Source organism: Chiroxiphia lanceolata, chromosome Z, assembly GCF_009829145.1.
Source record: "Chiroxiphia lanceolata isolate bChiLan1 chromosome Z, bChiLan1.pri, whole genome shotgun sequence".
NCBI lineage: Eukaryota > Metazoa > Chordata > Aves > Passeriformes > Pipridae > Chiroxiphia > Chiroxiphia lanceolata.
Genome location: NC_045671.1, coordinates 62538328 through 62610416, shown reverse-complemented (window position 1 = coordinate 62610416; position 72089 = coordinate 62538328). Strand labels below are relative to the sequence as shown.

Sequence of the window (72089 nt, the reverse complement as noted above, 5' to 3'; positions counted from 1 at the left end):
CAAGGGAAGGGCTACGGATGCCATTTATCTGGACTTCTGTAAAGCCTTCAAGGTGGTCCCCCACAACATCCTGCTATCTAAATAGGAGATAGATGGATTTAATGAGTGGACTTTAAGATTGGTAAGAAATTGCTTGGATGGTCGCATTCAGAGAGTAGTGGTCAAGGGCTCAGAGTCTCGATGGACGTCAGTGACAAGTGCTGTCCCTCAGGGGCCTGTACTTTGGACCAGATGACATATGTCTAATGACATAGATAAAGGGATTGAGTGCACCCTCAGCAAATTTGCAGATGACACCAAGCTGAGTGGAGTGGTTGACACACATGAAGGACAGGATACCACCCAGAGGGACCTTCACAAGACGGAGAAGTGGGCCCATGGGAATCTCATGAGGTTCAACAATTCTCTCAGCCTTTCCTCATAGGAGAGGCACTCCATCCCACTAATCATCATCTTGGTGCCCTACTCCAGATGCACTCCAACATGCCCATGTCCTTCCTGTGCTGGGGACCCCAGAGCTGGATGCAGCACTGCAGGTGTGGTCTCACCAGAGTAGAGTAGAGGGGCAAAATCCCCTCCCTTGCCCTGCTGGCCATGCTGCTTTTGATGCAGCCCAGGATAGAATTGGCTTTCTGGGCTGCAAGCTCACATTGCTGGCTCCTGTCCAGCCTCTCATCCACCAGCACCCCCAAGTCCTTCTCGGTAGGGCTGCTCTTGTTCCATTTCATCTCCCAGTCTGTATTGATACTGGGGGTTGCTCTGACCCAGGTGCAACATCTTGCACTTGATCTTTTTAAACCATAGGAGATCCCTGTGGACCCACTTCTTGAGCTTGTCCAGGTCCCTTTGGATGGCATCTCATCCCTCAGACACATCAATTGCACCACTCAAACCACTCAAAACAGGTTGACTGCAAACCTGCTGATGGTTCTCCAGCAGTGAGGGTGAGTTACACAGCACTTGTCCCAGTGCAGATCCCTGAGGAACACTACCTATTACCAATCTCCATATGAACACTGAGCTGTTGACCACCACCCTCTGGATTTGATTGTCCAAAAAATTCCTTATTCACTGAACAGCTCCCCAGTCAAATCCTTCTCTCTCCAATTTAGAGAGGAGTATGTTGTTAGAGACCATGTCAAACACCTTACAGAAATGTAGATAGATGACATCCCTAGTCCTTCCCTTGTCCACTGATGTAGTCACTCCATCATAGAAGGCCACCTGGTTGGTCAGGTAGGACTTGTCCTTGGTGAAGCCATGCTGGCTTTATGTCACAAATCACCTCACTGTGCTCCATGTGCCTTAGCAGCGCTTCTAAGAGGATCTGTTCCATAATCTTACCAGGCACAGGGGTGAGTTTGGTCTATTTCTTTTTGCAACATTGTGTAGCTTTTAATAGGAAATGTCAGCTCAGGAAGGCTGAAAGGTCAGTAGTTTCCAGTGTCCTCTTTCCTACCTTTTTAAAAGATGGGTCCAATATTTCCCCTTTTCAAATTACCTGGGAATTCATGTGACTGCCAGGACTTTTCAAACACCATAGAGAGTGGCTTGGCAACTACATCAGCCAATTCCCTTGGGAGTCTGGGATGCATCTGTTGTGGTTTAATCCCAGCAAGTAGCCAAGCCCCATGTAGCTGCTCACTCACTCCCTCACCATTGGTATTGGGCAGAGAATCAGAAGGGTAAAACTCAGAAAAATTTGGATTGAGATAAAGGGGAAAGCAAAAGCCAGGCTTTTGCAAAACAAAATGAGGAATTCATTCACTGCTTCCTATGGACAGGCGGGTGTTCAGTCACCTTCAACAGAGCAGGACCCCATCACGCATAAGGGATGACTTGGGAAGACAAACGTTATCATTCCAAATGTCCCTTCCATCCTCCTTCTTTCCCTCACTTTATATACTCAGCATAATGTTGTGTGGTCTGGAACATCCCTTTGATCAATTTGGGTCACCTGTCCCGGCTGTGTCTGCTCCCAGTCTCCCACACACCCCCAATTTCCTTACCAGTGTGGCAGTAGGAAAAGCAGAAAAGGCCTTGGGTCTGTGTAACCCCTTCCCAGCAATAACAGAAACTACTTTATGTTGTCACCCCTGTGTTCAGCATAGATACAAAACACAGCCCCATACTAGACACTGTGAAGAAAATTAACTCTACCCCAGCCAAAACCAGCACAGCATCTCACTGGATCCCATAAAGTGGCGTCTTCAGGTTCCTCAGGTGATCACAAACCTGATCTATTACACTGGGAACCATTTTTATGCCCCAGTCCCCATCTTCCAGTACATCCACTTAAGAAGTGTGGGAAGAGAGGTTGCCATGGCAGACTGAGGCAAAAAAGTAGTTGAGTACCTAATTTTTCTGTACAGCACCAGAACAGAAACATGCTTTGCCTCAAAAGAGGTTGTGTTATTAACAGGATAGAAAATTCAACTATTTGCATTGTTACTCAGTTATGTTAAGTGATACTTGCTGATCTCTTGATTTCTAGATTTACAAGACCATTTTAACAACTGTAGCATGCTTTCCTGGAACAGGGTGTTTGTTTTCCCTCTCCTACCCCCTCTCCCAGGAAAAAAACATCTTGTTTTGAAAACACTCACAAAGGGACAAATTGAAGGCATTTAGTTCCACCTTTATCCTGACATTTTCTGTATTCTTCTGTCCACTAATAGCTTTCTGTTTCAAAGTAGATGTTCTTTCTTCCATCTCAGTAAGCCTGTCGCTTAAATTTGAAGGGCCATTTTTATTCCTCTTAGATAGTCTGACATGTACTGCAGCTCTTAAGGTATTTTTCCTCTCCACTGATGCCACTAATATTTACATTTCTGTGTCATATAGTGATGCACTTTTTCTGAAGGACTGTTGATGAATACAATTTCAGGTAATTGTTACTTCCAAGTATCAGAGTTTTTTTCAACTAAAAACCAATCTCCAATTTTTTGGAAGACTATTCAAATGCATTAAGGGAGGTGAAGGAAGGTCAGGGAGCGGGAATGGTGACTTTCATGGCATTAGCTATCAACACAACAGTGCTCATAACTTACAATTTACAATATTTTATTTATGTGGGACAGACTGGCTGAAGGTTAATCACTTCCTTTCCTACAGAATTCAGCAGACGGGTAAAAAAAGGCATTATTAATTCCAGTGTGAAGACATAAAAGCTGTGTATCTGAATAACAGCAGATGGAAACAAGAAGCAAATTCTCACTCTGGAAAACAGGAGCCAAGACACTACTGTCATTTCTTGTGCGGTTAAATCCTGCACAGTGGCAAAAGTAGAAGTTAACTTGTGCTGAAATCTAACTGAAAGGTTTTGATTTTTAAGTCTTTCAGTCAAGAAGAGTATTTCTAACAAAGTCCAAATTATTCCTATTTCAGACCATGCAGCAACAGGTGGGAGGTTCAGTGTGGATTTTACTGGACAAACTTCTGGAGTACAAGTTGAAACAATGATCATGGTCCATTACAAACTTTTAATCTCAAACCCAGGTCACTGCCACTGACTTAATAACTCTCCCCAGTGTATACTTCTACTCCCACTTACTCATCCTTCAAATTAAACAGCAAAGGCTATAACTTGACATCCCATTTATGAAGAAAGTGTCCTGTAAGGCAGGAGCTGTTCCCATTAATGAAAGGATATTCTCGGGCAGTTTAGAAACCTACAACCCAGATGTGCTCTGTTCATGTTGTACCGTAGGGAGGGTAAATAAGATCCAGGTTTCTTCATGACTTAAAGTTGAGGAGCATTTGTACATTTCCTAAATTGGCTTTTCTGAGCTTTCCAAATTTGTAGTATGAGGAAAAGGAATTATGTTAACGGAAAAACTTAGAGAAATCATGGTTTCACAATTTAGTTCAGTGTGTCCTTTTCTATTATGTTAATTTTCTTGAAAGCTCTTTGGTATCATTCCTTTTCATCTCCCAGTATCTCTCCCCAGCTGGAAGCATTTACTCCTTTATTTCACTGGCAACCTTCCTGATCATGCTGCTGCATTTCCATATTCCCACACATTTCAGATTCTTTCCTATACTTATTCACCTCGAGGTGCTTACTTTGCCATCACCCAAGTGCATCAAAACACAGAGATGGAACATCACCATCACAGCCGGCACACCTTTGAAACCAAGGAAAACCCTGCGAGATGCATCCCGGCATCTAAGTTCACTCTGAGGTCTTGGGGAGGGAATAACACCTGGAGAGGCTTTTTCCCTAAGGGCCTCCTTCGAGGTGAAATCCAGCTGCAGCACAGCATCTCCTGAAGCCTTGCTCTCCACTTGTGCCTTGAGGAAAGGACTCGGGGCAAGACTGCTGCCTGTCCGGGGGAGGATTTTGTCCGCAAGCCCTGTCCCCGCGGAGACAGGGGCTTTCGGGGCGGAGGTCCGTACGCAGGATGCACAGGCCGACTCCCCCTGGAAGGAAGCCAGTCGGGGGTCCACTCGTGAAAGAAAGACTGCCCGGAGTGGCGGCAGGGCCGGCCAAGCAGTGGTGACCATCAAGTGGCGGAACTCCGCCGACCCCCCAGTACCAACCCCGCAGCACCCGCGCCGCGGCACTCGGGGGCCGTGCGCGTACTCACGGCTGCTGCGGGGCTCCGGTGGGGCCAGAGGAGGAGGACAAGGAGGGGGAGGAGGACAAGGAGGGGGAGGAGGAGGCGGCAGGGCAGGTATTCCTTCTCGACCGCTTGCTCCCCGCCCACCGACTGCTTAAAACCGCCTGGGTGTCTCTTCTCCCACCCTTTGCCGGGGTTTGAACCCCCCGAACCCACTCGTGGGAGGGCGTGGCGGGGCTGCCGGAGGAGGGAGGGCCGCTCCCGCCTCAGCGCAGCTTAAGGCGGCTCCGAGGAGCTAGGGAGGAAGAGAGGGAGGAGGCAGAACGGCTCCTGGCTCCGGCCCGCCCTCCGTCTGCGGCTCCACCGACGGGAAGGCGAGTGGTGCCGGCTGTAGGAGTTCTCCGCGCTTCACTGTCTGGGAAACTTGAGTCGCTTGCCGGGGCACATCTGTCCCCTGTCCCGAGGGGCGCTCCGGTGGAGGGAAGTGTCCCCGCACCCAGCGGCAGGATGGCGCGGACCCTGAGACCCGACGACATCAACCCCCGGACGGGGCTGGTGGTGGCTCTGGTCAGCGTCTTCCTAGTGTTCGGCTTCATGTTCACCGTGTCTGGCATGAAGGGAGAGACCCTGGGAGACATCCCGCTGCTGGCCATCGGGCCGGCCATCTGCCTGCCGGGCATCGCCGCTATTGCCCTCACCAGAAAGACCGACGGCTGCACCAAATGGCCCGATGACATGCGTCCGTGTTGTAAGCGAGTGAAGGACCGAGATGTCATGGAGCTGCTAAGGACCCCCTCAGACCTGGAGTCTGGCAAGGGGAGTTGTGACAAACTGGCCAAGAAAACATACCAGAGGGACAGGAGAGTGCTGCGGGGTGAGGAGAATTCCGTGTTCGTCTGCACCACCGCCGCTGCCACCATGGGAGAATGCAGCAGCCTCATCAAGAAAGTGGAACAGGAGGACATGCTGAAATACCTGGAGACCCCTTACCCACAGATGCCGGTGACTCTGTGTGTGGGAGATGGCTCTACATACAGTGCCTTGGAGAAGAAGAGCTCTTCTCCCAGCAGGGACAGCACTGCTTGCCCTGAAATTGAAGACAACATTTTTGTGGCACCTAAAGACAGTATCATTGTCTGTTCTTACAAGGATAACAGCCCTTATGACAGATACTGTTGTTACATAAACCCTACCGGAATCAACTCAGACCAGGAGAGCATAGTGTGAAAGACACATACTTTACATATATGTGTGTATACAAAAACTGCAACTTCAACTTCTTGATAGGGGATAATATAGCTGACTACACTGCATGGGACAATCCTGATACTATTTCAATTTAACCTGGTATGTGACTGACTCAAACCTTTTGTGCCTGAAATACTCTTTCTGTAAGTAAACAAGCATGTTTAGAGGTTAAAGAATTCCATTCGTCATTTTGGGGGAAAAAAAATTTACATTTTAATTTTATTTTCTCCCTTTCTCTCCCTTCTGTTTTCCTGCTACCTATTGTACGAAGCCTGTAGGCAGCCTGGCAGGAGGGTAGTGGCTGTCAGTTGGGATCAAGAGCTGAATCAGACTCAAGCTGTCTGTGGGAAAGAATGTGGTGCTCTATAGCTGAATGAATCTTTGAAATACTGTCACTTCATTTTGGGAGGGATTGAGAGATGTCAACATGCACTTCAGTAGATGGCTGATGTCAGGGAGTGTAGAAGTGATTTGTCCCCCTTCTTCTTCCTGACAGGATTTTATTTTCCTCTGCATCAAGAAATCAATATGCTGACCCTGTGGGCTCTTCTGAAAGTCTCCTAGGAACCAGATAGACCCAGAGGACTTTTCAAAGGCTAATCCATCATCAATAGCACGCAACACAGATGTGTTAGCTTAATTTTCCACTGGTCTTGACTTCACTGGAATGTTTCTAACACTTTGGGATTTTATAGGCATATTTGACAAGGAGATTACAACATGATCATGACACAGTTCTCGCACAGACTAGAAGCAGATGTCAGTGGACTTAGGCCTTTAAAATGTATTTCAGTACCTCAAAAGTTGCTTAGGGAATAGACTTCTATGAGTTATGTGCAGAGCAGGATCTTACCCCTCTGAAAATGCCATTTTCTTGTGCCTTTTCTAAAATGCCAGATGTTTCTGTATGGGTGATGCATGGTTACAGTCCAGTCAGAGGTCTCAAAGCCATGCTTTGCTGTGGGGAGGGAACAGAGGACCTACCTGACACATTTTTGCTCACAGCTTGTGGATACGTAGCAAGAAAATACGAAGCAAGTAATGAGGATTAACCTGGTTCATTCAATATCTGAGCCTGCAGTTAACATGCAGAAACACAAATCCCAGCTATTCTGTCCAACAGTAAATTGCATTTTCCATGCTGTGTATACAAATCTTAACTGGCCTCTACTAACTAGGTATCAGAGACATGGTGTAACACAATGTACATGCTAAGCAGCTGCTCCAAGGGTTAAGGTCTTAGGTTGCTGAAGCACAGAGTTAGCATCTCACAAAGCCCCAGTTCCTATAACTAAACTCTCACAACTTCAAAAAGTTCCTGTGTGCTGCAAGTCTTACTAACTGTCTCTACTTAGCTGGTTTTTGTCAACCATAAATTGCACCAGATAAATGTTTTGAATTACCACAATAGGAAACAAGAAAAACAGGCCTTCTTTTGTAGCAACCTCAGATGTTGTGTAGAAAGTGCAAAAGAATTTTGCACTGAAATGAGCTTTCCCTGCCCACGGAATTGTCTGGATACTGAATGTAAATATTATGCATACACTTGTGTGTTTGTTTGCTTGTTTAGAAACTTACTTCAAGTAGTAACAGTCGGCCAGTCTCTGAAAAGCTTTCCAGAAGGAGGAAACAAAATTTTTTACATTGGATAGTTTGATTTCTTTCAGACCAAACAAGATGTTAAAGCTTTGGCCACACTTTAGCATCAGGATGCTATTAGGATACATTCAAAAAACACTAGCTAGTTTGAGTCAGATAAAGCCACTCAATAGGTGGTTACTAGCAGCTTTGCTGCTCAGGCATGCAGGAAGAGTATTGTGGTAGTAAATAAACCCTTACACTCTGTCCAGCCCAAGTTTTATTCGCTGAGCAAAGGAATTCCACAAGACAGACCCTCTCTCTGACATATTCAGCTCCCACTTTCACATAAAAGCACTCTGTTGTCAGCAGCTTGCCTCCTGCAAGCTTAGTCACTGTAGGACCTTATTCTGCAGTGTACAGAGCAGGTCTTTGATGGCACTGGGAAATCTTACTTCACAACCTCTTAAGCCAACAGCTAAAATACTGCTGATGAACATGATGAGGAATAGAATCTTTTACTTTTTGTTTCCAAGGAAAGCAGGTGAGGGTCTTGGTGTGTGCTCATGTGTGCTCAGCATCCCTGAAGATCAGACCCACCATGAGAAAACAGGCTACTGGGTAGCTGTGTGCTGCCCTTAACAGGGTTGTGAGCAATCACTTGCATAAGAGAGCAAAGCATCAGCCTGCTGGGAACCTAGATTTGTACAGTTCTGCAAATATATATCTATATATGTGGGAAGAGGTGAAGGTTTTCCATTTTTTCTAGGATTACATATTCTCTGTCAAAAGTTATGTGGGATTTTTCAAGACAAGACAGCAAACTCTAGTGATAAACGGAATGGTAAATATCTAACTTGAGATACAGACATGCAGATCTGAGTCACATGTGTTATTCCATTCTTAGTGTAAAAACTCCAGAACGTTTGTATTAAAGCAAAGTTTAATGGGAGTGAAAACTTCCCACAATATATAAAGATATATTAAAAAAATATGCTTAAAATGTGATATTTACAAGCAATATCATCCCTCTAATTCATTTTGCTGAGGTAAGATTTCTTAACAAACTACACCTTTAGGCAATATTTCTAGGCTAATCCACCATGATCCACTAAAGTTTTTTATTGAACATGTGAGAATTTGATGTTAAAGAAATATATTAGTGTGGCCTCTGAAATCTCTTTCTTTATATTTTTGCCCTTTCTTTTCTGCTAGTTAGAGAATGAAATGGAAATGGATTAATTTGGCTATTTTAAAAATAAGCATTTGTTAATTGTTTGTGGTTTTTTTAATAAAGTGACTTTTTTCAAACACCATGGTTTTGCAGTAGAAATCTACTGCTTATTTGATCGAAGGTAGCATGACAGAAGCTTTAAGGTTTTTATGTAGATAACATGCCCAGGCCAGAGAGGTACTAGGACTTTATTTTTGTTCAGCTCTTGTGGTCTCTTCTGATGGCCACTAGAACTTGCAGTACCAGTGCTGACCTTAGAACAGGAAGGAATAATCATGTTGCTTTTCAGAGACAGCTTCTAGTCTGAATTTGGCTTCAGAATACCACAGCTTGGGGTGTGACTCTAAGCCACAACCAGAGGTGAGAGTTTCTTTCTGTTCTTACTAGTTTAAAAAACCTCTGGATCAAAATCCCACTTCTCAGTGTTATCTTCCAAATAATGCATGCAGCTGTAGGGGAGCTCTGTTTGTGGGATGTCTATTGCCACATACTGCTTGGCCCTAAAACGTGGGTGGCAGGTTGTATATAGTGTTTGAAGTAAAACAGTGATTTGTACATTCAGAGAAGGTGTCTAAGATATATAAAAATTATTTTTGGAATAGCATTTGTCGTAGTGTTGTAGTAGAGTTTATCTTCTTTTAAGAAGAAATGTGATACATAGATCAGTGGTACACAGGGAAATTTTGTGTTACTTTTTTTAAATTTCTGTTTTCACAAATAACATTTTTTACAGTCATGCAAGCTGATCGTTGCAAAGTCTTTAACAGACAGTTGGAAGTTTTAGTCAGTGTGCAGTTTGTCCTCCTGAGCACTAAACAGTGACTGGTCCTTTCTGCCAGGAATGGAACAAGCAGGAGGAGAGTGTGCTCAGAGTCTCTCTCAGGAGACTCTGTGCTGTCTCTCAGGACTGGTTTTGTGTTCTTGATCTTCATTCTGCAGAAATATCCTGCTCTTCCGCAGGCAGTTCCTGATCCAACCTCTCTACAGTCCTGACTTTAGTAACTATTTATTGTGTTGTAATTAGCAGAGTAACAGCTACTATGACCCCCTCTCAGCATTTCTACTGCTACATACCACACTGTTCACAGAATGAAGTCCTGCTTTTGGCCAGGGTGGTAGAATTGAACACTACATCACCCATTTGATGATCCAACTAAATTGTCAGTTCTTGCAGCACAGGCTTGGAATTTTGTGGTGAGTTAGAGATGGGTGACTGTCAGGCCACCAAGGTAACTTGATTTTCATTTACATGTAGGAACTGATCTATTTATTTGCAGAGCACAATCAGCACACAGAATCTTGTGTCTCAACACATTGCCAGTAAAGCCATATTGCTAGACAATGCAGTTCCGACATGAAGATCTTTGAGTCCTGAAAGGTTTCTGTCTAAGTTTCCAAAATTAATTGTATTAAAACATGTAGAGGAGTTTCCTAAGATGTAGACTAGAGGTGTTTTCTTGACAGAGTCTTAACACACAGAGTGGGGCATCAGCTGCAAAGCAGCTTGTGCTGAACCCATTTTTACTCTGCAGTCAGCCTGAACACACAATCCCTACTGGGACTGCTCTCGGGGAGTTTGTTATTACTCTGGTGGTATATGCCCTTTTATGTCTGGAAACAACACAGAGAATGGATCTAGAAGCGACTTTTACTGCTCTCTGGCAAACTTTCATCAATAAGCATTACTGTTAATTTATCGGTCCTTTCAGTGTTAGAATTCCAGACCCTATGTGTCTTTACCAGACAAGGAGATTCAGCTTTCATTGGTGTTTAAATCATGACTTCTTTTCCATTCAGAACAGTTGCATGAATTAGTCTTGTGTCAGATACACACAAGTGTTTATGCTTAATGTTTTTTCGTACTGCACCATGGATGGGTGCATATACATTATACATTTGTTTGCAAGAGCAGGTCACAGAATGCACAATGTAGCCACATATTAATTTGAGATCTCCTCAAAGGTATCTTTCTAATACCTCACCCAACTTTTCTGCTTCAAGCCTATTGTTGCAGTTTATAATTCCTTCCATCCTTTAGGAGAAGAAAGTTTTTTTAACAACTCTGTTGGAGCTGTTTAAGAACACAGAGTTCTTTCAACAGAGGTAAAGTATCCCAGGTCTGTGCTTCAATACAGCCCCTGTGAAATCCTGGCAATTGAAAATTGAAATTTTCCAGTGCTTTGCATTCAGTATTTCCCCAAACCACTGGTAAAAGCCTTGAACCTTTGGTCAGTTCTGAAAGATTCAGTTTTAGTATTTCAACTTCAAGTGTCATTACTTAGGGAGTGAAAAAGGGTTAAACACTTTGAAAATCTGGGTCTGTACTTTGTTCTAGTGAGAGTAGAACAGAAAAAAGAAGTGTCCTTCATGATAGCAAAAGTAACCAAATTTGTCAGATTAACTGTGTTAAATTCTGGTCACAGAGGCAATATGTTTAGTGCATTCTGCCATATGTGTATCTTCTCTTCGATAGCTTTCCCTGAACAGGCTCCTTAGGTGGGGACAGAGAGTGTTTTTCTGCCTGAAGGCAGGATACAAGAGCAACAGAAAAAAAATTAGATGTAGTAGGGATCTTATGCCAGGAAAGCTGATTCATTTTCAGATCTCATCAAAACACTGTATTTTACTATGAAAAATACATCACTGTATTTAACTATGAAATGCAGTAATAGTCAGCAGTTATACACAGCCATGTACATAAGGATGCTACTACATTAGCTTCATATTTGGGACTCACTTGCAGGAAGTAACTATTTTGTTGCTGTTGAAATCCAAGGCAAAGTTCACAAAGGTGTAACAGTAAAAATTTGATGTGAATCTTCAGGATCAAACTTAGTGTTGTATGGAAACTGTTGAATCCAGTTTTTTGAATTTAGTTCCAAAAAGGGTGCATATGCACTTTAAACCTAGTGCAGTGGAAGAAGATGGGGTAGCTTGTTTGCTGTCTGAACCAGAGGACTGTGGTTAGTATCCTGTGGGGCACTAAATAACACCAGTAGATGTATGAATGCTCTTTGGAAGGTTTCCTCACAAAATCTACAAACCCCACTCTCTCACATTTCAAACTGGTTGTTTCATGTCTCTATATTAGAAAGTTCATTTAAGCAATTTTAAAATTAGAAAGGGAATTTTGCTGTATTTTCTTTGGAGAGGACATTTTTTTTCAAATTATTTCATTTCTGAATTCCAATTTAGAATGTAAAAAATGTATAACCCAATGTTTTATACGTACTGGCATGAAGTAGGGAAAAATTCAGAGAGGAATTAGGAGGATAGAGAACTCATTAACTGAAAAGCAGATGGTAGTCAGCTGGAGAATAATCAGAATAATGTTACATAGCCTTGTCTTTTTACTAGTCTGAAAGGACAGCCCCAGAAAGACACTCTTAAAAAAACCAAAGATTCTTGCTATTGAGGTCAATTCTGATGGAAGGGCTATTAGTAAGTGTCTAAGTGGGGTGGAAGAGATGTTATACATACTGGGGAATCTCATACTAATCAGACATAGATCTTGGAGAGACTCTGCATCCTTTGACTGCACAGTCAAGCTCAACAATCATACTATGCCTGTGCACTGTTTGCAAATAACACCTGATTTTATTTCACTTTTATTTGAATAAATTTGGTTTGACTAATAAGCTGTATGAAGAAGCAGAAAACTGTTTAGAAAAAAATAACCTTGAAACTGGTGACCCCCTGCACATGTCAGTAACAAGCTATATATAAGATGTTTGCTACCTAATCTAGGGGATAAAGAATAACTTCTTGGTGGCAAAACACAGTCTCTTTCCAGTGCCAATGGTTTGAATGAAATCTAGGAAGTTTTACACTTGGAAATATGTTAATGATTTTTTCTTTTTACTTGTTGTGATGTTTTTAAATGTTGTGATTATTCAGTCTGTTCCTCAATATTGAAGTTGAAACAAGATAGTGAAAGTTCATCAATCTAATTAAAGACTTTCATAAGTCAGTTTTTGTGTTGTGTGATTTTTTAATATTCCTATCTACATTCCCAATGCTATGTAGATGGAACTGCAATAAGCAATAATCAAAATGCATAATCCTTCCATAAAATCACCACATCATGAATGCAGTATTAGTATCCTCTGTATTATTTTGCACGACTGTGGACAATGAATGGCTGCTGAGTGAAGAAATGAAGTAATCTATAAGGTACATGTTGCTTTCACTTCTTCAGCTCTGTTATTGTAATTTTTTCCAATTTTCTGGTAGAATACAATGTTCAAGGAAAGGAGGAACATATCACATACTTATCTGTATAGAGTGCCATTTTAGAAAAGAATTCCAGCTAGGTTACCTGACTGACTCCACATCTGAGATGTGAATTTCTGTGGATTTAAAGCACCTCACAGATTAACACTGTACTGTTATCATATGTTACCAGCTGGTAAATGCTTTCCTGCATCTGAAATGTTTCTGTAGCTATTGACTACAACTGTCAAAATCTGAGATAAATCTTAAAATACTTGTCAATTGACTGACGACACTTGTGTTTGCATCTGTGACGTTCGTTACCCTGTACTTCTGTCTTCTGGAGGAAGAGCATCATATTGTTACAGTGATCAGACAAACTGACATTCATAAGGAGTACTGCTTGAAGTTGCAGAAGAGTAATCATAGATTCTATGGTCCTTAGAAAATAATCCAGTTCTCATTCTGGAGATGCTCTGTTTGATCAATAAACAACAACAAAACTGAAGTAGGCAGTTGAATGATGACACAGGCATCATTCAAGCTGTATCTCTTTTGTAGATAAACATCAGACTCTAAGCCTCCTAAGTCTGCAAGAGTCTGTATTATCTTCAGCAGACTTTGAATTACTACCTGAAGACTTGTCAGAGCTGAAAGCTGTCAATCCAACAAGCTTGCTAATGGTCACTCACCACTCATTTCTTTCTAGAAGAAGTTAAACTCATAAGACACACATTTTAGAGCTTTTAATTCTATAAACAACATTAAGATAAAGCAAGAGACTTAAAACTGAAGTATTGCTACAGACAAATATAGCAAAACATATGCTTTCACATCCACATTTCATAAAAAACCCTAGGATATGTGCCTTTTTAATAAAAATGTAAACAAGTGCCAACTCATTTAAAGAATAATGTAAAATATCTAATACATCACGAAGGGTTATAATAGAGCAGAGAGTCTGACAATTTCTAGATAGCATTTGCATGAAGGAAATTGTATTGGAGAACATCTCTTGGCTCTGGATAACTGAAAGATTTACTTCACAAAGATTACAAAAAAGGTAACTGTACCTACTAATATGAAACTCAAAAACAGAGAAAGTATTTTTTTAGGCTCACAAAAAATATGAAACCAATTAAAAATTTTAATTTTAAAAAATTTGACTGGACTCTCATATGCCAAAATCAGCTGTATCTATGTTCCTTGCTTTGTATCCTTCCTCTCTCTATTTCATGTATCTAATTCTGTTAGATTGTTTGTTACTCAGTTGAACTGGAGCTGGCTAAACTCTTCAAAACAGATTAGCCCTAAATGGTAAGTTTTTAAAGAAGTCTGCTAGTGCAGTGCTCACAGAATCATGCTCATCTATAGATTACTCCGCTAGTAGGAATGGGTCTCTCTTTACAGGAAATGCTTGCTCAGGAATGACCTTTTCTAAGCTGTGTCCTAGATTACTCAGTGACTCAGAGGGCTGCCTGATTTCACAGACAGCTAGCCAGCAATAGCAGGTCCATTGCCACATTAGTCAAAGCAACTACATAACATTAGCTAATGTTAAGAGCTGTTTTTTTGAGAAATCCCAGAAGAGCCAAGGACAAGAGCAGCTGTGGTGAACCTTAGTCTAACAGCAGCATGCAATGTCTTTAGTTTCCCTCCCAAGATTTCAAGATCTCTGTATCAAGACATCAGGTGTCCCTAGAAATTGACTGTATGGAGACACACCAGACTTTCTTTGTTATTTTTTTCTATGCTCCAGACAATGGAGATGAAATGGAAGCAGGAGCACAAATTCTCATTTCAATTTGTATCCATTGCTCTGCTTCATCCCCCTCTTTCCATGGACCTTGCTTTCTCACACAGCACACACCTCATTTTTCACTCTCGCAGCACAAAACTAGTCACAACCACAGGGTTTATTGTACCACTAAATTACAATACTGCATTGTCTCCTTCTTTCTTGTGGGAGCAGCTTAGAGGCTGGAATGTCTGGACAGCAGATCTTGAAGTCATGGTGGCTGCTGGCAGGGGATTACCCAGCAAAACCTAATCAAGAAGCAACACTAAAGGGAGCTACCTTCTGCCCTGGTAGCTGTATGTATGTATTATTCCCTAAGATAAGTTTTTGCTTTTTTGTGTTTTCAGTGCCACTGATAGGAGAGACACCTGTGAACGAAATCTGAGCTAATACATTCACAAGGACAAAGTGGTGTGCTGCCTCTTTTCTAATTTTCTAATTCAGCAGAATGATCTAGAAAGCCAAAAACCAGAATGGATACTGGAGCCAGTGATTGACTAGTAAGCAGTACTTCAGAGAGGATCACTGGAAAGTACACCTGGTATCAAAGTGTATGAAGTTCTGTTGGCATCTTGAGGAGTCACAGAAGTGCTGGTGTTCGTCTTCTGGAAGTCAGAGGCTTTCTTACCTTCAAGCCAGTATGTTACCATATCTCCTTTCCCCTAAGGAAGAAAATTAGTTATGGGGTTACAATACTATCCATCATTTATGAAATAATTTTTTACTACAGCAAAAAAGAAATCCCAAAAGGAGACTGATGTGCCTGTCAGCGATTTTACATACAGAGAAAATGAGGCATAAGACCTTCCCTTAAAGATAATGGCAGCAGTATCAATTAAAACAATTCTTTGAAGTCTCATCCAAAATTAGGCTCACAAGTATGTTAGTTCTCTTATGGAACTCACATGATGGTTTGTGATGTCTCTGAATGACCTTTTTTTTGAATGTGCCATGCAGGACTTCCAAGCTTGGCTAAGTCCTTCATCTCTGACTTATCAGAGTTGTTCCATGAACAAGCCATTTTATTGGTTCTGGTTTAAAACTTGAACATGCTTTCTTTAGATCAGGAATTAGTCTAACTAAAGGACTGTGAGATATAAAGGACTGCAAGACATAAAGGACTGCATGGGTTAAAATTCAGGGACTCCAGAGTGCTTTCACACTCTCCTCTCTGAAAAGCTGAGCATAGATGTTGCATACACACCTTGACTTGTAAATTCCCACGGCATACTAACACATACTCTCCAATCTGCTCCAACAGTTGGTATACACTTGAACTGCACTGTATTTTAAGAGCTGGAAAGAGAAATAGTTGACATGTTATCAAACAATTTAAACATCTAAGGCAGATCCACCCCACAATGTGTACCAATGATTTCAAGACCCATTAATGACCTCCCCCTTGTTTTTTTCATGTCTCTGCTGTCATTCCTCTGTTATTTGAAATGTTCACACACAAACTCCAGTATCCTGGCCTGTCTGTGAGAGCATCTCACAACAAGTGTGTGGCTGTCAACAAACACTACTCTTCACATTCTGCATCTAATAATATTTGTCTACTCTTTGCAGCTGCCTGGCTGGTGCTACTGATGACCATCCATTTCATCTGGTGAAGAAAACTGTATATAGTTTTATCTCCTGGTCAATAAAGAGCCAGCTCTTTCTTTGCACATATAATTTTCAGCAAAGTCTAAACATTAGAGAAGCTGCTATCTTTGCTCTGACTCCAAACCTGTTAATAAAGGTGGAAGGGATGATATTACCATAATTCCACAATTTTTTTTACAATGTGATTTTTTCCTAGTTGAGATTTTACCTTCATGTAAACCTCACCTCTCTTGCCCTTTGCAGATGATGGGAAAGGACCAAAGAAGACGAAAGATAGAAAAATACTACTTTTGCCAAAAAGTAAAATTTTGCCAAAATTTTAAAAATTGAAAAAACCCACAAACAAACAAACAAAAAAACCCCTGTTTTTTGTTTTATTTCATTTTGAGGTTTTTTTGCCTGTAACAATCAGTGACATAGAATAAATCATTATGCTTCTTTGTTTGAAAAAGATCCCAAATTGATGGTAGTACTGTCTAAGATTGTGTTAGTGATTTTTTTTATATCAGAAAATAACAGTTTTATAATATCCACTTCCGTTTGTTTGTTTAATTTTTTTTAAAGTCTCAGAACACTCCCTGTAGATCAGGAAATATGTGTTTCAACATATATAGATATATATCTCAAAAATATTCTTTGCAGTAGATACATGACATTTTAACTTGTCATCCAGCTTGAGAACAAGATACTAGCACTCAGATTCCAGATGATAGCACTTTTTGTGTACATTTCTAGTAAATAATTAATCCATTTTAAAGCAACCAACTTAGGGTGAAAACAAGGTAATGTAATTTGAGATCCTCAGAGGTACATGGCCAGAGAAAGAGGGAGATAAAATAAAGGCTTGAAAGATAAAAAGCTCTGTCTTTGTACATAAGTTTGCAGTGTTTATGTACTATATGAGAGACTGACATATAGAAAAAATGAATGATGAACTATGAAGAACGATGGAAGTAGATTTTGAAGACATTAGTTTTAAGGTGGGTCTGAGAAGATGATTCAAGGAGCCTGAAAGGAGGAGGAGAAAGAAAGGAGTTATCTGGGAGACTGGCAGAAAGAAAATGAAATTATGGCATTGCACTCAGGCTGGCATTTTCTTTGGAAAAATGTATAAAATAGTGGGAAGGAATAGATCCTCGTAATTCTCAAATCCCAAAGATAATCTTCAAAACCATCATGTAGGATCACTCCACTGCCTTTCTGCCTTGTTTTTAGTGGATCCTGATAGATATTGAAAGCATCACTTTTTGTCATGAAATTAAACTTGAAAACTTATATTTGACTAGTTCACATACATTTACAATGCACTGCAGTGTGAGCCATAAAACTATTCACCTTCATTTCATGAATGAAAGGAAAAAAGCCATCAAGTCCTTTGACCCTGAATCGTTTTCTTTTCTTATTTTTTTCCCAATTCTTGTTCATTGGGCTAAAGTATATCAGAATGTGAGGTTCAAATGCTCATACTGGCTAAAGATGAAGTATGCAAACTAAACTATTATCTCCTGGGAAGAAGTGAAGGTGAGAATATCTCCATGCTTTAATCTCTAGAAATTTCTGTCTATTCTCTTTGCTGGAAGACATATTCATAATCTTCTATATCAGTTAGACAGACGCAGCTCCCATGTGTCCTACCACCGCTCGTGTTCTCCATTAGAGAAACTTATCAGCAAAAGAGAGGAGTTATGAAAGTATTTTTGCTATAAATTCAGTGGGGTGCCAGGTACAAATAGGAATATTGAGCCTCTCATTTTATCGTATTCTTACCTTTTTTTAACATAGAGAACTTCACAGCGACAAAAATCCCTTTCTGAGACTTGGGGAACAAGGGGATCTGGTTACAAAAATGGTTGTAGAGAATATCACTGTCATAACTTGCTCATAGGCAGATTGGAAACAGAAATCAAGAACCTTCTTACAGGATTTGCAGCTGTTTGAATAGGTCAGGACTCAAAACTCAGTACAGCATTTTTTCAGAACTCATGCAAGGATGATCAAAACCCCACCTGCAGCTTGTTCCTTATTACCTTCACTGGTAGATTCCATCCTGGAAGCTGTGTTCACGGTGTCTCCAAACAAACAGTACCGTGGCATTTTGGTTCCAACAACTCCAGCTACGACTGGCCCTGTTAAGAAAAATAAAATAAAGGATTTTGTGTTTATAAATCACGTAATCAGTCATACAGTCTTATGGCTGCTTACTACACTACTTTATAACTCATTCATTAACCAGTTAAAGACTGAGTGTTGGTGTTGTCTTCACATGGGTTACACATCTATCTTACAGATAGATTCCAGAACCATGGAGGGAATTGCAAAAAGGCCTCAAAGGAGAACAGTGGGGGAAGTGGTGATGTGATGGAGATATTGTGCATGAATTAAGACATCTGCAGAACCCCATTTCAACATATTTTCAGGGGCAATGGGATAGGAATACTGTCAACAGGAGTTGCACACACAACACTCATTATCACATGGAAAGGCAGGAACAGGAAGCAACCGGCTCCTACTGAAGACAGAAAATGAGCATTTTGGTTCCCTCATGTCAGCCCCAACAGATTTAAAAAATAGAAGATATGATCTCTTGGTGAGATCATTTAATTGGCAGGTGCTGGGCTGCACAGGACAGGTCCAACTCTGACTGTCTAGCAAGAAGAAGTTGCAATCACACATCAGATTAGATCAGGGAGCTGGGAGTCTGAGAGCAAAGGCTAGATCAATGAGTCAAGAAACAACTCACAGTTTTGAGAAGAGAACATCTGAAAAGAACAAGCAACAGACACAGAAGGGCAGTTCTCACTTGCATCAGCAAAGCCACTGGGACCATGGAATATTTCCAAAGTTGTATTCTGCACTGAGTTACAAATATTCCATGTATCCAATAATTTATTCTGTTGAGATGACCTCTATGATGTTCCCTCTCATATCAAGAAATGAACTTCTTAATGAAGTTATGAAGAAATTCCTAATGGAGATAAAATGGCCACTACAGAAGTATTTGTTGAGCCAGAGGAAGACACCTTTGCAGCCCTCTCAACATACCTGAATGGATTCCTGCTCTTATTTTTAGAAGAGTGTTGGGCTTGTGTGGGATCTTAAAAGTCTTGCAGACATCCAGGAGGTCTAAAGCCATGCTTGCAATCTCACCGGCATGAAGGATCCCATTCTCTTTGGGTACTCCTGAAACCACCATATCTTAACACAACAATGCAACTGTGTTAATGTTTGGCATTACACAGATTTACCAAAGTGTGTTGCCCAAATTAAACAAAAACAACAACCAAACAAACAAAAAGAAGCTCAATTCTGTCATATCCTAGGGCACAGCTGTGCCTCCTAAGCAGAGAAAGCCAGAAGCAAACAAAGGCAAGGGTAACAGCTTATGTACGTAATTACCCTAGCTCTGAAAAACGTTGTATTTCCTTCTCACTTTTACACAGGATTTATCTCTTCCAACACTTTCTTTTTCCCTTCATCCCTTCATTGAGAATGCTTGAAGTGGAACGGGTAGTAAGAACATGGCTGTTCAGTACCTGTTGTTTTTGGGGAGCTATTATAAAAAGAGGCAATGGCCTATGCTTCCTGCACTATGCTTTGAACACCGATGATGAGCTCTGAGGGTCCCAGAGTGCTGAGCGGGAGGACCATGACTGTGAGAACGATAAACTCCCACTAAACCCTGAACATATATGGGATTTGCTGCTCCAGCTGGATCCCTGTACATCTATGGGGCCTGATGGGATTCATCCAGTAGTACTCAAAGAGCTGGCTGAAGTCATTGTGAAACCTCTCTCAATGCTTTTACAATGGTCTTGGAAATCTAGAGATGTCCCAGCTTACTGGAAGCTGTCAAATGTTGTCAAAATTTTCAAGAAAGAGAAGAAGGATGACCCTGAAAACCACAGGCCCATCAGTCTCACTTCAATGCCTGATAACATTACGGAGATGATTATTCTGGGAGTTACTGAAAAATACCTCAAAGACAACACAGTCATCAGTCACAGACGAGAGGAAAGTCCTGCTTATCAAAATTAATTTCCTTTTATGACAACCGATCTAGTTGAGTAAGGGAAGCCAGTTGATGTAGTCTTTTTGGATTTCAGTAAATCTTTCAATACTGTCTCTCACAGGATCCTTCTGGATAAAATATCCAGCACACTGCTTGGTAAACACATCATGTGGCGAGTGAGGAATTGGCTCATGGATCGAGCACAGAGGATAACAGTGAATGGGGTGACATCACACTGGAGACCTGTTACTAGTGGGGTTTTGCAGGGCTCCGTCTTAGGCCCTGTGCCTTTCAGCATCTTTGGCCTGCAGGTAGGACTCAAAGGGATACTAAGTAAGTTTGCCAATGATACTAAATTGCCTCGAAGGCAGAGAGGCCTTGCAGAGAGATGTTGGCAAATCAGAGGGCTGAGCAATTACCAGCTGTATGATATTTAACAAGAGTAAGTGTCTGATTCTGCTGCTGGGGTTGGGCAACTTTGGGTGTTCCTACAGTCTGAGGAATGAGATGGTGGAGAGCAGCCCTCTGGAAGCAAGTCTGGGGGTTGATGACAAATGAATGTGTGAGGGTAGAATACCCTTTTTTTCTGGAAGATTTTGTTATGAGGAGACAGAGGTTTTGCTTAGGAAGGCTTTCTACCTAAAAGGTAACTCTTCCCCAAAGGCAGTTTCAACACTTTCTCCCCCTCTCTTCGTAGCAAGAGAAGTTCTCAGCCTCTCTCTCTGAGATATGAGAGGAGAGAGAGAACATTTCCAGGAATACTACAGGGCCCCTGTGGCCCGGGGAGAGTCAAGAGGGCCAGAGATAATAAAGCCCAGGAGCGAACAGGAGGTTTGCCTTTTTCTTCCTGGGGCCAGTGCTGCAATAAGCACTGTGAGATATTTGTAAGTTTCTCATATTCTGACCTTCTAAGTAAACTTTTGAATTCTTTCCACTGTCTTGGCATTTCTGGGTATACCTCTGTTACTTATGTTACAAACATGAGTCTGCAGTGCCCTGGCAGCCAGGAGGGTCAACTGTGTCCTGGGGGACATCAGGCAAAGCATCACCAGCCAGTCAAGGGAGAGGATTGTCCCTCTCTACCCTGCACTGGTGCAGGCTCACCTTGGATATTGTGTGCAGTTTTGGGTGCCACAATATAAGAAAGTCATTAAGCTATTAGAGAGTGTCCAAAGGAGGGCAACAGAGATGTGAAGGGCCTTGAGGGGAAGCCATATGAGGAGATGCTGAGGTCACTTGGTCTGTCCAGCCTGGAGAGGAGGAGGCTGAGGGGAGACCTCATTGCAGTTACAGCTTCCTCATGAGAGAAAGAAGAGAGGCAGGCACTGATCTCTTCTCTATGGTGACCAGTGACAAGACCTGAGGGAATGGCCTGAAGATGTGTCAGGGAAGGTTTAGGCTGGATATTAGGAAAAGGTTCATCATCCAAAGAGAGGGTGGTTGGTTACTGGTTCCCCAGGGAAGTGGTCACAGCACCAGGCCTAACAGAGTTCAGGAAGGGTTTTGACAACACTCTCAGGCACATGGTGTGATTCTTGGGGCTGTCCTGTGCAGCATCAGGAGTTGTCTCAATGATCCTTGTGAGTTCCTTCCAACTCATGATATTTTATGATTCTATGATTCTTTGATTCTATGACTTTGTAGGACAAGAAACAGGTCTCTTCAGGCTCTCTCCATTGTATTTGTTCAGGTATTTTATGCTTGAGAACATGCTGAACTATGGCACGGAAAAAAAAGAGTGGGGATTTTTTTTCCAAATCTCTTACAGGACTTCCTTTCTGTCTCATCCAAAAGTTCTGTTAGATTCCCTTAGGTTTTTGATGGAACTGAGTTTTAATGGTAATCAGTCTCCAGTAGATTCCCAGGGTAGCAAATATAAAGCCATTTTCCTAAAAACCCAAAGAGAAGAGATAGTCAAGCCCCTACAGAGTATTAGAGAGAGAAGCTAGGACTTATCTCCTTCTTGCTTTATGTGGTCTTCTCACTGGTAACAAGCTTTCCAAATCTCCTTCATCTGTTCTTCCTTGTCATCAAATTAGTCTCTGCCTGGATGCCCCATAAGCCACACCACTGTCCATAGCTCAAAGAACTTACAGGCATCTCCTATTGTCTCCACCTTATAGACATCATAGTTATCTATGATTTCATCAAAAGTGGTATAAAGCTTGTTCAAGAGATCTACCACTTGGTACGGTGTGCTGCTGCTGGACAGCTGAGTGAAGCCAACAATGTCACTGTTAAAACACAGCAGAAAGAACACACTCATCAACCATCTTAAACATTGCAGATTGGTAAACCTAAACACGCAGTAATAATTTCTCATTGGAACTGTGTCAAACTTCTCTTTGTCAGTATTTCCTTTGCTAAGGACCTTATGGAATAGTTTTTTCCTAATTTATTTAAATTAGCAGCAGACTCCTTCCATTCAAAAAGGACAGACTGACCTAAGTCTTTTTGCTTACTGATGCAGTAAACCGTTTTTACAGATAGACTTTAATCTGCAACAGACTAAGTAGTCTTCAATTTTAGGTTATGTAAAAATGAAAAAAAAATTTGATATCTGTTCATTTGTGACAAGTGAAGGCATGCTGTTTATATGTTGCTTCATGAACATATAAAAATTTAAAACTGTAAATCCATGTGGACTGCAAGGATAGAAAAGTTTTCTTTACACAGTTATATGCTGGAGTCTTTACTTAGGCCTATATTATCAAATATACATTCATGCATGAGTAACACATGTAAAGCAATGTTCTGCTGTATGTTAGAGCTCCACAGTGATCTCATTGTTTATTTAAGTACTTATAATTAAAAATGGATATGGTGTGAGAATTTTGGAAAACACTTTTTTGGAGAGACAGCTGGTATAATAGATGGCAGCTTAGAAATTCTGTACTTGGTTAGGAGCTTCACCTCCACTAGAAGCCTAAAAGTTTCTTCGGTAGGAGTCAGTTCTAGTCTTATCTTTCATTTTTGTTTACCTGAAAAAGATGGTGGCACTTGAGTAACTTTGGGCTTGTGCAGGTTTTCCCTGCCTGAGGTCATCTGCTACTTGTTTCGGCAACATACCTGTTATAGAAAGTAGTGCAATGTTACTTTTTTGACATGGTAAAATCATACATTAAACATAACATGCTTGTTTAAAGATGAAAAGCAATGATCAGAAACATGAAATATTATGAAGATTGAAACACAGTTTGGCATCAAAATCTGCTCTGCTGTAATGTGAGAATTCACAGTAAATCTCACTGATAACATGTCCAGATATTTCTGATGGCCCATAACTTTTAGTTCCAAAAAAACCCCCAAATCTATACATTCCAAGGAAGTATAAGGCTAGATTTTAATAGTATTACTTGGGATTTTACTAATTCCTTTCATGCCAACTCTTTGCTAGTGCTTTCTACCTGTCTTAGGTTTGTTTACTGTCACTTCTCTGTTTTGTTTTTTAATTGTCTTTATTTCTCCTGTCTTGCACCTTCACACTTTTTCTTTTTTTTCTCTCTCATCTGTGTATTCCTGTTCCTCTGTACCTCTTTTCTTGCATAATGCCAGAGGATACACTACAATCAAAAGTAACCAACTGCAATTCCCCAACATTTAAAACTAAGCAGAAGGACTGCCATGTAAATCCAAAGTCAGAGCACTATAGATTCTGGGGTCATACTTCTCAGAGGATTGTACTGGTTTCTAGGGGGAAAGTATAGAAAGTAAGTAAATATCTTTCCAACTTTGAAAGTAACCATTATATTCATTCCTTGCTATTAAATAGTGATCTATCAAAGTGTTTCTGTTTGTAATTAGACAGCTGAAACAAAATTATTATTGAGAAGAATGTCTAGTATTTATAACTTACTATACAATAGACGATCAGTCTTCTGTTTTTCATGCATTAAATCCTGGGTTCTCTCAGAAACCAGTACCTCCAGATGTTTGTTATATTTCTCCATCTAAATAACATAGAGAATTGCATAAAATAATCTTTTTGCTGAAACAGATTCATAGTTGGATATGATTTAAGCATTTGAATGATTCTGCTTGGAAAACACTTCGAGATAAGAAAAGGTGCAGGTCTAAGACACCTAAAATTTTTCTACAAAATCCAAAGATCTAAGTTTCCCCTTAGGTAAATTTATGAATCTAGATTTGAGATTTTTGTTTGACAGTAGAAGCTGATTTGAGACTTTTCAAAGTTATTTTAAACTTTAGGGGTCCAACCCAATGCAGAGACCAAGCTGCAGAGATGGATTAAAATCTCACCAAAACAAAAGGTATCTAAGTCTCAGACTTTCATCAGAAGTTCACTATGTTGTTTTGTAAACTATCCTGCTGTGCTACTCTACATTTTGCTTTCTTATATCCTTCCTCTGTGTGGGATAATAGGCTGTGGGAGCAGGAATCTCCTTTCTCTGCTCATGGCCTTGAGATAGTCTGCTCAAAACGCATCTGTAAACATGCTCTTTGTGGCATGCCGGGATTCTATATCCCTGGTGCTATAAGACCACTGAGTCATGGGAAAAGGGGAATACAGTATCCTGTGAGCACATTAAACACCAAACAACATTTGACTGAAGAAAGTGTTCAGCTCCAAAGAAGTTGAGAAAGTTAAGAAAAAGGACAGAAACTGAACGAGAAGGAAAGCTGTGTCTCAAGCAGAACTACAACTACAATTATCCCACCAGAGGTGAAAAAAATAGCTGGGTTTTCTCACCAAACAAGGGTTATGAGATCAAAAAACAAACCTGAAGGATACAGGTGAAAGTGATTGCAAGTGAGCAGACTAACTTGGATTGGAATGAAAAACTAAATTTACCAGAGTCATCATCATGTCAACAGGGCTAACTTTATTAGGATTCATCTTGTACAACATTTTCTTGATTTGTTCAAATGTAGGCCTTTGGGATGGATTATTTTTTCTGCACCTTCTGATTAACTGCAGAAGGAAAAAAGAGTGACAAAAGCAAACAGCCTTTTATCATTCCAAGCATAGGCAGTTTTTAAATTAATACTATTATTTTTTAGTGCAAACTGGTCATCTGCAGCTGGTGAAAAGTGTCAGAGGTATACTGAGGTCTATGGAATTCTACAGGTTTTTGCTGAACAAAGGATGTTAGTTCATAAAAATGCTGCTGTGGGAAATCATGAATTAGATACACACATTTCTTCTGCTGAACACTACTTAAGCTCTTGTCTTATGTTTTAAGACAGTGTTATGCTGGTGAACTCATACAGTTTTCAGAGGACTTCTCTGTACACAAAACTCACAAAAGATTAAAAACTCGACTACTCTTTTAAGAATATTAACTCCCAGCTAAAATCCAGTTCTGCTAATGAGAAGTTTGTTACATTTAGATTGCTACAAACCATCAAAGTCAGTTATACTGCACTTAAACTGAAATAAGGACACCATAATCTTGTTCTAATTTAAGTAAATGGAGGCAGGGGAGAGGTGTACTTTATCAGGCAGTTTGAGGCTACCAAACACACAGACCTGTTGCATGAGAATCAAACCAAACTGATACTTTGCCTCAGACAGAAACTTCATTATTTGAAAGCCCTCTGCCAGTAAGCTAAATGGATATTACTGACATAAAATGTGTATGGAATTCAACGCTTTATAATAAAATGAAAATGCACAAAATTCAATGATTGCATATTAAAACCATAACCTATTACACTGACAACTGGAGAGAACAACTGAATGTTTCATTATCACAGTGACTTTTTTTTAATTAAGGATATTAAATAATTTCATTGTTCTTTATTTGAGGAGCACTTCTTGATTTCTGGTTTATTTACATACTGCCATAAAAATTCTGGGACATGTCATAATTTCACTTCAGGAAAGAATCTTTGTACACCATATTATATCTTACTTACCTCTGTGTAATCTGTGGGACATGGGCAAGAATTCTCAGCCTTTCCTGAAATTAATTCTGACAAAGGTGGGCACCAAAAATATTCAGCTGAATGCATACTGTCTTTCTAGAGTAAAGGGGATTAAACAATGTTGAAATTAGTGGTGTGGTTTTCATGCCAGCCATTGAAATTGTATTAGTATTACCATCATTACTTATATAATATCTTCCCTTATCACTTCCTGCTCTGCTTCTTCACATAAGGTGCAAGAAAGAAAATAAAAAGGATATAAAAGCATATAACTAGTCTAAACTGGGTCACTTTTTCTAAAAGCTTTTTCATGGCTGAAAGGTTTTAATCTCAGTGTTTATATGAGATAAACAATTGAGTACCTGGCAAGATATTGGGAAACATTTAAAAATCATAAGACCTACATCGCTCTATCACAAACTGTCATGATTGGAAGAATGGTAGTTTCAAGACTTCATTGTTACAATTCTTGTTAAGCAAATTATTTCAGAGACAACATGGTTACATGTTCAGACCATCTGGTTTCAATTTCAAGGTGCATTTTTTGTGTATTTGCCATTTAGCACTGATCACAAGACACATGCAAAATAGAGATTTTCCTTATTGAGAGCAGCTCATTTGCCTTTCTAGCATTCAAGATTCCACTAAAAGGGCTTTTGCATGGCAGGAAAAGGAAGAATAGAATAAAAAGGAAGATATTAGGACATATGTTCCCTCTGCATCCCTCTCTGCCACCATTAAGCCTCACAGAATTAATCAAAAGTCAGGTTTGGAGCCACATTATTTTTATCATCTGCTGTTCTTCAAAGGTCTGAAAGGGAAGAGAGGTAGGTGTATGAGGAAGCCCTGATTGCAATGTTGCATGGGAACTGAACTAACATCGAGAAAATCACAAGGAAAATGTCTACTCAAAAAGTAACTCAAAGGTGCAGTTACTCAAAGTTTGGTTTATGTCTTCAGCAGAAACAGAATCAAAGCAGTCATGCAAATCTCACAGGTAGTTCATCTTTACTTACTGGCATAGGGTCACTTCTTGTGGCAATTTCTAGTAAAACAATGGCATAACTGCAGAATAAAAACAAAGCAAAATCTTAATGAAATAACAGTCAATGGAGTCAGTGATTTCTTCTTTCCATGATTTCTTATTCTTCCCTGTTGTATGACTGAAAGCCCAGAATCTCAAAAGGAAGGATGGCAAACGTGCTGCTGTGTGTACTGCTCTGTGTTTTCAGAGATCTGTTACCAAACATTTCATAGCATTATCCTCTCACAGTTATCAAGCCCAGAGATAAAGAGTTTGAATTTGATGGATAACAAAGCAATTTTCTCTGGAAGAATTAATGGAATCCAGAGGTGATATGTGCAGAGATGCATACATAATCCAGTTAAACACAGAGGACTGATTTGTGCTCCAGTCAAGGGGCAGGAGCAGGTTCATTGTGACCATCAGTTGGAGGATTGGCTTCTTTTCAGCACAGATCACTGTCTAAAAAATCTCCATAAAGTCAAGGATGACACAGTGTGTCCAGAATAGATATTTTATAGTAGACGTCTGCTTGTTCCTTCTGAATTATATTTTTTTCATCATCATCTTCCTCAGTTGAATCAAGATCAAACATATTTATCAAGGATGAAGAATGGAAAAAGACACTAACAACTGGGTGTTTAACCTCCTCACTGAACCCACTAGAGTTCTTTTAGAGCAGTGATCTCTCAGAAGCAAGCACCTCCTCCAGCCAACAGGCCTGACAAAGATACTCTTGTCTCTTTATATATTGAAACAGTGTAATAATTAACCCCCTGCATGCAACTCTGCTTGGTAACATTTACTTTTATGGAAAATATTGGTTTGCAATCTGTTGTGTTGCTGATGGTTGCTCTGTTCTGTAAAACATTCTGATTGTATAACAGGATATGTATATCTGTCTTTCAGTCCACTTGTGGACCACCACTGGCAAATAAAAGTATAAACTATACCAAATACTGTAGAAATTAATCTGATGAGATTTTTCTGTTAATTTTGAGGTGATTTGGTAGTAGAAAGCAATATCAAAGCTGGTGAGACAACAAAGCTAAAATAGATTTTAGAGGAGAATAATTAGATGATGGTAACTCTGATAAAGCAGTGTTGATTCAATTCAGCTTCATCAACACTGCTCAATAAAGTCCTAACATAGTAGACAGTAAGATTCATATAATGATTACAAATCAAGGGGAGCTGATCTAGGAGAAACTGTGAGTGGTAACAGCCTCTTCAGCTCAAATCAGGAGCTACTTTCATGCTCCTGTTCTCATTTCCATTTTAGCTTTCCCATCTGACCAACACTTTCACCGGAGAAGTTTAAAAGCAAGTGATTCATCTGTAAGAGCACAGTAAATTACAAGTCCCACTCCTACAGTTTCTAATAATTTTTTATTTGGGCCTTACCTTCAGAAATATTAATGGAATTTTTGCACAGGTACAAACTGAAGATTTCAAGACTGGTCACTGCTCCCTGGCCAGTGAGCTGACATACATGTATCAGGAAGGCTTAACCCCTGCTCATGTCATCAAACACAAAATTATCTAAAAGGTCAATTCTGAAGAATAGCCCAGATAAGAAGATTTTTTTAATCATACGGGGTACATCTTTATCTTCACTGTCTCCATGTTGATCTTCTCCCTTTTCTGATTTTATCTCTTACTATTTTATTTTTTTTTACCAAGTGCAGTACCACAAGAGTAGACCTAGATTTTGCAAATACACAGATTGACAGCAAGATAGATTCATTGAGTCTGTCAAAAGTTCATTGCAGTCATATATGACATGAGTAAAGTAGATCTTAAGACTACTTTGAGGGGAACCCTTGGCAAGAAATGCTTTCGGGAGGCCAAGTTGCCTGCAAAGTCAAGTAACAATATCTATTCCGAACAGGAGCAAAGCGAGAACACATAAGACTAGGAAACATTTTCGTGGCAATGATAAACTGGAATGTATGAGACAACTCTAAAATTATTGTTTAGCTGGAGCACAGTACTTTCTAACAACACTCGATATTGAAAAAAGTACAGACTGACACAGGATGAATGACGGAAGCCAGAAATACCAACACAATCTCAAACTGCCTTAGCTGAACCATTTTGAAGCAAATTCTCAGGGTATGTTTAAGCCTATAGACATAAATACTACTGTGATCTCAAATTCTTACTTAAGTAACCTGACAGAATGGATTAAAATTAATAGTGTTCTAGCACATTTAATGTGCATACACTTGTTTACAATTGTAATCCCACTTATCTGAAAAGTGGTTGTATAGAAGCTATCCACCACTGGCAGGGCTAAACCTGATAGCCAAATAAGCAATTGGAAAATGCTATTCTATAAAAGCTTTCAAAAGGAAAGGGATGAAGCTATTCACTAGTGCATCTATTCTTCTTCTGACCTTTATTTTTTCCTCTGTAAACAAAAAATGTCACTGTGTATATGCAGCAAATAATGTATAGACATTAATTATAAAATTATGGGATGCATATGTTTATTGTGACATCCTGGAACATTGGTTCTACTAACTTTTAAAGTATTGCCATTATTGAAAATAATCCACCTTCTCGTAAGAAACAGCAACAGAAAAAATGGATAGGTAGATAGTAGCACATCTTTATGCCTTTTTATCTACCAGTCTAGAGTGACTCCTTATAATTCATTTGACAAACTTTCCGTTTATATTCAGTGAATGCAGTATTTGGTTATCTACCTTGAAAGAGAAGATCCTATGATATCTGTGCTATTTTGTATTCCAGGACCAATCTTCTAAAAACTACAATCAAACATATACTTGGAGTGACAATAGAATTATACTGAGCTTAATTGTCATTTAAACATACTCGAGATTACTAAATGCAAGATCAAGAAAACTTAACTACCTGTAGACATCTGTCATAGAATTGGGTTCAAACTCTGAAAGGGAATGTATTTCAGGAGCTGTGTAAATCTGTATCAAATGCTGCTGGTATGAGCTTGATCCCTCAGGAGAATCTTCTTTTCTGTATGACTGCAAACCATAATCTAGCATGAAAGAAAACAGGGAACAAACTATTCAGTGGGTACTTCTCTGAAACGCATGCAATAGTAGACAGTAACATAACTAGCCTAAAGGAATTAGTTTTCCCTATTTTAAATACACATGTTAGTCTAGAAATAGTGTGGGTTTGGTGGTCTTGCCTCCCTAAACAATGGCAAATATAGCAACTGGAAACCAAATATATGGGTAGGACTACATAACAGCAGTGAAGTTGAACTACATGACCTCCCCCAGTCAGAATTATTTTACGATTTTTTCAAATTATATTCAGATAATAGTCTCACCTCAGTGCAAGAGTTAGCATGTAAATGCAGGTTTTTGTTCTACCTTGTCCCTTGATACTTATCTCTGGTGGCAGGTTGCTAAAGTAATTACTAGTTAGACAGACTAATGACTGATAACCAGATGGTGGGTGTTACTTGCACACCACTAACATCAGAACAAAGGCAGCATAGATGTGAAACATCTTTCCATCTATACTTCTAGCCTAATATAGAAGGGATGCTCAGCATATGACTCAGAATCGGTGAGGAGGAAAAAAAAACAACCGACTTCATTTTTCTTTCTTACGTAAACAGCACTCTGCTGTGTACGGGAAGGTTGGATGCAGATGTCTCCTTTTATCTGGAGTGACCTCTAAATAATATGGTCTTAGAGATTAGTTCTTTATGTTGGAGGTAATTTTTCAAATAGCTCCCGTATTCATTATTTGTGATGTCGGTTTGATATAATCACATCCAGATAAGCCACGAAAATTTGAAATTGCTACAGTGGAACTATATAACTTCTGAATGATTTCACAGAGATCCTATTTAACTGAGATGAGCTGGCTAAGGTGATGTAGCTGATGTAATCCAACTAAGTCTATTTTTTATGCTTTTCTCAAGAACAGACTTTAAGCAGAGCAGGCAGTTCTGAAGGCAGTAGAATACTGAACAACTTGGAAAAGCAGGCCTGGCCCTGTGTGGAAGCCTTAGTCATAGGATGTTCCATTAAAAACCAAAGCAGTTGCTGCTTCTTTTAGGATGGTTATGGGTTAGAGGGTGTGATAACTTTGGAGAGAAAGTAGAAGAGATGATCATTGCCTTAATTTGCCTTGGCAGCTGCAAAGTAAACTAGACTCTTCAGGGGCATTCCTGCTTCCACAGGCTGTCTTCCTGTACCAGAAGCAGACCAGAACTGTAGCTCTGTCTCTGGGAGAATACAATTCAGTTTTGTGTAAAGGACTGAAAAGCTCTGAGTTGAGTCTATTTTTCTCCATGAAACTACGTTGTGTTTACCAATCAGTCAACATTACTACGCATCTTTGTCCATGGCTCAGGTTTTCTCACTGTACCAAAACTGAGAATGAGGTAGAGTTTCTCCTTAGACTGATGTTGATAAACTCCATCCTTTGTGGGGTCTGATGAATGCATCAGTGACACATATTAATTTACTTGACTTGATAATATAACATGAAACTTGCTTCAGCAGAGGCCACTTCTACTTAAGTCTGGTACAGTTGGCAATTCCACATGAAACGTCAGCGTGAAGGCACTTGGAAAGAGTGTTGAGTGTGAAATCTATACACACTAGTGGGTTAGCAGACAGTTTTGAAATTTTTTTCTTATCTACTCTTTACCTGCAATTTTGCAAACCCACCGGTCATCTATCACACAGTTATTAGACTTCAACCGTCCATGATACATTTTGTGGTGGTGAAGATAAGCCATTCCTTGTGCAATATCAGTAGCAAAAGAAAACCTGAAAGATAAAAATCAGTAAGCTGGTATTTCCACTAAACTTTCAGTCAAGACTGGCTCCAAAGCCTACTGAATTTTACAGAAACACACTTTATAGATTTCAATTTGTGTTCCCATGCTCGATTTTCCAAAATATTTAAGGTGGGTGGCTGAAAGCCCTTAACTCCCACTCATTTGTGTGAGGTTGCAGGCCTTTAGCCTCTATTAAGACAGCTGAGTTTCTTCTAGAAATTGCCAGTACTTTTGTATCCTTGGGAATGTTTTCAAATGTTTACAAGAGAAACAATTTTATTAGCTTCCTCACTTTCTTTGGAAGTTTTCTTTCCTCAAAATCTCTTTCTTTGCTGAAGGCAAACATAAAGCAGAAGCAGAAAGGGTGTGACAAGAAGATGGATTTCAAAAAACAATGTCATTGCCTTTGTGGAAGTTTCATCAACAATATGAGCTCATTCTCTCTATTGGTAGGTATAATAAAGCATTTGTAGATATGTTAACCAGGTAATCAATATGTCTTCATAAGCAAAGATGCAGTGATTTTTAGTTAAATAGGGATACTCAAGATATTTGGGAACAAAATGAAGTTACACGGGAAAAAAGGTTTTAAAGCAGTTTCTGCAGGTCTCTCTAGGTGAGAGTTGACAAGTCTTTGCCTTAGCATGACCAGCACTAAACATATGATTGATTTATCAAAAAAAATGGAAGACAAGTTGGACTGAATATTTGAATTTGCTTGCTTGCTTGCTTCTTCATTCTCTCCATATCACAGTACAGGCTTCTCTCTCCAAGAACATCATCTAAAATTAACATCTTTCCCTAAACAGCATATATCACAGTATGCCTCATTTAACTTCTCAAAACTTTGTTTCCTACCTGAAACCCCAGTTCAAAGGAATATCTTCATTGAAGAGCACATCACTCAGGCTTCCCTTGGGGCAGTATTCCGTGACAATGGCAACATTTGGGACTTCTATACAACCTCCAATGAATTTGCAGAGATTGGGATGGTCAAGTTCCCTGTGAAAATCAACAGAAATCACAGCATAATGGCAATTTTCATGAATGTGTCTCCTGCTTTTTATACGGTAGCCAGAAAGTGCCTTGTCTTACAATGTAGAGAAAAAAGTAAGACAGGAATAAGGAGATTTTGATCTGGTGTTAAACCAAAATTTGAAAGAAAGAGGAATATGAATTTACGGTCACATTTTAAACCCTAAAGAACCAGTCAAAAAAGGAATAACACTTTCAGATTTCACTTCTTACCTCACTTGCTTTACTTCTTTACGTATGGATTTAGACAATGTGAATGCTTTCTTCATTATTTTCTTTATGGCCACTGTTCTACCATCACTGAAACAGAATGAAATGCTATTCATAGAGTTTTAGACCAAATTCCTAAGCCAGCAATACTACAAAAACGGACAAGATATACTTTCTAGAGTGGAACAGTTTCATACAATTAGAGATGAGGCAGAGAATTTAAGTATTTCCATATGTGGTTGTAAATCTGAATCTATGGCAGGTGACAGGACCCTGTTTCTATTGACAAAGGAAGAATTAGTGATTACATTCAAGCAATCTTGATCTGTGAACAACATTGGGATTGTGAGCGTTAGGGTCAGTTGAGGCAGTTCAGTGATAGAGTAGCAGCAAAGGAAGTGTCAGAGAGAGAGAAACACATATAGCCACATCCCTCCTTATCCATGACTCCTGGCTACCATTCTGTAGATCCCTCACTGACATTTCACATACTTCTGCTCTCATGGGACTAAGCATTCTCAGCAATGAAGCAGCTGAGTTTGATAGACAACAAAGCAATTTTCCTTGTTAAAGGAATCCAATGGAGATACCTGCAGGAATTTAAGTGATACCCACCATATAAATACAGAGTATGGGGTCTGTGGTGTAGCAGCTGTAGGTGCTTTGCCAATGAGACTGAATGCCCCATTTTTACATTTTTCACCCTTGCTGAATATTTTTGACCTTGAGGCATCTGAGGAAGATGATAATGATGATGATGATAAAAATGTCACCATTCAGAAAGAAGAAGCAAAAATGCCTAATATAGAAGATCAGTGCTACATCACAATGTTACATCAGTGAAGTGACTGTGATTTTCCACAATCTATGCTGAAAAAGCAGCTGTTCCCCCAACCAATGATCCTAAGTAAGCTTCTTTATCCTACAAAGTACAGATCTTGCCCTATGTGTTCCAATGGTAGGTATTGCTTCCATCTTTGCACGTGTTCCCCTCCTACTCCTTATTTATACTACTTTTATATGAAAAACTGCTTTCTGGATAGCAAGATATGCCTATACCATCTGTCTACATAGATGTGCACCTTTATAATTTGATCCAGAGGTGAAATGCTCTGAACATTCAGTCACATTAGCTGGTTTAAGGACAAGATTTCTAACATGCTACTGTAAAGGGTGCCACTCTTTAGTGCAAAGAACCTAGCTGTGCTCTGCCTGCATTTAGAAAAAGGGTTTCACAAAAACCTTGGTTCCAAATATGTTTAAACAGCAAGGACCATTCTTTAGCAGACTGTAGTCCCTAAGAGAAAAGGAGAAATGAAAGACAAACCAGAAGCCTGGCATATAAAATACTCCTCAGCCAATATTTGGTACGGAAGTTAGATGATGATCTTAACTTACCGGATTTGGCCTAAAAAGAAAAATTCAATCTTTTTTACTGCCTATTCAACAGTGAAGTGGCAAGAACCAGAAATTCAAGGTGAAATTGTAATATAGTAGGCACTGAAGTAAATTAGTAATACATTGACTTACTATCTCCCAGTCTGGGTGAAGTATTGTTTCCTGGGCATGTTGGCAGCTGCTGTGCAGGAGCTCAGAGCAGTGATACAGCTGACATTGGAGACACTGGGTGCTGGGGGAGCACTCATCATGCTTCCTGTTACTGTCCACATGACATGATCTAAACGGGATGTGGGATGAGAAAAGTCACCTGAAGATGCCTATTATTGCACAGGCAGAGACTCCAGAGGCAAACAAATAAAGGGAATTCTCCAAATCTTTACATCTCAGCTGCTCTTGTTAACACTTAAGACAGAAAACCATTGCCTGGGATGTGACTGCTACATAAAAAGTAAAAAAGTTCCAAAGATGATTCATTGCCAGAGATCTTTCTCACTAATCTTCAGGATCTGATGCAATTTTTACTTCTCTACTCCTGGCATGATTAGCCCTTGCTGCTACATAGATGCTGAGGACAGAACCCAGGGAAGGAGAGCAAGCCCTGAGCTATACTTTAACAAGTCTATTTGGAGCTCCTAGAAGACTGTAAAGTACAGCAATGTGGGAAGTGATTCTGACACCAGACTGAAGTCAGAGAAGAGCAACAATGCAGAAAGATGAAAAAAATACACAGTGATCTCGATGTATGTTTTTTAATCTCTGTTGACCAGCTCAAGGTGACAAAGGTACTTCAAAACAAATTCAATAGTTACATATTGTGTAACCATCTCCAATTAAAATCCAGATTTAGCCAATTAGTCTCAGAAATGCTGAGACCTCTCAAGTCTGGTAGAAGTATCCAATAAAGTGCTGCTAAGAAAGTTCAGCATCTCAGCTTGGATTAGAACTACCATGTTCCCACACCACAGTATTATCCATATGCAGGTCAAAATTGCACTGACATTTTAAGTCTTTCTACAGCATTCCACCCAGAAATATATTAGAAATCCCTGAGACAGCTTTGAGAATAAGAGTGTATATATAAGAGTGTACATCTATATCTCTCTATGTGGTGCAAAGCAACAAAAAAAAGAAGTTATCTTGAAAAAATAGGGCTAATTTTTCATTTTACGGGCCACATACCCTGGGTAGAACACTGATGATCTGTTTCCATTTAGATAACTGTGCATTTCAGGCTACAGTGGGTAGCTCTGAACAGCTTTATCCAGAGAAGACGTACTGGCTGTTAATAAATCTCATAATATTATCAGTCCCCATTAAGTTGTTAATTATCACTCCTAGGTCTTAAACAATATCATTGCTTTGCAGGCTTCTCTCCAAGAAAGCTTGTCTTCTTTAATTTTTCAAACTAATTTTTAGTGTGTTATTTTCTGGTCATGCTTCTAGTTTCTCTGAGTCTCTTTCTAATGTTTCTCCTCATGTGTGATGCTTATGACATTTTCTGATTCACTATTAGCTGAAAATTTGGTCTTGTTACATTTGCTATATTGAAAGACACTTTCCTCCATTTCTGTATTCACAAATCTGGATTTAAATTCATTTTGATTTATGTAATCAAATTAATTCCTAAGTCAAAATTTCTTATTACAACAAAAAGAATATCATATCAAAGCTATACAAAAATTGAGGCTAAAAGTATCTCTACTATATATTATCACAAGAACATCTTGACACTAGCAACACAATAACATAACACAGATAAAGCAGACATCTGCTTAGCAGTTCCTCACAGACACACAGTGAGAGAGTGTGCATCAGTACAGGCCTACAAACTTCAGCAGATTTCTACAAATTTACCCTTTCTGAAGATCTAGGTATTGCTTTCCTTCTGAATGCTAAATCAAGAAACAGCAAAGTAAATAATCTACGCCTATTTTAAGCGTAGCACAGTAAAGCATATAATAAGATCTGAATTTATTCTTAATTTATTTAATTAGAACTAATTAAATCATAGCTTATAGTCAGAAGATAAAATAGTAAAAAAACCCATTGGCCACAATGAGTAACTTTTTGCAGCAAGTCTGTCACAGATAGCATACACTGAGAGAAATTATGATCATGTTATATCACGATATATTTGTGCAATTCAAGGGCAACTTAGAGACCAGTTATACAGAATGATACACTCACTGAAGTAACTGTAATTTATTTTGTCCAAGTTCAGAAGTTGTCTGTTTATTTTGGCATAGGCTTGTCTTTTTCAATTGACAAGTCAATGTAAATAAAAAGAAGGAAACTATTTAAAATAACTTTGACATCTAAAGCTTCAAGAAACAATCATATCAGTGACTAGTTCACAGAGGTAACAAGGACGAAACATTGCATATATCTTTCACAGATTGGTTCACTTTTTGTAAGACCCTTGAAATGTAAAAATGTGCTTACAATGGAGATTATTTCTCAAAATTATTAAAGAAACTGATCACAGTATCAAAATGACAAGTTACTAACCTTGTTTGATGCAGGTGAAATCTATAATCCAACTTTCATCCCAAAGCATCTTTTGTTTCTGATATTGAAACCACTACAAAAATAAATCAAATTCATTCCTAATGTAGCCCCAATGCCTTTGAAGAAATTAAACCAGAGATTATTTTTATCAAATATGAAAGTGTATAAGTATCCAAACCAAATCTGATATTTAAACATTCAACATACATCTTATGAGTAATGTTTGAACCAAATGTATTAATAAGAGGCTTAGAAGAAAACAGCACATAATAAATATATTAAACAGTGTACAGTCTATATTCTAAAAGTAATTACATGTCATATTTTGCATTGGTTATAAACTCTCCATTATTATCAATGTTTATGCATTTATATTTCAGCCTGGACATCAAATGAGTGGTTCACATCCCCTCATGTCATGGACATGTGTTATGCTAGGTAAGTGCACGACAAGAACACAATACATCCCGACTCCAAGCCCCCAGTCTACAAATTAGGCCATATTATATCAAGTACTCTAGCATAAAGAGTATTAGGTAGGGAATCTCTGGCTACTTGAAGCATCAGTGAAGAAGGCAATGATCTAATAGCTGATTTTTTTTAGAGCTTAGATGAAAAACTAATATACAAAGTATAAATACATGGTTTCAAGTGAGCACTAGATTAAATTATAAAGTTTTAATGGCTGCAGTCAATGCCAAAATGTCAAATCAAAGCAGTATTTTACCATCATTATAGCATTTCCTTGAGAGTGGAATTATACTAGGAATGATGCATGTTTTCTCTGAAACAGGTGACAAGTTCATACACAAAGAACATGATGTGGAAATTGTATCGACATAATTGGGAGAAATTCGTGGTAAATATAGATCCCATTAAATCAAATTATTTCATCCCATTTATTTCAAAAGGTTTTTGAGGAAAGAAACCTACCTTTATCTTGTAGAGGTATGACTGTACAAAGACTTATTATCAGGAAGTGACTATCAGGCTTGCTATAGACACTTGATATCATACGAATTCTTTCTTCTACTTGAGTGATTAAAGAAGGCATTACTTTCCAGATGGTTCTTTTTACATTTTATCAGTAACTGAATTGGATAAAATAATCTTTCCTATCTTGGTACAATAAAACCAATAAAACTTTTTTTAAAAAGACACTGTCATTGAAGAAGTTGTCATTACATCATCCCCATATCATTATACATATAGGAATATGTATATAGAAATGGAAGAAGAAAAAATACAAACTCAAAACCTGCAGAAAAACAGCAGAATTAATAGCTAAATTTTGCTACCAGACATTTACCTTTCGAATTTCTCTTCTGTCCAATTACACATTTCTGTGAGATCACATGATTTCACGGGACAGTTACCATAAACTCATTGTCACAACTTTTTTGTGAACTATAAATAGTCAAATAGTTCTCAACATTGCTTCTCTTCTTAACTCACAAAGCCACAGAGTGAGGAACAGAATAGAGAAAAAAAATCTAATTTTGATTCAGGCATCCCTTAGTACCTCAATTTGTGGACCATCAGCCTTCTTCTGCTCATTCCCTCTCAGTTTAGTTGCCTACTGCAACTGCAGCACAAGATAGAAAGAGAAGGAATTCCTGAGGAAAGAGTAGCTTATTGTTTTACAGGATTTATGGGCCAAGCTCCAAACAAATTATCTGCAGGTACATAATCATTATAATGACTCTGAAACTGCCATAATCACCTGTTAAATCTTTGTTAAGAAAATCATAAATGTATTTTTTTCCAAGATGCAGACACATAAAGGTTATAGATCATCTTTCCCAGAAGCACTGTGAAGTAATAAGCCATAATACCATGCTGTCTCCTATTTATAAAGACTTTTTTATTCAAAGACACACAAAACTGCTTCTCGATTACTCATACACTCCTCATTCCCTTTTTACTTTTCCTTCATGAGTCTGTTATAATAATTGATAACTACTGTGCAAAATTACTCCCTTTGAACTGAACCAAGCTGGTTCAGCTACACTAAGAAAATGAGCCTATTAAAAAAAACCAGCCAACCAAAACAGAAAAAAAAGATTCTCTTCCCATGATTTCTTTTGAGAATATCTCAAGTTGAATGTTTTGCATTACAAGTTGTGTTTGGACTCTGAGATTTAATGGCCCCTGAAGGATCTAGTCCCCTAATGAATTTACCTAAATTGTTTTTTAATAGTTTTATAGTTCTGGCCTCCATAGGGTTTTTAAGCAGTTGATTTTGTAACAGAGTTTTATTTTGAGTGAAAGGTACCCTTGCTTTTCTGGCATCCCCTGCTTCCCATTTTGAAAAACCTCTTCCTCCTTTACAATGATATATCCACCCCGCTGTAGTCTTCTCTCTACAGAATGAAAATTCTAACACAATGAGACTTCTCTCACAAAGAAGCCTTAATAGTTTTTTTTTCCCCTTCTTTCTCCTTTCTTTCACAGCACAGAGGTTCTGGATGAAGAAGTTCCATCCCTTTACTAAGAGAGAACTCCACTCTATCCAATAAAATCATGGAAGCAAGAGAAAAATAGAAGAGGAGAGAAAGGATACTTACCATGACTGCCAAAATGAAGCCAGTGCAGACTAAACATATTGGTAAGGCAATTGCTACCCTGGCATCAGCAGAAAGTGGGCATTCCCCACAGTCTGCTGGACAGATAGAGCAGCCTTCCTCTTCCTCACAAAAGCCATCTCCACAGACTGATTAAAAAAGGAAACACGTATCAGAATATTTTAAGGCAGTTTTATCCCTTTATGAGGTAGTATCCTGATCTAAACACATGGTTCTTGAGCTAGAAAATCTCAGAGTGCCAGAAATAATAGTTTTTGAAGAATTCAGAGATATCATCTCAGCAGCTGAAAGAGCAATTTGAATTTCTGAAGTGATGCAGGATCTCTTTGATCAGATTAAATGTTAATTACATCAGAGGCTTTGACATATTTTGTGTATAAAACACTTCATCACTACTACTGTGTTTTTCATTGTTCATATGGGGTTTTTCTCTGAAACACAAAGTTCTTCAAGGCAGGCATTTCCTTTTTTATTTTTTGTACTTAATCCAGCCCTTGTGATCCCCAGAACCCAGTGACCCTTATTCAGCAGCAGAATACATTGGGAACTGCAGAAAGAAATCTTACAAGGATTTCTTTTACTCTAAGATCTTATATAAATCATCCACAGCATCTGATGGGATGTAAAACAGAAGCCCTGAAGGACAAAACTCCTCCCATGTCCTGAATGGTCTTTCAATTTTACCTCTCTGACTAAACTAATATCATGCTGTACTTCAGCCTTGTGAGATGAGCTCAATGTAATAATGTCACTATGTACTTTTTTTTTAAAAAAAAGCCTTAACAAAACAAAATCCACTGCTCAGTAATAATTCTGTCTCAGCCCCATTAATTCCAGTATAATACCAGGATAATAACAGAAGTCACTTTCTGTCTGAGGGGAGCTGCATTTTTAACATTTATTTTCTGATAAAGTGTAAGTTTCCTGGAAAACTCAGCTACTGTTACCTTGAAATGGATAGAAAATTCTATAGCTAAATACTTCCATTCACACTGGAGTTGCTGCAGTCCTTTTTATTTGTCCATAACACTGGGAAATATATTCTCAAATTTTCAGAAGAGTAGCTGACAAGTACTGTGATGACATTCCTATCTTAACCAATATTTTTCTTCAGATCATGTGTTTAATTTATTAAACAAAGCCCAATTTTTAAATTTTACATTGTTAAGAGGATTGCTACAGTTATTTCTTCTTCCCTTCATACAGCTATACTAAAGTTAATGAAAGACTGATGCCTTTGGGAGTAATTTTATTTTTATGTGAAAAAGAGAACCAATACAGATTTCTACCAATCCAATTTGCTTAAGACTTCTCTGCTCCTCTTCAGATGAAGAGTGTCCAGATTCTCAGAACATTTGTTAAAAGAATATTCTCACCTCCCCATGAACTGCAGACAAGCCTTGTAGTACCTGAAGCCATTGACCATGTTATTTGATCACCTTACTTATTTGACAAGAGTGGTTTTCTACTGTTCTAGATTAATACATGTTAGAAGCTCAAACACTTTTTTGGATGTTCAGTGTTATGTGAAGCAGAATTTCAGAAAGACATTTGTGTATTTTCAATGCTAAATTGCGGTAGGAGATACTTTTGCTCTTGGTTACCATACATGAATAATAAAAGCATTCAGATTTGCAGTCGGTAAGCAGTTCCCTCACATTTTCATTTTATATCATACCTACTGCAGGAAGGACTGTGGTTTTTGCTTCCAGAGCAGCTTGCATTTTCCCAACTCGGATGTGTGCAATGAGAGAAGTCACACCCACATGAACTAAAACAACCTGCCAAACAAGTGAACAAAGCAGCAAGCATCAAAGTTACTCTTGCATACACCAGGCTTTACAATAAGAACTGCCCAGCTGTGATGACCTTCAAAAGAATTTGTGCATGTTTTTCAGAATCAGGAAGGGCAGGTGTCCTTCACTGTGTGGGCAAAATGGAGGAGAAGAGACAGCTCTTATGAGAGAGGCAGATCTGACTGCCCTCCTGGTGTGTATTCTCTTCACCAAGCAGGGCTATTAGGCCTGTGCATTCTGCCATGTTTGCTTCTCTGTTATTTCTGCCAGGCAGAAATCCCGTAATGATCATATGAACCTGCGTTACAGTCCAGTCAGTAGTGCAGTATATTGTGAGTGTTGGCCTTAAATGGACTCATTTTCCTCCCATCCCCATTACTTCCACCAACTACATAAGGCATAAAACTGATGCTTTCAAGTCAAGTCAGTTGGGAATTGATATTACTCAGCTATATGCATCAGTTACACACATAACACAAATAAATGGATGGGGAGCATACACATGAAGTGTTTTAAATTACTAGCAAGTAAGCTCTGAAAAGAGCAAACCAGGTAAAATGCTATATGGCAATAAATATAGTTTACCTTGGCAGTCCAGTTTCTTTGGCTCATTTTTCCAGCAGTAGACAAAGTGTGAGTAAATATCTGACCATCATCTGGGATCCATGGACCACAAATTCCTCCTTTACCCTTTAGTAGACATATTGTTTATGTCAGTAAAGTACAACACAATGGAAGTCCTAGCTCCTCTTTTTTACCTTCTCAAAATTACTTATGTTCTCTAACAGCAAATAAAGTGATATTTTATAGCTAAATCAATTAATATGTCAAAACACAAGCAACATTGTTCTGTGACAAAATAAAAGGTAAGACAAGCAATTGTTCCTTTACTGAGTTAAAATGTCACAAATATTGTTACTTTTTAAAATACATGAGCCCCAGTAGTGTACTCACAGAATGAGTAACTCTATGAAGCTAATTCACTTTTTCAGAATTTGCTGTATTAGAACCAGAATCATATCCCACTTTTAATATTTTTCTCAAGGGATTTTATTGAAGTTTTACTTTTGATACAGCAGCTTTTTTTTTCCCCTTTTCTTTAGAGAGGAAGTGAGGCACCTTTTCATTGTCTGTTTGCACAGCATTTCTCAGTAAAACCATTAAGATGTAAATCTCCTACAAGTGCAATCATGGAGGACTATTTTGGCTGCCAAAGATCTTGTAGTTTTTTTTGTTTTTTGAAAGGATTCAATCTGTCTCCTATCTCCAGGTATTTCTTCAGGTACTTATTTCAAAGGACTATAAGAAATAGATTAAACCAAAAGAAATGGAGTCAAGGTAACAAAAATAGAATGTTTTAAAACTCATTATACTGAAAAAAACCTAAAAAGTGAAAAACAAAACCTCCTCAGACAATGGAAAAAACTTTCCTTGAAGTGTATGTTCAATCTTATGCAGTGATACTCATGGCCTTGCTGTTTGACAGTCAATCTGCTTAGAGTTCCTCTAAACAGGAACTAAAGTATTTATAGTATTACGAAGAAGCCAGATGATGCATGTTGGCTAACAGGTGTTTGCCATTTCCACACCTTAATTCCAAGCAGTACTAATTGTGAAAGTAAGAAACAGTGGAGAGGTCATGACAGTGGTGACATGTTGAAGTTCTTTACTGTAGTTCTAGACAACAGTACTGGTGTGATGGTCCAACAGGGATTCCTCTTTTAAACCAAAGTTCTGGTTTCAGCTAAGGCTCTCTGGGAGTCATTAAGAAAACAGCTTTACAAAGGGACTGCTAAGAAGCAAACTAGAGCTCCTATGGAGTAATTAGGCCTTCACAGAGAAGGGTACGTGAAACAGCTGCAAGATGTGTAGACTAGGTTTTCTATTACATCATCTTTGATTGGTAAGAATGTGTCACATTGCCAGAAGGGAGCTCAACTAGAAAAACTGGGCAACTGCATGAAGGTTAGTATGCAAGGTAAGGCTTACCTCACAGATTAAAAAAAATTAAGGTGTTCCAAACTGTGTTTTTAAAATCAGAACTTTAAATATTCATTCAAAGAGAGATAGGCTGAGCAGACAAGCTAAGAATGGATCTTGCTAATACTGCATGAACAAATTTTGTTATCCTGTATTTGGATTCTTTTTTTTACTCTGATATAATGAAGAAAAATCATTCTGTCTCAGGACATGTGTATACAGGCTTCAGTCCTACAAGTCACAGCCAGTGATATTCATCCCCCTCAACTCTGGTAATCCAAGCAAATCATTCACATTCCCTCTATAAGCTGGAGAGGCAGGAATACCTCCAACAGAAAATTTGTCTTGCTTGTTTTAGAATGCTATGATCTGTCTTTCTTTCCTTTTTGACTGTACAGCGATCCAAGTCAGGTAATCTCAAAATTATGAAACTGGTCCCACTAAACATAATGAGAGATTCTGCATACAGCCTTGCCCAAAGGTCCAACCACTTGCTTTGTGGCCTCAGCATCCAGTGCAAAAAGAATTCTGAAACTGACAGACATTGCCATAGTGGTTTTAGTGAACTGTAGATTTGGTCTAATTGTAATTACAGAAGGACTTCATGAACTTCAACCTGCTTATTAAAATGATGTTTCATCCAGTAGCAAGAACAGAGCAAAGTATTTTGTACCATCATACTAACCATGAAGCCCAAAGGACAGGAATGAATGTTGGCATGGTAGACACAGCAGTTCTCCTCATTTGCATCTTTCCATCTGGCAGGGCATTCATGCTCCTCACAGAATTCCTTTGCAGCAGGAGCATTGCTAGCCAAGCAGGAGACAGAGAAAAACTTTTACATCCATTCCTCATTCTCAAAAATTGCAACAAGTACATGACACCTTGTTCTTTATTCTTCTCAGAAAAATTAGCAGCAAAAACATATGAAGAGACCTAAACACTGTTGCTCCTTTCTCTTCTGTCTCACTTCTGTTTGAAGCATTCCTGGAGCAAAGAAGATTGTTGCCATCTGGGCCACTGCCCACTGCCATGCAGTAGGGACATCTGGCAGGTACTGTGCTGCAACGAGGGACCAACCTCAACTTCTCTCCCCAGCCTGACTTCATGACCAGGTGGGATTAGTTGGCACTACTTCATCTAACACAAACACACCATTACTCAGCTTCCACTATTAGATATATGTGTCCCTGGCTACTTTCAGTCTCAGTGTTTTCAACTATATACCTTCACCTATGCACGTGATTCATACAGATTATTTAGCTCCACAATTGAAATTGCCAAGGAAAATAAGTATATTGGATAATAATATCAGATACAATTCCCCAAATCAAAAATGTAAAGCAAAACGCAGACTTTACGAATAGACTGTCCTACAAAACAACTTTTGAAATTTTATTCCTGAAAGATGAATGTAGTCACCTGGAAATGTGTGATGCAACACTGCTTCCTCAGTTACACTTTCAGTTGGTTATCACTCTCATAAGTTTTGCTTTTAGATAAAATAATATTCTGCAAACACGGTTTACTCAGTAGACACAGCCAGACTTATTTGTAGTTTAGTTTAGATGTTATGCATTTGTGATAGATCTCTATAAAACAGTTCCAGAACACAGGGATTTATTTTTCAACTTGTTTTTACTGAAAAAAGGCCTAGTAATGAGTAGATTTAAGACAAGACTGTGTTTATTATGAGAAGACTGTGTTAATTGTAAGAAATAAACACAAATATAGAGGATTAGGTTCATATAGATTGTATTCATGGTCAGACTTACAAAGGCATAAAAATACTTGAAACCTGAGATAAACAAATCTGTCAATCCCCCAAATATCTGAGCAGATAAAATATTAAAATTTATTAGCCTTTGAATTCATACTGGGAGTTAAGAAAAATACACAATCAAGCTGCTGCTTAATTCAATCACACACTTTCTCTAGGGCTGCTTTTTAAAATTTATCCTGTATTCTGTATTTTTCATTCAAGAGCTTCATCATGGCTTCACCCAGCCATGCTGATGACCATACACTGACTTTCCAGCCAGATGTACTTCAGTTAGCCATTGTAACCTTAAGTCTCAACCAGGTAATCTTCTAGTTAAAATAAGGTGCAGTTAAAGACTTCAGCATAGATTTCTCTCTCTTTAAAAATATTTGCCATCTGTCTCTATTGCAAGACATGAAAAGAAGACTTTTCCAGATTCTTTAGTGATTTGAGAGAGTGGGTCTCCCTAGGAAGACTATAAAATCAGATCCATTCCCTAGAAGTGAAAAAATCTGCCTAATGGTTGAGATCTTCAAACTATTAGTAGCCATACACTTCAGCAAATGTGATAAACAAACTTAAAAAAACTTTGTAAACATTGTATGCAGATGATAAAAATAAAAAATATTAAATTTTTGCCATTGCAAATGAATTATAAATCATCTTTCAATATGAAAAAAAAATCTCTGGATAACACCTTTTAGACCTTAACTTTGTAATGTAAACACTCAGAACAACAGCAAAAAATGTGAGGTTTTCCATAAACATCTCTCAGAAAGCAAGGAAACACAGCTGCAGCCTCTGACCCAGGTATTGCTATAAATGAATAGAGAACAGTTATGCACAGACAGAAGTGTAAAATTAGGGTGTAATAGCCCTGGATTTGTAGATCCAGGTCTGTAGATCTGGATTTGTACAAATAAAGATTCTCTATGTAGTTGCTGATGTCCACAACACAGTCCCTGAGTTGATATATAGGCTTTTGGACTGATTTTAATCCCACAGAAAACAAAACATTTCACCACTGAATTCAGTGGATTCAGTGTTGGACTGGTATCTTTTTCGTATCCATTTTGTGCACTTCAATCATTCTTACAATTAAAATGAGTTTAAGATATACAGTTAGTCTGAGACTCATGCTTAAACTTCAGTTATAAATTCAGTGTGTACAGAAGCAAGAAGTGATGTTCAGAGTTGCACTGAGACATTAGTGATGTGCCCCATCTTTGACCAAGCAGGAAAGTATGCCACAGTGGATCCTCTGAGAGCAAAGTCATTGCAGAGGGGGAAATATCAGAAAAAACAGAGCTATAAGAGACCTCAAAACATGCAAGGAATTAGTGAGGATCCCCAGAGCATATGTTCCAATTATATTTATGAATATGTACACACAGAATCCTCACATACTCATGACCATGATAGCATTTTTATGGGAAGCAATACCTGTGGGAAAGGATTCCATTTTGCACTGCATACTGATAAAAGCTGTCTGAAGCAAAGACTGCATAGGTCACGTTGAAGGATTCCCCACTCACAGCCTTTTCTGGAGGCCTTTGCACCCACATCATCTCCAGTCCTAGAAATGACACAATCATGGGCCAAAATATTTGCTATACTATTTTGTTCAACAGACGAACACAAATGTAAAACTTTCTGTGTATTGATTTTCATCTATTCATAGAATCATAGAATGGTTTGGGCTGGAAGGGACCTTAAAGATCATCTAGTTCCATGGGTCCTCCTGTCATGGTGCAGGGACACCTTCCACTAGTCCAGGTTGCTCAAAGCCCCATCCAACCTGGTCTTGAACATTTCCAGAGATGGGACGCCCTCAGCTCCTCTGGGCAATCTGTTCCAATGCCCCACTTCCCTCTGAGTAACCCTCCGAGTATTCTTCCACTGCTTGTTATGAGCCCCAATCCATCATCAATTTTAGTAGCTGGATAGGTAACCACAAATGCACATTAATTGAAAAATTTTGACACTCATTTAGAAAAGATCTTGTAGTTGGAGAAATGTGACAAAAAATCTGTTCATTTTACATAATCTAGCTTTGTTTCCAGTATAATGTATTGTTGCTTGTCCTGATAGATTTACTTTCCCCTTGGATCACAAAATAAACATTGATCTTAATTCATGGCTGCTCTCAGTGAGGTGTATTTTATTATGGAAGAAGAACAGACAACTCTGCTACACAGAAAATTCAGTCGAAACCGTTACCCTCATGAGACATAAATTATATATACTAATAATTGCATATTTAAAAAAGCATTCTTATTTTATAAACCCTATCACATCTGGAACAGAGGACAGTAGAAGGAGCTCTACTCAGACATCTGTCATTTTCTATTCCCACTCTTTTAAGTGGGAAAGATGATTTATCCCAATTGTCTCTCTTTTCCCTGGGACTCCATATTATCTGCTCTGGGCCTGGGAATGAAGTGAGATAAGAGGTGGGAGAAGTTTTAAATCCATAATCTTAAATAACACCATCAAATTTTTTCCACTCTGTTCACCTACCTTTTCATATATTGTTGGTTGAAGGTTTCAATATACACCACATCACTTTACTTACATCCTGCAACTGTGTAGCATTCAGTTTGTCAAGAAGTATCAGATCATTTCTGCAGAGAATGGGTAAATCTGCCTTACAAGAGATTCCCTTTTCTGTTGTTGTTGTTGTTCACTTATGAACTCTTTTGTTATCCTGTAGTTGTTTTTATAAGTATATTCTTCACTTGCACTGTTACTGTATCCACTACTTTTTTCTCCTAAACATGATTTCCTACCAGATATAACTAGGCAAATTGTAAGATAACCTCTTTATTTCCCATCTCACTTGAAAATTAAAAACTCATTACAAATACTCACACAAAGAAACTACAATACAAAAGTTTACAAAAAAAAAAAAAGCTAGTGTGATTTGCACTAAGAGGTGAGAGAGTTAAGCTTCAGAGAACATGAGAGAATGAAGGTAAAAGGTCAGCATAAATTTTAGTTAAATTACTTCCTACTTTTTTTCTAAAGGTCTCATAAAGGTATCTTTCAACAATAGATACACCCACACAAGAAGAAGAAGCAGAAGCTTTGAAGATCTTTTGTTAAATCCACAGCAGTGAAGCTACAGTATATGTGTCTTTTGGCAAATGCCTAGAAAACGGTAAGGAGAACCCCAGAGAAAGGCAAGACAGCGCTTGGAGTTCATTCTAAAACTGGTTGTAAAGGGTGTATGTAAATTAAGCAACTTACTTGCTTAAGTCTTCCTTCTACTCAGCTCACACTTTGATTATTAGTAAGAATAGCTTTAAACAAGTCATCTCTACTAATAAATATCTGTTTCAATATTAAAGCAATTGTAAATTTTTAGAGAAATCTAATGCTCTTTTCATTTCACTGTTCCAATAGAATGAATTGGAAAATGTTTAAATGTAACACTGAGCTCAGAGTGTGACCCAGCAGTGTATTACTTGGAGTGTTTTATCAGTATCAGTTTCTCAGGCTTTTTCTAATACCTCTTTTGAAATACTTGTCTCTGATGCTATCTTTTACAACATAAACAAAGTGTTCCTTTACATCAGCTACTTATTTGTTACAGAGTCACAAAGTCACAGAATATTTGAAGTTAGAAGTCACCTACGGATATCATTTGATCCAAACCCGTGTTGCTCAAGACAGGGTCACTGAAAGGAGGTTACTCTAGCCTTTGTCTAATTGTGTTTTGAAAATCTCCAACAATGGAGAAACCACAACCTTACTGAGAAACCTGTTACACTGTTTTATCACCTCTGAGGTGTAAGAAATTTTTCTTATACTTAAATTGAATTTCCCAAATTTCAGTTGCTCTCTAATTACTTTTCCATCTCAATCAATTACCAACATAAAAATTATTCTATTTTTTCTATTGTCTCATCATGTAAATTAATTTTTGAAACTGATAGGAGTAAATGGTTACAAATCTCAAGGGTTTTTGAAGTACTCACGGAAAAAAGTTTTGAGTAAGGTGGAAAACCATGACATATAGCATCAGTGATTTTGCTTACTGGCTGAAGATTTTAAGCCCAGACCACTTTTGAACTGACACTACAGAGTTTAAGCAATGATTTAATAGATTTGCCGCAATGCAGAGTTGCCAGCCTGCTTTGTTTGGATTAAATTGCATTTGGTTTTCTAATGAGAAAGAAAATGTTTTCTTTCTTTCTGTGGGAAGGGATTCAGCTGTTGCTATTACTTTTTCCTTTGGAACCACTAAATACTGGACAAATAACTGCTCTGAAGTATGTCTTAGTTGTTTTCTTTTACTTATTTCTCTAGGAAGAGAGGTTGTTCCTGATTCAGTTGCTTTCTAACATGGATAGAGTCATCATGAGTGAGGTATTATTCTGAATACTTCAATTTTTTGTGTTTTCAACCATTCCCCAAGTAAGATATCACCTTTCTTGATCAGTGTAACGACTCACTCACCTCCACAGTCCAGCATGTTATACTCATCTGGTTTTTCCAGGGGCCAACAGTCATAGTCTTTGTTATCCAAATCATGCCACCCCTCCACTAATATCACCTGCCAGAAAAATAATAAAAATTAATAGACACCATAAAAACCAGTATGAGAACAGGGGAAGGATGAGCGCCATCTCCCAAGTCTATAATTCTTCTACAGAAATCAAACCAAACGCAGAAACATAGCCTGGCATATCTCACACTCTTTAAATTCTGGAGGGAAAAAAAATAATTTCTAGGGGTATACAAATATGATCACTATGCTATTTTGATCTGTCCAATGATAGATAAAATTAAGATTGCATAAACCTATTACAGGTAGAATGCAGCATCCTCATACCATATAAATTGAACTGCAACAATAACAGGATATACATAATACTCGTGTATGTATATATATATATATAATGTATCATAACAGATATATTAGTCATATATTAAAATTTACACTCTCTATATGAACAGAACAGAATATTCTAAGATAATGTGCCCTGGTCTTATTCTAATTCTAATAAAAGATAGTAATTTCTACCCATACAATCTGCTAATTTTTTTTATGTATTATTAAAAGGTATTCATCCACTATAGTATACAATTGCTCATTACAACTTTAATGGAATAAGATAGAATGATACAAATAATTTTTCCAATATAGCCTTCTATTACTCTTGGTTTCTACATTACTAAAATAAAATCCACATAAATATAAATAGCTGTTTCACTTTAATAAGTTCTTTCTGTATGCACAGATCACAGGAATCAGTTCTGGTAAGCAGAACTAGGTAGTGTACCTACCAATAAACTGAGGAGGATTCGGATCTTTAAGGCTGGTGTTTTGACAGCTCTCATGCTCCCTAACATGCACCCAGCTCACAAAGTGTCAGGGCTGCTTCTGATGCTGCTGTGGTTTCTGAATTAGATGCCCTTGCCTAAGAAGGGGTGTTGCTAGGCAGGCTTATCCTGGCAACTCCAGCTGCTGCAGCTGTTCTGCCTCCTCTTTCCCTCTTCTCCCCTACCCCACTTCTAGTGCAGGATGGAAACGCCACCTCTGTACCTCTGCTGAACCTCTCTGAAGGTCCCCACTTGTCTTAGCGTCAGCCCTGCTCTCAGGCTGCTGAAATTTATGCCCCTTTCAACTCAAAACTGGAAAAGCAATGGGGAGATTTTGTCTCACTGCCTTGTCAAACGTGGGCAGCATCTGAGCCTTAGGCAGATGAATCAATGCTGTGAAAATAAACACAGACACACAGCTGGGCCTAGGGGTGGAGAGGATATAAACTCCAAGGCAAGAAAAGATCACCTATGTAAGATAAATTGTAAGACTGGAGGTTGATTAGATAATGTCCTGAGTTTCCTGCCAACCTGAATTTTATGAGACACTATTACTTCAATTTCTCAGTCGCTGAAGGTGTAGGACAACTTCTACCCCCATGTTCTGCTACATACACAGGTGAAACAGACCTCCATGTAGTCATTCTGGTACAATAAAGACATAGATGTGTCCATGATTATTTATGTTTGCTGAAGCCACCACCAATACAAATCATCAGTTATGACTCAACTCTCTGGAATATTTCCTTCTTTTTCTCTTGAATTCTGGTTCTCAGCCCCTGATACTAACAATCTTACTCAAAATGCTTGGACTTAAATATTTATTACATCAAAATTGCATGAAAAAAATGCAATGTGTGCCCAACTAAACTTGAAAGGTCTCCAGATGGATTAAAATATCTGTTTGGATTCACTTATAAAAGAGATATTTATATAAACTAATATGTTTTAATTCAGAATTTTATGTTTGCTGTGAGATCCTAAATCTGTTTTGTCTTCCTGTGCCTCACAGTGACCATTTCAGCAAAATTGTAGGTTTCACTGTGTAGGAGTCTTTTAGAGAATTTCAGCATGACAATTTTTTGGGGTGTTTTAGTTCAATTATCTGCTTAAAAGAATCCTACATATATTAACATCTTGAAGAGGTTTTACTGGTGATGTGTTTTAGGATATCTTGTGCTTAATGAGGAATTTGCTGGCAGGGAAGCTAAGGATTACAACTTGTTAGACACTACAGCAGCCAAAAGATTACCAGACTGATCCTATTTTCTTTAATAGGACTGTGAAATATTCACAAGACATTAATATCATGATTCAAGGACTGTAAATATCGTACATTACCTTTACAGCTGCTTGTCCATCACCAAGTTCAGAATTCCTGGAGAGTGGCCATGTGCACACGGGAATCTTGAGTGAAAGGTTGATGGGTAGGATTGGCTAGTGATCACCTGATTTACCAGCTATTTGAGAAGTATATTACCAATTCTGCATTTAAGTACTGGAAATGTTAAAAAGAAAACCAGTGAGGACTATTTTGCGATATAAATATATATGAACCTTAGTTAAAAGAAAGGATTGACAGCTAAATGAGTAATATGTTCTTCAAGTCTACCTACAACTCTCTGTATATAAAGCAAATCAGAAACAAATATAAATAAAGTGAGATGGTCATCTCAAACCTAGTAATATTTGCTTTTGCTTTACAATTGCTCGGTTTTGTGTTTGTAAGTTATATGCAGTTGCATAATTCACATTAACATCTTAGCATTACAGCGTACCGCAAATGAGTTTATTATCACAGCCAGACTCAGTGCACCATAGATTACCTGCTGCTGCTTGACTTGCTAAGTGAAATAACACGGTTCTTTGGTTTCTTCTTTTTGAAGGATCTCTTCATCTGAAAAAAACTCCGGGCAATTTCTACTTACTGAAATTAAGTTTATTAAATCACTTTTTGTTTATAGATGTATTTCTGTTGTGTTGGCTGTGATCAGATAGCTCCTTAAGCTACATCATTTCCATTTCATTAATTAACACAATAATAACTTCTACCATGAAAGAAACAGTGAAAATAAAGATTTAAAAAAAAATGTGAGCACCGTAAGTGTAGATATTATTAAAAACACGCGTTCTTATTAATGTTTCAATAATCATATAATTAAAATATGAATATATTATACTTGAAGCAAACAATAACAATGGATAAAATGTTGCTGAACAACAGTTGCTAACTATGTGTTTTCAAGTAGTTTAGGAAAGCAATTTGGAGCAATAAACTAAGAAAAAATTACTGTAATGAAAACTTCAGATATTGTTGAAAATGTTTATTTATTCTGACATTCAAACTTTCCAGATGGATCTTGTCTCAATAAGAAGCTGAATACACTTAAAAAAAAAACAAAAACAAAAACAAAAACAAAAACAAAAACACCATTTTTCAGGACTGTGTTGTAATTTGTGAAATCAGTAGCTAAAGCTTAAGTCCTTGATGTATAAATCTCTACTGTGCAGAGTATGTTCATCCTGCCATAGATTGACATCCTACTCGATGTTACGCTGCTCCCGGCTCCTGGTATCCAAAGGGATGTAAGATTACCCATACTATTCTCATTTTACAGTGAGAGCTCCAAAATCATTTTAAGCAACTCAGAGTCTGAATGCTGTTATTGCTGGGACCGTAACAGACCAGGAAAGCTTCCTCTACTGGCGGCGCCTTGCGGGGCACGGCCAGCGCACTCTGACACTGCTCTCTAGTGGTTTCCGTGCAGAACAACGCCAGGCAGGTTCCCCACGCCGCTCTGCCTGGTTTAAGGAAAGACTCTCCTTGATGCATGAGCTGCCACAAATGGAGTACAAAGCAGCAGCGTAGCAGAGAACTCGCCTGCCCTCAGATTCTCACCTTTGGAGGCAGCAGAGTGATGCACCGGACAGCCACAAGAAATTCCCAAAGGCTCTGGTGTGTGGCCACAGTACCGCAGCACAGCAAGGGATCACACTTTCACTGGGTCCCCCTAATCATTTGTTTATGCATTTTTAGCCTGCAGAAAGAGCTTTAATGTCCTATGGAATGTGACCCCACAGACAAAGGATGTTGATTTTTATCTTGTATATGCCCATTGACACAAACAGTGATGTGTGTCAAAGAGGCCTTCCAGTATTTGCTTCTTGAGTGCTCTCCCCATGCTGGTCCTCTAAGCTTTCTATTGCTTATGAAATGAACTGGACAATTGGAACAAAAGTCTCCCTAGCTGAAAATGGTGGTAGTTTTAGTTATTTGATATAATGTATGACTGAAAACCTCTAAAGAGCCTGGATAAGAAAAATTGAACTCTTAATTCTCAGAAAAACCAAAAAGAATTTCACTTTCAAAGTGATCCAGGTTAAACTTTAGAAAATCCCAACCTAAGTACACAACTTAATAGAGATTTCTGCACAAGGGATTTTCCTAAATACATCTTTGAGTTTCTGTTTCTGTAATGTACCTGTTGTACATTACAGTAGCAGAATCTGTAGTTGTTCAAAGGGCATTCAGCAAGTCTGAAAATGTGAGAATGAATTTCATTTTGACAGGATGACTGGCTGAGAGGCTTAAGAAAAGTTGGTCCCAGTTCAGCACAGAATAATTTGAGTTTTTCTGTTTGGGAAGAAACTGAGCTGAATATCACTGATATTCTCAAATGCCTCCCCTCTTTCAGTCCTCCCACACAGGCAGAAATGTTACAGATGTCTGCAGTGCTTAAGAACAGAAACCTTGGCTGTTTGTAAGATCTGCTGTGGAGCATCTGCATAACAGTGATAGATAGCACTAAGGGACAATTCTGTTCTTACCCCGCATCATGGTCCTAAGATCCATTGGTCATTCCACTGATACTAATGGCATTCAGTTGAAATCTACATTTTGCCTTAATGAGTTTTTCTTCTCCTCCTCCCTTCTCACTGCATTATTCATTCCTATTTCTAGAACTCTTCAGTGATTTTCTGAAGCCTATATTTTTATGTACATTAGTACTGCACATTTATTGGCATTGCACACACCCCTGCTCTCCCCCCAAAAGACACCCTGATTGTAGCAAAGCCGTGATTGCTACCACATTTCTATGATCTCATGTGATCAGGAACTCCTAAGCAACACTGTCAGATCACTGAGACAGGGCATCTCTTAACCACAGAAACTTTCAGCCTTTTCAATCATCTCTTCAGACTAAGCCCAAAACCAGACAGAGTTCCAAACTATTTCTTTTCCTCAAGTCGTGATAATTCCTGCGTGTGTAAGGCTAGAGAGATGATTGCCTAATCTGTTTCTAATGACCTTCAGTACTGGACCCTCTGTCCCTTTCCCTGTGGTGTAATACAAGGCTTCACTACCCTTCCTTGTCAGAAAGTTTTCTCTATTGCCCCACTAGATTCTATCTTGCTATAATTTCGGTTCAATACCTATCCCAGCTACACGGAGAACAGTTAGCTTGTTTTCACATGCTTCAAGTCTTCACTCTTCTGGTTTCTGCCAGTTACTATGTATCGAGTTGTTTTAAACAAATGTATTCTCACATTTCCTCACAGGGAAACAGGATCATTCTGGTTTCATCAACACAATACAGGAATAAAGAGAGATTTAAAAAAAAAAAAAAAAAAAAAAAAAAAAACAGGCGGGCGGGGCTGGGCGGGCAGGGAGGGCAGGGAGGGCAGGGGAGGGGAAGAAGAGAAGAGAAGAGAAGAGAAGAGAAGAGAAGAGAAGAGAAGAGAAGAGAAGAGAAGAGAAGAGAAGAGAAGAGAAGAGAAGAGAAGAGAAGAGAAGAGAAGAGAAGAGAAGAGAAGAGAAGAGAAGAGAAGAGAAGAGAAGAGAAGAGAAGAGAAGAGAAGAGAAGAGAAGAGAAGAGAAGAGAAGAGAAGAGAAGAGAAGAGAAGAGAAGAGAAGAGAAGAGAAGAGAAGAGAAGAGAAGAGAAGAGAAGAGAAGAGAAGAGAAGAGAAGAGAAGAGAAGAGAAGAGAAGAGGATCAATTGTTTTAGTAGTAGGAACAAACACTTTTTCTTTGGATCTTTATATGCAAACAAGTGATCCCAAATGCAACCAAGGACCATAATCATGAGGCTGCTCTCATTCAGTAATTAAAATAAACATCACAACATCACAGTTCCAGAAAGAAGTAAAATAAAGTCCTTCTTCAACATCACAGTCTTTCTGCTGATAGTGGCTTTGTCTCAATGTGCCTTTTAAATCTGTGCTTCAAGTGGAGTGAACTTGGTAAATGTCCATTTTGGCATAATGCCATTTTGTAGACTGTTTTGTGACTGACTAGTCAGATTTCTCTGCCAATCAGGACTTTCTGGTTCTTTGAGTACATTATTTTTTCTGCTGAAGTCAAACATGCCTTACTTCTGTCAGAAAACACTGGGGAGCCAGCAGCTTCTTTTACTGACATGTTTAGCACCCAAACAGAGATCTACCTACCATTTACACAGTAGCTTCAACACAAGAAATAGTGGCTCAAAGGCTGACAGAAGAGACAGAAAACTGGTTTAAATTCGAAAACTAAATACCTGATGTGACATACCTGTTGGGAAAAAATAAGGTATCCTTTTGTAGACATATGCAACTATCGTGATTCAGGGCTCAACCTCCCTTTGATTGAAATCCCTGGCACGTCGTTGCATTTTCCAATGATGTGCCAGAATGGAACACTTGAACTTACTGCAAGGAGAAAGCTCAGGAAGTCAGCGTTTATAAAGAAGACTTCTTTTCCTATTATTTCAATTTTCGTATTGTCTAGGTCTACTGTTAATTGCTTTTCCTCCTGATATCTCTCCCTCTTCAGACAGTACACTCCAGACTGCTATCCTTAATGATTTCTAGGGTAGTCTGGTTAGCAAGAATCATGGAGTGCCAAATGATTATACCATAAAGCATTTCAGTGCTCTGCTCTGTCAAATATTAGTTAGGGTTTGAGCTGTGTCTTCTCATCTTACACTTTCCTTCCAGACCCCTCACTTCCCTTATAATCCAGTTCCTATATAATAATTCCCTGGTTTTCAGCATTTCAAAAGGAGGAGTTTCCCAAAGACATAAATAGCAGCCAGAGGCCTGATGGCCATGAATCTCTCCATGGCTCCACAACACTTATTTCTTGGAAAAATCTCTGTTTTTCGTGTATTCTGTGTACAGTGAGTAATAAAAGGAAACATCACAATGCTGACATGGGTTATAAGGACCGTGAGCACCCCCCTTTCTCGTGGAAGTATTTTGCCTGGTCTCAGAGCAAACACTGACAATGTAGCTCTCCAGCCTTGAAGCTATGTGCAGGAAAACTGTATGTAAGAAAACTGCCTTAGAAGCCTTTGCAGAGACTCCTTACCTTTCTCCAGGATTTGATTTTACGCTGGGCTTTCACACTTGTTTTCTGCCAGAGCTATATAGCAGCTGTGCCCACACTTGGCAAAATACCCTGTTGATCTTAATCCTGATCCTGACCTTATGGATTTGACTTCCTGGCTTGACCTTGGACTTGTCTCATTACCCTGTATTCATCTGTTTATCCCCACTTTTTGCTGGCCTTGTATACTATCTACAGACCTGTTATGATTACCCTCCTCAGGCACTGTAGACCTGGGCTCTGTAGGGGTGGTACTACACTGTCTGCCTTGCTGTCACCCTTACTGTCTCCCTCCCTTGTGGAACACTCTGTCCTTGCTTGTTGACAAGGATACCTTAGCTGTAAGGCTGTAGGAAAAATAGAAAAAACCCAACCCAACTCAAACAAAATAAAAAACCAACACCAAGTTCAGAAGTAAGTATGCAATAAAGCATATTTCTACCCAAAAAGGAAACTGTAAATGCTTTGCTCGAAACCTCACAGAAACAACCCTCTACAGTATCTTTTGAGAAGCTGTTTCTAATTGAAAGTATAGATTTTTGTAAAGGAGTTACTCTTTACAAATGTAAAAGAAACCACTTTCATAGTAAGTAGAAAATTATCTGGACAGGACAGAATTCGATGCATAGTTAACTTGGAACAGAGATTTGTCACTCTCTTGGGATTATCTGTGGCTTCTACAGTATTTTAAAATGAATACTGTTACAATTGATTTAGTTTCAGTTCCAGGCGCACCCATACTTCAAAGTATCTGCTTCAAACTGGCTGTGGTTTTAGGTATTTTTATAACAGGTATATAGGCATTTAGTTTTTTAACACTGATAGGTTTTTGTTAATTCTTGACCATGATCAAGTGTTACTTTGGTTCATAATATCATTCTTTCCCTAGTCATAAAAAAATGAGGCATGACTTCTCCTCATGCCCCAGGTATTTATTCCATTAAGAGGAGATGACCTTTAACTTGTTTATATTTGTGTGTATTTGTGTATATGTTCTCTGTACTTCACTGGGAAGGAAAAAACCACCTTATTAGTGTCTTTATATTCCATGGAAGCTGCATAAGCTGCTCCATACTTGATGGGAAAATTTAGAGATTCAAGTAACTCATTTGGAAGAACAATACAAAAAATTCTTAGCTCTCCAAGCATGAAGTAGACAATGTCAGACAATGTAGACAATTGTCAGACAATGGGGAAATAAAGAACCAGGCTACCTGCAGAGAGGGTAGGTAAACTAGGTATGTTGTATTGGGAAAACCAGGAAAGAAATTGCTCTCAACTCCTGGAGAAAGTGCTGCTTCCCAGGGATCATGGGACTTCTTCACTTCTCTATTGCAAATAAACACTGTCCTGTAAGGATTGATTTCTATGGACCCTGAAATGAGATGGATGCTGGTGTGTTCTGCATTTAAGCAGAGATGGGGTGTGTGAGAACCTGAGTGCCCAGGGTACTGGTGTGCTTCTGTGCTGGTGAGAAAGGGATACCATTTAAGATGGTGTCTTGTGACAAACTCATTAGCATATTGCAGTAACTCATGAGGACTTTTATAGAATGTCTTACAGTTTTCTTTATCCCTTTTCATTTGAGCAAAAGGATGCTTTTCATCTCTGGCTTGGCTATTTCTGATACTAGGTAGGACAGGTTTCAAGGCATTCTCTGCATTTCATGCAGGGCTTATGAAAAGACCATTTTTACCACATGACTATTAGCAACTCTCTCCAGTCCTCCTGCCTCCCTCAGGGTCAAATTCTCCCCTGAAAGTGTGCTCTGATTATGTAAGAGATATAAATTGAAATCCCTTTGGGAAGCTGTGGCTAGCAAAAAGCTGAAGAGAATATTACTTGTGTGGGTTTGTTTAAGCACAAGTGGATCATTCCTTAAATAACTCAGTGTTTATTTTTGTTCCCTCTGAGGGTTTAATAAATACCCAGGGCATAAGTTTCATTCTTAAACCAATTTACACCTTGTTCTGCATCAACCCCTCCCCCCATCAAAAACTCAAGTGAGTGAGCTTTTATGAAACAGCTACATCTCTGTGTATTATGACTGGGATCATAATGACTAGGATCAAAACCTGATCTTTAGAGTCCCACAAAGAGGATGAAATTAACATGACCTATCATTAGCAGCATCATTTTACCGCATTACTCTATGTTCACAGCATGTAGCCAGTGGCCCAGACTCTAACCTTCCCAAGAAGCAACACTTCTCACCCTGATCCTGTCTGCTTGGGAGGCACTTTTGTTTAAAAAGTCATGGTATGCAAGAGAATCATATACTATACCGACACAATATATGCAATATTGTAATGTATGTATTATAACTGTGCACAGAAACTTGGGTTAAGTAGCTTTGGTAAGTCTGCCCAACAAAAGTTTTAAAGGTATAAATGTTATAACCTGAGGAAAAAAAAGAGGGAAATAAAATCTAGAGATGTCTGGACTTGCATGACCAAAAATTCCTATAGGTTATAGGCATTTTAGGAGAGTATAAGTGGTAAAAATATTTGTGGTTGAAGAATCAAAGAGTATCCAGGACTACAAGCAAAGTAAGGAATAGCAGGCAGGATCAAAGACCAGAGCTGGGAGGACAAAGATTTTCATGGCATCACATAGTGAGAAAGTTCTCATGTCTCTGTGTTGAACAAATGTGTTTCACTGGATTTCTGGGATGTGACCTTGATGGAATATAGGCATACTCCAAGTGCTCTGTTCTGCTTTCTCCTCTTTCCTGCTTGAAAATCCTGATTTGAGGTGAAACTAGTTGAGAGAGAATAGATTTGCTGAATGCTGGCCGCTGGTACAACAGTCTGCACAATGGCCTTGTGATTTCCTAAGTACAGGGAGATAGAAATGAAAATTTGCAGGGAATGACACCTGACAGGCAAGCAAGGAAGTAGGTAGAGTCAGAGTTCACTGGCTTTCCTAACAAAGGATGTCAATCAACAGTTTGATCTGCTTTTTCGAGAGGCATAAAAGGACCTTAAAGGAAAAACGAGTCTTGATTCCTAGGAAGGAATGGGGAAGTGCTGTTCAGAATTATTATATGTATATGTTTATTCTTCATTAGATGTAGGAAATGAAAAATGACAGGAGCCAAGCACATCTGGACATACTTTGTGATGCCATTGAGTGCATCTTCTCTGCCTCCTATGAGAACTGCCATCAATATTTTTTATTGCTGCCTTCTGTAGTGAATTCAGTCTCTCATTGTCTTTAAGTTATGCTGAAAGAATTCCCTTGTCTAAGATCTACAAGAGATAGTGAAAAAGACACTTGTTGATACAACAGAAGTTTCAGCTCTCACGGTAAACTGTCAGAATCCGAGCAAGCTTGTATTATTTAAGTGTGTTGTAAGCAGTGTCATGCAAATTATGTTTTCTTATGGGTAAAAGAAATTCTAGTCACACATTTAATCTTGATTTTTCATATCTGCTTAAAATCCACAACTCTGCCTGTGCCCTGTATTCTTACTGAGGGATTAGTAGAAAGATCCAGATTCACACCAGGGACATTTAGACCTAACAGTAAAAGAGCAATGCAAGTTTCTACATGATGCATAGGCAAAAACCAAAATTATAAACAAATATGATAGTGACCATGCATGGCTAATCACAGTGGAAACTCTAGTAATGCACCATTTTTAGAGATATAATTGTATCAATTTTCTGCAGTAATTTTTTGAAAGCCCGAAAACTTTTATTTAGCCAGGCTATGTATAACTGTTCTTAACATACTCATTTTGTTTCATAGTGTTTTCATTGACCAAGATGTTGCTCTTCTATAAATATTTACTTTTGGTTCATTCAAGAATACAGTTGTTTAAATTCTTTAGTTGTAGCATGGCAGGAATTACAAACATATATGTATATATATATGACATTCACTTACTGTTGCTGTAGAACTTCAGTTCTGCCTTGGTGGTTAATCATGTCTCACTTGTTAAAGGAAACAATACTGATTCTTAGAGCCACACAAAGAAATAGCACCAAGAGGATCAATTCTTTAGAAACGAGTTTTTTGTTCTATTTATCACGGTATTGAATGAAAGAAAATAGACACAAGGAACAAATTGGTATTACAACAGTAGATTTATAAGATGCAGATAAATTAGAATGAAGAAACTTGCCCATTTTAATTTCTTTCTATTGTGTCACAAGCCTTGAGTTCTTGTTGGTTGCAGAACAGTTACCTGAATATCTCCCTCCCTACACTACATCAGGTATTCAGCACACAAAAAAATATTTCTGGCAACTACCTTCAGAATCATTTCCTACTCCATGAGATAATCAGTGTTGCCAAAGCTGTCCCAGAATGCATCATTGTACCACTATAAATACTTAATGACTTTCTAAATTCTGTTTTTATTAGTAGTTGGACTTTATTACTCTGCTAAATCATGGTGGAAATAGAGCCAATCACAATTGTCAGGATTAACTAAATTTTCTTTGCAAAAATTTGTTTCATTATCGTTTAAAATTTGATTAAAAGTACCTGTAAAATTCTTTTACAGTATTTTTCTAACTTTAGCTTAAATGCCTTTTCTTTGAAGAATGTCATATGTTTTTCAAACACCTCAGTTTTTGGCTTAGGTCTTACAAATTTCATTCACAGCTTGTTCTTAAACTGTTTCATTTAAAGCTGAGAGAGAAAGAAAGAGACACTCTAAAAGTGTCTCTGCTTAATAGATTGTCAGCATCATTTACTCTAAGTGCTATTTTCCGCAGAAATTAGGAAAACCAGTTCTAAGAGATGGTTACTAATGCAAGAGGCACGTGTCTTACTTTCTCTTTAATGGAAAGTGAATTTAGAGGGGGTCAAGAAAGTGCTTGGGTATCTCAAAAATGAGGGTAACATCAGAAACTAAAAGAGGCAGAAAGGTAGTGGCCTCTGTATTATGTACTTTGAAGTTCTTAGGGCATCAGAGTGAAAACAAACAAGGAATGAAACCCTTTGTCCAGAGATAAAAAACCACAAATAGCCCATACTCAGCACATTTAATCACAGAAACAACAGTATTTAGAGGGGTTCATAATTTGGCTGTTATTGAAACTGTTATGGCATATTCCAACTCCCTGTAAACACACTTAAGTGATAGTAGTACAGTTTACTGAATCACTCCTGAGACAATGCCAAGAAGGCAATTTACATCACTCATGCAGATATTTAACATAAACTTACTTACTATAGTTGCTTAAAATAGGACTTTTAAATGCCTGATCCTAATTTAGCACAAGTCGACCTCAATGGTCTTGCAAAAGAAGATACATTTTGTCTCACTATATGGGCTTAACTTTTTCTTTCTAACTGAACAATCCAGGTATTTCAATCCCTAGAGCTGCCATTTAAAAAATTCAAGTCTTAAAAATTCATATCCTAGTCTCATTTGAGGGGTCTGCCACAGTTTATAGCTAAGGCAAGTCTTTCAAGGTGGATGGACCAAAACTCGCCAGAGGGAAAAAATAGGGAGGTGGGAAATAGCATGTCAGTCCACAGGCTATTCCCATTGGCTCAGGTATTTGAAACTAAAATGCTATAAGGATACCATTGCCAGTGAAAACTTAAAGGAGACTGATATCCTTATTTGTAAAGTTTTGAATGGTCTGATGGGCTACTTCCAAGACTTTATGTATCTCAAAAATGCAGATGGCATGGTACTAATATAACATTATAGGTAAGCAGATAAAAGGAACGGTTCTAACTCTGCCTTAGACCTGCCATGTGTTAGTGTAACTTGCTGAATTTTGCTCTTAAACTTTCCTATTGTTGAAACAAGGTGGAAAGTTAGGACTAAACCACAAACTAGAGATTAGAAAAAAATACTTTACAAAGGTAAAAGTTTGATTGCTTCTGAGGTGTATTAGCTTCTGAATTCTGAACTAAGGTGAGATACGTTACATAACTATAAAATGTATTTGCATACTGAAGTTTTTAAAATTCATAGGAAAACTTTAGTATTTAACAAAAGTCCTGAAGGAAAATGTTCAGGAAATAAATCCTTACGCATTGTAAAAAAATTACTATATATTTAACTCTCGATTTATTTTTGTAGAAACTATTTTTAACAACACTCTAAGAAATAGTAATACTATAGAGCAAGAATAAGAATAAATATGAATCCTCATAGGTGCATGTGTGTGTGCTTATAGATAGTGGTTGCAAGTTGACAATAAATATAATTTAGTACCCAGCACAACCCCCTTGTTTCTTTCCTAAAAAATGAGCTCAAATGCCAGAGATTCTTAGCACAATTTTCAGCTTCTAGGATCTCAATATTGGTTTCAAATCAGGTGTTTCTGCTTCCAACTAGGCTGTGAATAGATACCAAGTGTTTGTTCTCATCTATTTTCACTCCTTCTTAGAAGCCAATTCTTAGCGCCTGGGAAACACCCCTGTTTTTTTCCCTACAAGCAATCAAACTGTAGCCTTAGACATTTTCCAGGAGCCCTGTTCAAAAACCTTTCCTCCAGATATTGTATTATCTTACTGATTTCGTATCAGTTCTGCTTCTTACTTTTTAAGAAGAAATGGTACATTGTGAGCCGTGCCGAATTAAGAACACCTTGCATTTTATGGACCTGTCACATCTTTTTGGCTGTCCAGTAATGACTCTAGAGTCACTGTCTCCTTTAAAGATACAAAATTATAAGGCCCAAATTATATATTTTTGAAGAAATTAGAAGTTCCTCCATAGACAACAGTATGGGTTAAGAGCAACTGATCCTGCCTTTCAAATTATGTGATTGGTGTGACTGTTTTTATATTCTCTTCTATTTTAAAGCTCCAAATCATAACTCTCTAGAGTATGCAGTTGACTTTGCAGTGCACAAGATAGAGTTTGTCCTCCAAACAGGATACTTTCCTCTTTACAGGGCACTGTCATGACATTAAGACGCACCTGTCACCAACTGCTCTGCCACTGCAGTACCTGAATGATGTCTGTGTTCGCCCTGTTTCCTTGTTCTGCATATCTGTACATGGAGATAACATTTTAAGAATCTCTTCTTGAAAACTGGCTCTGTGATACGATTCAAGATGGTCTAATATGTATTCAAGGAAAATGTCCTTTAAAAACCGCCCCTTTTTAGGGTCTGTGCTAAAAGATGAGAAATTAGGGCATGAAAATGTTCATTGATTTGTGAGAGATCACATTGTAGGCTAAGAATACATGGTGAGAGCCATTGTTCAGTCCTTGGGCAGCAAGGCACTTGGCTTGTGCTGAAAGAGATGGAATTCTGCAGAGCTTGAGCACTTGAAAATGAGCAGATTTTGAAGTTTGCTCTTTTGGTCTAGTTAACAGAAGTCCACTGGCTTTCTTGGTATTCCGCATCAAGAGCACACTTTCAGATCTCACTGATATGTGTAAAATTTGAATACCTTATTGTAGTCCCTTGATACTTTTATTTACTCATTAGAAAAAGTGGAAGGAACTAAAATTTTTACATGGAGGGTTGTAAGAACAGCTGTCAATTAAGCCATTGCAGACTGTCAGACAAAAATTATTTTATTAAAAAATCTAAACAAGGAGTCATGAAATAAATTTTATGTTGCTCTATCAGACATGTGCAAAAATGAAGATAGAATCATATGCATTTGGGGTTTTTTACAGATAACCAGACCATACCACTAAGAAATAAACCCCATCTTCTGTAGGAACTGAGAAATATAAAATATTGAAGAAGCAGGAGTAAGCATAAGGAATATATCTTGGTATCGCCAAACCTCTCAAGATTAAAGCAGAAGAAAACCCCGAACTATCCTACCATAAACACAAATACAAATGGAGTTCTTTCCATTAAATGCAGCTCTTGTAAACTTTTATGAGAAAAGTCTAATAAAAAACACACATCAGCTTTGTAGAGCATAAAAATGAAATTCATGTAATTCAGTGATTCTTCAATCAATATGATGCCTATGAGATTGGCAGTAGGAACACTTTAAAGTACTGTTAATGAAAATGTTATGCTATTCATGTAATATCCATAGATTCTTAAGAACACTGGGCTGTTCAGAGATCCAGTAGCATTTGCAATTAAATTACTGGGAAGGAAGTGCATGTCCCATAGAGTTTTTTCTTTCACTTACAATGCTGGCTTAAAAGACATATCACATGCCAGAAAAATTAGATGTGTCATTATCAAAAATTTGTTATTAAAGAATTAGAAAAACAAATTATTTGTCTAAACAAAACATAGTCAGACAAACCAGACTGATATCCAAAGAGCTGTACAAACTTCTGGTAAATTTGTTCCTTGCAAACTAGTTCAAAATTTCTTATTTTCTTACTTCTAAAACGACAAATAATAGCAAAGAAAAATATTCAGAAACACGTAAAACATTGAACTTTTTACTTCATACATCAGACTTTCCAGGGATTGACTAAGGACCACGTTTTAAAAATCTAGAAACACATGTCAAGAATTTACAAGTCATGTAGCAATCACCCAGTTTCCAGGACTGTTTTTTTCTTTGTTTCCTCAGCAGCATTTCTTTTGCTGACAGGATGATAGGTGATAAACTTAAATATAAACAATGTATCTACATCTGATACAAGAGCCAGAACTTGGAGCATTACTGCTCCCTGTTTCCAGAAGTAAATGGTAGTTGCAGAAATTTGCAATGGCCTTCTGCTAGTTGAAAACTAAAGCCCACTGTTTGTCATAAAATATTTAATTTAAAGTGATCTATAATCATAGGTGATGCTTATTTATTCAGACATGGAATTTAGTTTGGTAAAAAATAAATATGCAGTTACTTGAAATAACACCACCACTGTATTTATTACTGATGGGAGCCAGTTTTGCTTTCAACAGAGAAGTGTCAGCATCACCAACAACCAGAATGCCCAGAGCTGAAAGTCTGCAGAGGGGAGATCCCGCAGAAAGAGTGAGATATGATCGGTGTGGGTTCTTTCCTTCCCAGAGCCACTGCATTTCTTCAAGCTAAAAATGAGAACGGCTTGTGGAAAAGGCTTCCACCGGGCTGGAGGAGCTGGGATCTCGACTGCTGCAAAGCAGAGAGGTTAACAGGCAGCCAGCATTCTTTCCAGACGGTTTGTTCAGCTGAACTCGGGAATGGTTTCGCGCCCGGCTGGAACAACCGCTGGGAAGGCGGGCGGGCCGCGGCGCCACAGCGCGCTCCGCGCTCGCCGCCAGGTGGCGCCGCTCGCCAGCGCACGGGCCGCCCGAGAGCCGGGGAAGATGGCGGCCTGGGGGGGCTCGGCAAGATGGCGGCGGGTACAGTCTTGATCGCAGGGGGGTGGCTGCTACGGCCTCCGCAGAGCGGGCTCTTCCCCGTCGCCTTCCTGATGGCCTCCTCGCCAGGGCGGCACTTGCCCTTCTGGGAAGCTTCAGCTGTCAGGCAGCCGTGCCTGCAGCTGTCCTCCGTCCGACCCGCCCCTTCCACTCTTATCTGCAGGGTCCTGACGGCTGCTCGGGCCCCTTCCCTACCTATCGTGCAGGGCAGAGAAGTGCTAATTGCCTGAGTTTCTAAAGGGCTGGGTGAGCTGCAGAGAAGCAAAAAGGGTTACTGAGCAAACCCAGGCACTGTGGGTGCTCAGTGTGCCCGTTCAGCTGGAAGGCTGGTGTGCTTGGGTGATGCCCAAGGCTGACAGGTCCGCACGCACTCACAGACCATCCTTGCTGGCCAAAGCTGCACTTGGTCTTGAGTAGGGGATCAAGGCTAACTACAAAAACCCTGGACTTGATTCCACACTTTCTTTGGTGCTTTGCAACATAATTCACACCATGAGAAGTCAGTCTGCGCTCAGATTGGGTAGCTGCATTGGTTATGTGGCTATGTCTGATAGAAAAGTGAAAAACACATCTTTGTTTTCCTTGTTTGCTCTCTCTGTAGAAAGACAAGCTTACAGAGCTTACACTATCCAAATGCAAGCTGGTTAGTATGCAGTAAAATTTCCCCATTTAAAAAAAAAAAAAAAATGAGTTTTAATTTGCCAGAGCTTTCTCAAAAACAAAAACAAAAACAAACAAAAAACCAAAACCAAAAAACCAACAAAAGCAAACAAACAAACAAACAAACACAACCAAAAAAACCCCAGCCAACCAACCAAAAAAACCAGAGGCCATAGGTTCAGTAGTTCTCTTTTTCATAGAGTTTTTTGAGAGTTAGCAACTGCAGCACTTTCAGTAGACTAAACTAAATGGAAAAAATACTAAATCAGGAACATGTACTTCATGGGAGACAAATATATAGTTCCAGTACCAAACATACAGTAACTTATCCCAGATGGTGTTGCTGAAGTGGAGTAACATGACCTTCTTTCATCAGTCATCACTGACAAGACCAGCCCTCAGGAATCTCTGAGCCAGGAGACCAGGGTGAAGGAATATTGGAAGAAAGACTTTCCCTTGGTCAAGGAGGATTAGATTAGGGAACATCTAGGTAAACTTAATATCCATGAGTCCATGGGCCCTGATGGGACACATCCATGAGTGCACAGAGAGCTGGAGAACACCATGGCAGTGGCTGTTCATGTTCATCTTTGAAAGGTAATGGAGATCATGAGAGGTGCCTGAGGACTGGAAGAAAGCAAATGTCACCCCAGTCTTCCAAAAGCCTCACTCACTTCTGTTCCAGAGTAGCAAAGCAGGGCCATGGGCTGTGGTACAAGGATGAAGAAGATCAGCACATATGTTAAAGCAGGATTTCACAGCCTGCAGCTGAGGTCCTGAAAGTCTGTAAATCATGACTGCATATACCCTGCTGTTGTATGATACAAGTAAAACCCATGGAAAGCAACTGCATGAAGGTCCTGGGGGTTAATATCAAACTGCAAAGCTTTTCTAGCAGTTAGATAATGCTTAACGAGAACTAAGTTTAAAAGTCTGTTCTGACTGTGCAATTTCTACGTTTGTATATTACCTGTTTTGAATGCTGTATAAATAATATACTTCTAATCTCCTAGGAATTTCTAAGTTACATGCTGATTCTATAAGCACTGAGAAATACAGATTAATAGTTAGAGAAGTACTAAGAAAACAATCTTTTCGTTATTTGCTGGTAACTTGTATAAAGTCCCTATATATTTAGGAGAAGCCGATGATTATCAAAGAAGGGGAAAGACCTAAGCAGCTATGAAAACACAGCTGCCATATTGATATTTAGCCATCCACACAACAAATGGTTTCTGACTCTATAGTCCTCCAGCATTGCTTGAATTTTATACAATACAGTCTCAGTTGTTACATAACTTCAGAGATGTGACTAATGTGAATATATTAGGTACAGAACCATGTAGTGCTCCTTGTATTGCACTTTCAAGAGGAGAACAAAGTTAAGGAATTTTCTATACCAGGTTGAAGCAAAGATTTAATTTGCTGTCTTATAATGTGTTTTCTCTTTTGTTAAACCCTGATCACTGGAGCTGTAAGAAGAATGTAAAATACAAGGAACTGCATACTGCATACATTACTAGGCTTGTCCTTGAAAGTCAGCTAACATGCCTGGAATATAGAGAGTCTGCTGTCTGATTGACTAGTGAAAAGAGAAAGAAACTCTGTTGAGAAATACTTCATTTCTGTATCTTAATAGATGCTGTTGGGAAAAAGTGTAACAGTTCTAAGTGTGACTAAACATTGTACAAAATATCTCATTGTACAGTTTGGTAGAATTAAAGTATGTGACGATACCTTCCCAGTATGTAATTCATGAACACATGAATTTCAGCTAAATTTATTTTATGATTTCTCACTTACAAAAATGCTGCTTTGAATCTGTTCAAAAAGCTTTTTCAGAAAGTTGATGTTTGATGTTCAGTTGTTCTGTTAATTATGATTAGAAAATGTCTGCAGTCCCTACATGGATTAGGCATTCTATGTGTCCATGGAGATTTATATTTCAACAGTTGTTTGATTCATACATCCAAATCTAGTTATAAAAAACCCCACAATTAAACTCGGTTAATATGATGCGTTTCTTGGGTGTGAGCAGGTTGACAACTTTGTTACGCTAAGTGGTGGGTTACAGTTGCTAGTACGGGCTTTTGCAAGTAGAGCCTTCAAGGGCATCCAAGTGAAGTCACACATGGTGTTTTATATGTGCGCATGCAAATTTATGCGTCCATCCTCTTTCCTTCTGCAGTTGGTCCAGTGCTTGCTCTTCCTTTTCCTACCCTTTACCGGGGAGACAGGGAGAGAAAAAAATGTCTTGAACTGATAGGCTTATGTGTAACATGGCCATCTCCTGAGGCAACAGGAGGATGTGTTTCCTTGAAAACACTGGTTTCTTGAATCCTTTTGTTAACCTGCATCCTTCTATCAAAAATATCCCTTTCCGAGCTTCTGCAATAAATATACAAGAATATAAGAACTCTTGGAGATGGTCTTGTGCAGGGCTAAGGGTTGGACCCGGTGATCTTTGTGGGTCCATTCCAACTCAGTATATTCTGTGATTCTGTGAAAGCTGTATTTGGATGTTTGAATCTAAGAAACAAACCTCTACATTTATAATTATCACATCCACTCAAACCACTAAGCCCATCCTGTTAAAATCTAGTTTTCCCAGCCCCATTCCTGTTTCTTTTCTCTTCTAAACTCAGAGATTGTTCTTTGACTATAGGTGTTACATCATTTTGAATTCAGTGCAAAACTCATCTGGAGAAAATAAGGGTAATGAAGCTGTGCTTAATTATATAAGAAGGTGTGAAAACTGCATCAATCAGGCAATGAGGTAATGGCCTTCAAGCTTTCTCTGCAGAACTCCAGGACTTGGGAAGCCTTATTAAAGGCCATGGTGAGCATGAGCTGAGCCTCTTTCTCACCTCTGAAGACTGAAGTGTAGCATTTAGCGAGGGACATGCTATGGTGTCATATTCACTTGTCACCCAAAATTGCACTCAACCTGACTGTGGGAAGTTTCTAGCAGTGCTTTTCCTGTACTCAAGTGAAGAGACTATTGTTCTTCCTGTGCTGCTATGTCAAGCCTGTCTCCCTAAAAAAGTGAAAACAACGTAACGGTTAAACCGTTTTATTAAGCCTACTTAAACTAGCACAGTTAGGTTTACCTGCTCTTCACTGGGTCAAGTTAAATCCAGCTGGTGGCTGGTTACTAGTTTTGGGCTCAGTCCTGTATAATATTTTTATTGATGATCTGGGTGATGGGACTGAGAGCACCCTCAGTCCCTTTGCAGATGACACCAAGTTGGATGGAAGTGCTCATCTACTTGAGGGCAGCAAAAATCTGCAGAGGGATCTGGACAGGCTGGATAGATGGGCCAAGGCCAATTGTATGAGGTTCTACAAGGCCAAATGCTGGGTCCTGCACTTGGACCACAACAACCCCAGGCAGTGCTACAGGTGGGGGGAAGAGCAGCTAGAAAACTGCCCAGCAGAAAAGGACCTGGGGGTGCTGTTTGACAGTGGCTGAAAATGAACCAGCAGTGGGACCAGGTGCCAAGAAGGCCAACGGCATCTTGGCTTGGATCAGAAACAGTGTGGCCAGCAGGACCAGCGCAGTGATTGTACCCCTGTACTCAGCACTGGTGAGGTTGCACCTCGAGTTCTGTGCCCAGTTCTGGGTCGCTTACTACAAGAAAGATGCTGAGATGCTGGGGTGTGTCCGGAGAAGGACAACGAAACTGGTGAAGGCTGTAGAGAGTAAGTCCTATGAGGAGCAGCTAAGGGAGCTGAGGATTTTTAGCCTAGAGAAAAGGAGGCTCAGAGGAGTCCTTATCACTCTACAGCTACCTAAAAGAAGGTGGAGGTTGGTCTCTTGTCCCTGGTGACAAGTAATAGGACAACAGGAAATGGCCTCACATTGCATCAGGGGAGGATTAGATTGCATATTTGGAAAGGTTTCTTCCCTGAAAAGGTAGTCAAGCATTGGAAAAAGCTTGGAATAGGAAAGTGGCTGAGTCACTATGCCTAGAAGTATGTCAAAGACATGTATATGTGGCACTTCAGGGTTTATTGGAGAAGATGACACTGTTAGGTTAAGAGTTGGACTCAATGACCTTACAGATCTTTTCTAAGCTTGAAGAATCTGTGACTGTATAAAAAGAGTGAGAGATAGAAGTTAAACTAGTGTCTGAGTTAGAAGGTATATTAGGATATAGCGAGCAAAATGGACCACTAGGTACTTAATTAAAAACTACAAGGATTCAAATGCTTGGGCTAACAAAGACAGCAGGGTGCGCTTACACGAAAACTTTCACAATCAGATTTTCCAAGACTGACTGTGTATTGACAAATTGTGCCAAAAGAATGTATTGTAAACATGAAAACATCTGGTCTCCTGTTTGAATGATGTTTAATATAGTGGAATTTATAATCCTGAAAATTGGTTAAATGAGGAAGAAATATACTTTATTTTGTTGCTTATTCAGTTAAATAAAAACCTAATCCTTGTCTGAGAAAGGTGTGACTCCTTTAGCTGTAAAAAAGAAAGGGATAAAACACAGATTGGTAAAGTGGGTGTTATGATCTACTGTAACAGGGTTTTGAGTGTTAGTCTTTTTCCTGCAATGAACCTAAGAGTTATTGTGTTCTTTCTTATGGAAATAAATTGGAACAGTGTATGTGACTGAGCTGAGTCAAAGATGAGCAAATGTGCAAGTGCTTCTTAAAAAAATCTGAGTAGATAGAGGTGGATGTTTCAAGCTGTAAAAAGTCTTATCTTGCAAACTGTGCTCTCCCATCATGCTCTAACTCAACAGAACCATCCAGTTTTACAGTCTTTTACCAGGTGGAATAAAGTGATAATTACTTCTGGTTTTTTCTCTGGTTTGGTGTAAGGCCGAGATATTTTAGAATTTGACAACTTTTATTAAGACAGGAGCATCAGTGAAGTTTACAGGGTTTATTCTTGTGAGTTTTGCAATTTTATTTGCATTGCTGCTTCAGTAAAGATTCCAGTTGAGTGAAGTATGTGTTTACATTTATGAATAAGATCCATTGAAAGATTAGAATTTCAAACTAATACATTCTTGGAAGGTTTACTTCGGGATAGATATCTAAACCGCCAAAATTTGGGGGCAAATTTGTTAGAAATAAACCAAAGGAAACTTATTGCAAAAGCCCATTATGCTGGTAATGGCCTGCAGAAGCATGTACAGTCATGTTGTTGATTGGTGAAGCCTGGGTCAGGTCTGTAGCAACCAAAAGATGATTCTGTTGTTCGATGGAGAAGTACCTATCACAAAAC

The 72089-nt window shown here is 38.7% G+C and overlaps 2 protein-coding genes across 2 annotated transcripts; one reads left to right on the top strand and one right to left on the bottom strand.

The window, feature by feature from the left end:
• Window positions 1-4870: 4870 nt before the first annotated feature.
• TMEM215 (transmembrane protein 215) lies at window positions 4871-8555 on the top strand. Its single transcript, XM_032675429.1, has one exon. The coding sequence runs from the start codon at window positions 5070-5072 to the stop codon at window positions 5787-5789; it is 720 nt and encodes a 239-aa protein (XP_032531320.1). The 5' UTR covers window positions 4871-5069; the 3' UTR covers window positions 5790-8555.
• Window positions 8556-14434: 5879 nt separating this feature from the next.
• Window positions 14435-50577, bottom strand: LOC116781107 (atrial natriuretic peptide receptor 1-like). Its single transcript, XM_032676708.1, has 23 exons — window positions 50524-50577; window positions 49693-49789; window positions 46675-46807; window positions 44155-44278; window positions 42075-42179; window positions 41372-41474; window positions 39676-39821; window positions 37109-37181; window positions 34730-34877; window positions 33203-33289; window positions 32813-32956; window positions 31822-31943; window positions 30043-30184; window positions 27155-27203; window positions 26130-26234; window positions 25063-25182; window positions 24106-24199; window positions 23231-23318; window positions 22344-22483; window positions 19283-19435; window positions 18268-18366; window positions 15837-15928; window positions 14435-15294 (listed from the first exon to the last, which is right to left on the bottom strand). The coding sequence occupies exons 1-23, from the start codon at window positions 50575-50577 to the stop codon at window positions 15145-15147; spliced, it is 2568 nt and encodes an 855-aa protein (XP_032532599.1). The 3' UTR covers window positions 14435-15144.
• Window positions 50578-72089: the final 21512 nt, after the last annotated feature.

Excerpts from the sequence above, each read along its gene's own strand:
- LOC116781107 (XM_032676708.1), bottom strand. The coding sequence starts at position 50,577 with ATGAGAGCTGTCAAAACACCAGCCTTAAAGATCCGAATCCTCCTCAGT. Across the intron at positions 37,182-39,675 it reads GCTTCATTTTGGCAGTCATG|TGGTTTCAATATCAGAAACA; the intron begins GTAAGTATCCTT and ends TTATTTTTGTAG. Across the intron at positions 18,367-19,282 it reads AAGAGCAGGAATCCATTCAG|GGCCAGTCGTAGCTGGAGTT; the intron begins GTATGTTGAGAG and ends TTTTCTTAACAG.
- TMEM215 (XM_032675429.1), top strand. The coding sequence starts at position 5,070 with ATGGCGCGGACCCTGAGACCCGACGACATCAACCCCCGGACGGGGCTG.